General features: G+C 36.9%; 11 protein-coding genes and 1 long non-coding RNA gene across 25 annotated transcripts in view; 9 read left to right on the top strand and 3 right to left on the bottom strand.

Moving 5' to 3' along the window:
- The window catches only part of LOC111454502 (F-box/kelch-repeat protein At5g42350-like), a 3,057-nt gene extending 1,319 nt beyond the window's left edge, over positions 1–1,738 (top strand). The window contains exon 2 of the mRNA XM_023095996.1: positions 1–1,738. This exon is cut by the window's left edge and continues 490 nt beyond it. Within this exon, the coding sequence (XP_022951764.1) occupies positions 1–1,424 (1,424 nt within the window). The 3' untranslated portion in view covers positions 1,425–1,738.
- Positions 1,739–4,014: 2,276 nt separating this feature from the next.
- Positions 4,015–5,752, top strand: LOC111454537 (pentatricopeptide repeat-containing protein At2g01860). 2 transcript variants are annotated; one of them, XM_023096040.1, is made up of 2 exons: positions 4,015–5,044; positions 5,138–5,752. In XM_023096040.1, the coding sequence occupies exons 1-2, from the start codon at positions 4,126–4,128 to the stop codon at positions 5,629–5,631; spliced, it is 1,413 nt and encodes a 470-aa protein (XP_022951808.1). In that variant the 5' UTR covers positions 4,015–4,125; the 3' UTR covers positions 5,632–5,752. The 2 variants fall into 2 exon arrangements, with proteins under 2 accessions (XP_022951808.1, XP_022951807.1); XM_023096039.1 differs by having other exon boundaries at positions 4,016–5,752.
- Positions 5,753–12,524: 6,772 nt separating this feature from the next.
- Positions 12,525–14,219, top strand: LOC111454643 (glycosyltransferase family 92 protein At1g27200-like). Its single transcript, XM_023096138.1, has one exon. It carries the CDS (start codon positions 12,525–12,527, stop codon positions 14,217–14,219), a length of 1,695 nt encoding a protein of 564 aa, XP_022951906.1.
- A 6,149-nt stretch (positions 14,220–20,368) lies between these two features.
- On the top strand, positions 20,369–23,597 carry LOC111454140 (pentatricopeptide repeat-containing protein At5g65560-like). The gene has a single exon (XM_023095478.1). The coding sequence runs from the start codon at positions 20,544–20,546 to the stop codon at positions 23,364–23,366; it is 2,823 nt and encodes a 940-aa protein (XP_022951246.1). The 5' UTR covers positions 20,369–20,543; the 3' UTR covers positions 23,367–23,597.
- Positions 23,598–26,834: 3,237 nt separating this feature from the next.
- LOC111454142 lies at positions 26,835–33,737 on the top strand. Of its 8 annotated transcripts, none has more exons than XR_002712379.1 (7): positions 26,835–26,897; positions 26,959–27,057; positions 27,759–28,011; positions 28,186–28,809; positions 29,272–29,480; positions 33,183–33,389; positions 33,555–33,737. It is a non-coding gene; the product is annotated as an uncharacterized LOC111454142 (long non-coding RNA). The 8 variants fall into 8 exon arrangements; XR_002712381.1 differs by lacking the exon at positions 33,555–33,737 and having other exon boundaries at positions 28,186–28,367; positions 28,692–28,809; positions 33,183–33,477; XR_002712383.1 differs by lacking the exons at positions 33,183–33,389; positions 33,555–33,737 and adding exons at positions 31,869–31,947; positions 32,026–32,849.
- Positions 33,738–34,519: 782 nt separating this feature from the next.
- On the top strand, positions 34,520–37,643 carry LOC111454141 (probable serine/threonine-protein kinase PBL21). Its single transcript, XM_023095479.1, has 5 exons — positions 34,520–35,283; positions 35,356–35,545; positions 36,375–36,766; positions 36,956–37,300; positions 37,401–37,643. The coding sequence occupies exons 1-4, from the start codon at positions 35,047–35,049 to the stop codon at positions 37,244–37,246; spliced, it is 1,110 nt and encodes a 369-aa protein (XP_022951247.1). The 5' UTR covers positions 34,520–35,046; the 3' UTR covers positions 37,247–37,300; positions 37,401–37,643.
- A 6,575-nt stretch (positions 37,644–44,218) lies between these two features.
- LOC111454029 (probable serine/threonine-protein kinase PIX13) lies at positions 44,219–45,990 on the top strand. Of its 2 annotated transcripts, XR_002712351.1 has the most exons (6): positions 44,219–44,662; positions 44,781–44,916; positions 45,000–45,136; positions 45,212–45,335; positions 45,415–45,848; positions 45,898–45,990. XR_002712351.1 is itself a non-coding variant. In XM_023095301.1 (5 exons), the coding sequence occupies exons 1-5, from the start codon at positions 44,354–44,356 to the stop codon at positions 45,771–45,773; spliced, it is 1,065 nt and encodes a 354-aa protein (XP_022951069.1). In that variant the 5' UTR covers positions 44,219–44,353; the 3' UTR covers positions 45,774–45,990. The 2 variants fall into 2 exon arrangements, 1 of the variants encoding a protein (XP_022951069.1); XM_023095301.1 differs by having other exon boundaries at positions 45,415–45,990.
- A 523-nt stretch (positions 45,991–46,513) lies between these two features.
- Positions 46,514–49,552, bottom strand: LOC111454551 (catalase isozyme 3). The gene is made up of 6 exons (XM_023096050.1): positions 49,442–49,552; positions 47,996–49,144; positions 47,829–47,918; positions 47,655–47,725; positions 46,872–46,965; positions 46,514–46,783 (listed from the first exon to the last, which is right to left on the bottom strand). The coding sequence occupies exons 1-6, from the start codon at positions 49,454–49,456 to the stop codon at positions 46,724–46,726; spliced, it is 1,479 nt and encodes a 492-aa protein (XP_022951818.1). The 5' UTR covers positions 49,457–49,552; the 3' UTR covers positions 46,514–46,723.
- A 5,304-nt stretch (positions 49,553–54,856) lies between these two features.
- On the bottom strand, positions 54,857–56,223 carry LOC111454057. Of its 2 annotated transcripts, XM_023095345.1 has the most exons (3): positions 55,939–56,222; positions 55,273–55,824; positions 54,857–55,128 (listed from the first exon to the last, which is right to left on the bottom strand). In XM_023095345.1, the coding sequence occupies exons 1-2, from the start codon at positions 56,048–56,050 to the stop codon at positions 55,301–55,303; spliced, it is 636 nt and encodes a 211-aa protein (XP_022951113.1). In that variant the 5' UTR covers positions 56,051–56,222; the 3' UTR covers positions 54,857–55,128; positions 55,273–55,300. The 2 variants fall into 2 exon arrangements, with proteins under 2 accessions (XP_022951113.1, XP_022951112.1); XM_023095344.1 differs by having other exon boundaries at positions 54,857–55,824; positions 55,939–56,223.
- A 1,252-nt stretch (positions 56,224–57,475) lies between these two features.
- Positions 57,476–60,355, top strand: LOC111454218 (protein DSS1 HOMOLOG ON CHROMOSOME V-like). Of its 3 annotated transcripts, XR_002712392.1 has the most exons (4): positions 57,476–57,612; positions 58,315–58,431; positions 59,908–60,108; positions 60,210–60,355. XR_002712392.1 is itself a non-coding variant. In XM_023095605.1 (3 exons), exons 2-3 carry the CDS (start codon positions 58,338–58,340, stop codon positions 60,033–60,035), a joined length of 222 nt encoding a protein of 73 aa, XP_022951373.1. In that variant the 5' UTR covers positions 57,476–57,607; positions 58,308–58,337; the 3' UTR covers positions 60,036–60,153. The 3 variants fall into 3 exon arrangements, 2 of the variants coding, with proteins under 2 accessions (XP_022951373.1, XP_022951372.1); XM_023095605.1 differs by lacking the exon at positions 60,210–60,355 and having other exon boundaries at positions 57,476–57,607; positions 58,308–58,431; positions 59,908–60,153; XM_023095604.1 differs by lacking the exon at positions 60,210–60,355 and having other exon boundaries at positions 59,908–60,153.
- Positions 60,356–62,799: 2,444 nt separating this feature from the next.
- On the top strand, positions 62,800–66,779 carry LOC111454214 (metallocarboxypeptidase A-like protein TRV_02598). The gene is made up of 11 exons (XM_023095598.1): positions 62,800–63,140; positions 63,636–63,693; positions 63,770–63,880; positions 64,105–64,242; positions 64,625–64,694; positions 64,787–64,842; positions 65,259–65,384; positions 65,662–65,801; positions 66,029–66,101; positions 66,198–66,272; positions 66,362–66,779. The coding sequence occupies exons 1-11, from the start codon at positions 62,983–62,985 to the stop codon at positions 66,680–66,682; spliced, it is 1,326 nt and encodes a 441-aa protein (XP_022951366.1). The 5' UTR covers positions 62,800–62,982; the 3' UTR covers positions 66,683–66,779.
- Positions 66,702–68,617, bottom strand: part of LOC111454215 — a 6,151-nt gene continuing 4,235 nt past the window's right edge. Inside the window, exons 5-8 of one of the 2 annotated variants that reach the window (XM_023095600.1) lie at positions 68,600–68,617; positions 67,402–67,494; positions 67,015–67,210; positions 66,702–66,979 (exon numbers count right to left, since the gene is read on the bottom strand). The exon at positions 68,600–68,617 is cut by the window's right edge and continues 201 nt beyond it. In XM_023095600.1, the coding sequence (XP_022951368.1) occupies positions 67,043–67,210; positions 67,402–67,494; positions 68,600–68,617 (279 nt within the window). In that variant the 3' untranslated portion in view covers positions 66,702–66,979; positions 67,015–67,042. Of the gene's footprint in view, positions 67,211–67,401; positions 67,495–68,599 lie in introns of both variants that reach the window. The other variant, XM_023095599.1, reaches the window with a different exon arrangement.

Here is a 68,617-nt window from a genome sequence, read left to right as displayed (position 1 = left end):
TCTCATATGGCGTAAAGGAGAGATTTCGTAAGAAACAAAGTCCAAAGTATTCTGAACTTCGAGATTCTACAAGAAACATTGATGTTCATATTTTTCTTCCTGATGACATTCTGGAAATATGCTTGATGAGGCTCCCACTCGTGAGTCTCATGAATGCTCGTCTTGTGTGCAAAAAATGGAGATACTTGACTAGCACTCCTCGGTTTTTACAGATGAGACGGGAATGTTTATATCAGACTCCATGGATATTTTTATTTGGTGCTGTTAAAGAGGGCTATTGCTCCAGCGAGATACATGCACTGGATGTATCTCTAAAGCAATGGCATAGAATAAATGCTGATGTTCTCAAGGGAAGATTTATGTTCTCTACAGCCAGTATCCAGGATGATATATATATCGTTGGTGGATGTTCTAGCTTGACCAACTTTGGGAAAATGGATAAGAGCTCATTCAGGACACATAAAGGGGTCTTAGTGTTTAGTCCTTTAACTAAATCTTGGCGCAAAATTGCGTCTATGAAGCATGCCAGATCAACGCCTATACTGGGAACTTCTGAGATCAACTCAGAATTTTCGATAGTTCAGAGCCAGCATAATTGGCAAGATAGACGTTATTTGAGATCACGTGCCGGTGGCTCTTTGGATGTTTATGAGGATCCACACAGACTCTCGCTTAGACTTCAAGTCAGAAATCCTGTGGAAGACAATACCGTTTCAATGTTGTCTAATAGGAAGTCATATAAGTTCATTCGACAAAAGAGTGATCAGTCTCGTGCAAAAGGACATCGTAGGTTTGTGATTATTGCTATTGGCGGTCGAGGATCTTGGGATGAGCCATTAGATTCTGGAGAGATTTACGATTCCTCATCAAATAAATGGACAGAAATTCAGAGGCTCCCTGTAGATTTCGGTATTATATGTTCTGGGGTTGTTTGCAATGGGATCTTCTATGTTTATTCTGATACAGACAGACTTGCGGGTTACGACATCGAAAGAGGCTTCTGGATTGGAATCCATACATCTCCATGCCCACCTCGTGTTCACGAGTACTACCCCAAACTAGTATCCTCTAACGGCCGGTTGTTCATGCTTTCTGTCTCGTGGTGTGAAGGGGATGGACAAATAGGGCAGAGAAACAAGGCTATCAGGAAACTGTGGGAGTTAGATCTCGTGTACCTTGCCTGGACAGAGGTATCAGTGCATCCCGATGCGCCAATGGACTGGAATGCTGCATTTGTTGCAGATAGAAACCTGATATTCGGGATCGAAATGTTTAAAATCTTCGGCCAGGTACTGGACTTTTTGACAGTGTGCGACATCTCGGACGCAGTATCAGACTGGAATCACATTTCAAGAACTCGTGTAACTCATGAAATGGATGCTTCTTCCTGCTTGACCAAATCAATGGCAGTCCTCCATCTCTAAGGTCCTTTCTTTCTAACTGCCTTTCCTTAACGCTCGAAGATATCTGAAATAACACTTTCTAATGTTGAAGATATGCGGTGCAATGCAAATATATTTCATATTTTGTATCAAATTTTTTTTGGATGCGATCAATTCATCTTAGTTTCTTCATCAGACATTCAGGGTCATATATTGCAGCACCCTACTGTGTGATTTTCTGTCAAATTATCTTCCTCGTAATTGATTTTATCTCTCTAATTTGGTGGTGTTGTTGTTTTAATATTTGACGAACTGAAGCTTTAGCATAATAAACTTACGGTGCCGATTGTCACCCCCATTGTCCAAATGTACTTTTGGGTCTTTGTGTCCTCTTTCTTCTCTACCAAATGCGCCCTACTGTGTGATTTTCTGTCAAAAAAATGTCATGCTTAGACGAAATATCAGTTTGAACATGGTTTAGTGTACACAGCAAATGTTGGAGGGCTTATGATGATAGTTCATCGACCCATTTAATTGCTATTGTATTGTATTACGAGTGGAATACAAAAATGGCATGATAGACTTTTTTAACGAAAATGGAAATGTCAGCAAGAACAGTCATTTGTTTGCCCCAGCATAGTGTAAGTTGCAGTATCAATCATATGATTAAATTTACCATTATCTATTTGTCAATAATGAATGATCATTTAATTTGATTGGTTGATGTATGAACTATGATTAACCATACACTAGTACTTCCAATCATTATCCTACCACTTCTAAAAAGCTGGACACTTGAACCATCCAAAATCTACCTCCATTGCTTTGGCTACAATCTCGTAAACCAGCAAAGATGTATGAACCATCCAAAATCTACCTCCATTGCTTTGGCTACAATCTCGTAAACCAGAAAAGATGTAATGATGAGCGAAGGCAACCGCGCACAAGCCATTGGACATGGGCACGTGTAGAACAAATAGGTCAGCTGTCACAATCGCACTCTTGTAATAGCGGGATAGCGACTATACGGCACTTGTCCTAACCAAGCAAAAAAGTCAGTCGCGAGAATTTGGGCATTTCGGATTACGAGTCATGTTGCGAGAAAATGTTCAATGCATTTGAAAATGGTTTGAAGAATTGAAAAAAAACAACTTTATATGACTATAAGTCACTCTTCCCTTATTCTAAGGGACAAAATATTCAAATTTTTTATTAAGAATCATTTAAACTAATAGGGTGAGTACAACTATTATCAAATCATATGCTCGTTTTTAGAAGGCACACAAGAATATTGTCTTTACTAATTATTGACGTCAATATTAAGGATGCAATAAAAGAGATCTTCAAAATATACTACATATTGATGAATACTAATGTATCACCAAGGACACTGAGATGTCTCTAAAAAAATCAACATTACTCATAAAAATCAATACGAAAAAATGAGAAAGTTTTTTTTTTTTTTTTTTCAACCAAGATTAAAATACTATCTGAAATTGTATAGTATCTTGAAGAACATGCGAAAATCAAATCGAGAGATAGAAACTCATCGGGGCAAGTACATCTTGAACCACTCTAAGAATGGAGTTTGATCCAAAGGTTCCAAACTTTGTTGTGTCAAATACTTCCCACCATGGAATTGTTGAAGTATTTCATGGATCCATCTTCGAAAATTCATTTAAATCTCTACGTGTATAGATCAATCTTGAAAAGTTTCACAACTAGATTCGAGGAAGAATCCTCGTAAAAAAAAAAAAGTGGAAAATGATATGAACCAAGCCATAAATCATGCAAGATAAACTTCATAAAATATGCGAAGAAAATGTTGTTAAAATTATCACAAGAGGTTGCAATTTATGCTAGTTTAAAGAAGAATCAATCTTAATTTATTCTTAGATTGTTACAAATTTTTTGTGGACGATAATTTAGAATTATTATGTTTTTTGTTAATGTATTTTAATGCTTTTATTTACTTTAAGTTACCGTGACTAATTATGGTCCTAAACTATGAATGTTAAATCTTAAAATGACTCAGGGAAGGTCAATGGTTTTCATTTTAGAACGGTATAAAACCATGTATGTTTTATTGTAAAGTAGACTTGGAAGATGCAGTGAAAGAGTATTTGAAGAATAAAATAATAGAATAAGCATCGGACTACTTCATGCAGGCCCCACTTGGCTCGGGAGGATATAGCTCAATTGGTAGAGCTATTCTCTTACAATTGGGTCGTAACGATTATGGGTTGGATGTCTAATTGTCGAAGCTGTAATGATAGTATCTTGTATCTGGACCAGTGACTCCTTTTTTTTTAAGTAATGGGAAAGAGGACCAAAACATGCCACGGAAAGACTCTACTGAGACAAAGATGGGTTGTCAAGAACGTAAAGTAGGTAGGATCGTACATGGACAGTAGTTGGAGTCGGTGGCTCTCTTAGGGTTCCCTCATATGGGATCCCTAGGGAAGAGGATCAAGTTGGCCCTTGTGAACAGCTTGATGCACTATCTCCCTTCCACCCGTTGAGCGAAAGGCTGCAAAAGGAAAGAAAATCTATGGACCAACCCCATCGACTCCACGGTCGGAACTATAAGGGATGATTAAGGTTCAAGCTTAACCGAATTGATTTTGGTGGTAAAATAATCCTTATCATTTTGAGGGGCTAGTTTTAGAATTACGTGAATCCTTCCCCATTTGCGCGCAAATAAACTGAATTTGCAACCTGCAAAACTTGGCAGCTCAGAATCATGGATTCCCTGTTCTCAACCACTACAATCTCTTCCATTCTGGTGAAACGAAATGGAGGAATTAGCTGCCAGATTCCGGTGGCTCATTTCCAGACCAACTCCAGAAGGCGACCACCAAAAAACCTCCTCTATCCACGGCGGACCAAGCTTCCCCCTGATCCCGGCGTCAATCAATTCTTGAAGAAACGAACCTCTGGCCCTCAGCCTGACACATCCTTCCCAGATTTGATTTCGAGCGAGAAAATCGGATTGCCGGAAGAAGAACTTGACGAGATTGAAGAAACCGCTGCGGATAACTATTTCGCCAATGATGATAACGACAGTGATGTTGTTTGGGATTCGGAAGAAATTGAAGCTATTACATCACTCTTCCGAGGGAGAATTCCTCAGAAACCTGGTAAATTGAACCGGGAGAGACCTCTTCCTCTCCCACTTCCTCACAAGCTACGACCACCAGGACTTCCTAACCCTAAAATTCGCCCAAGAACAGCGGTTTCTTCGCGTGCACTGATGTCTAAGCAAGTCTATAAACGCCCCGATTTTCTTATTGGACTTGCAAGAGCGATTAGAGATTTGAAACCGGAGGAGAATGTGTCCAAAGTTCTCAACAGGTGGGCACCATTTTTGCAGAAGGGGTCGCTGTCGTTAACGATCAAGGAACTAGGTCATATGGGTCTTGCTGATAGAGCTCTAAAGACGTTCTGTTGGGTACAAGAGCAACCTCGACTCTATCCAGATGATCGTGTTTTGGCCTCTACCGTTGAGGTCCTCGCAAGGAACCATGAACTTAAAATACCTTTCAACCTGGATGAGTTCACTAAACTTGCGAGTCGTGGTGTGCTCGAGGCAATGATGAGAGGGTTCATCAAAGGTGGGAGGTTAAGCCTTGCTTGGAAGCTTCTTGTAGCTGCCAAGAACGGTAAGAGAATGTTGGATCCTAGCGTTTATGTGAAGTTGATATTGGAGATTGGTAAGAACCCTGATAAAAACATGCTGGTACTTGCCTTACTAGATGAACTAGGACAAAGAGAAGCCTTGAATTTAAACCAGCAAGATACATCAGCTATCATTAAGGTCAGCACAAGGCTTGGTAAATTTGAAATTGCTGAAAGACTTTATAGCTGGTATGTTGAATCTGGGCATGAACCCAGTGTGGTTATGTACACTGCTTTAGTTCATAATCGCTATTCAGAGAGGAAGTATAGGGAGGCATTATCTGTAGTGTGGGAAATGGAGGCTGCAAACTCTCCTTTTGATCTTCCTGCTTATAGTGTAGTGATGAAGCTTTTTGTTGCTCTTGGGGATCTTTCAAGGGCTGTTAGATACTTTGCAAAGCTTAAGGAAGCTGGTTTTACCCCTACATATTGTATATATAGGAACTTGATTACCATTTATTTAGCTGCTGGCAGGTTAGCCAAGTGTAAGGAAATCTACAAGGAAGCAGAGAATGCTGGATATGTCATGGACAAACAAATTACCTCAATGTTGTTGCAAGCAAAAAGATGATACATTTCTAGTAAGAGATCTATAATTTTCAATCTTGTTTATACTTTGTGTCATTGGTTTGTACCATCGAATAATTATTAGACTTGTTTCAGAGTATTGCAATTTCATTGTCATTGCACTAGTCTGTTACTTGTCCTGGTGTTTTGAACCTCTCAACTTATTAAGAACGTGTTTGTGGGTGATTTTAAAACGAATAAAACCACTTCTATCACGTTTAAAACCACTCCAAAACATGTCTTCTACCATTCATTTTAATGTTTGATTTTATACTTTTAAACGTGATTCACATACCATGAAAATTGATTTAAACTCTTTCAAAATCACTTTCAAACAATGCCCTAAATGAGCTAATCTCTTTGTTCCCTCTCGATCTGCCACATTTAAATTGATGCTTCTGATTGCTTCGATGGCTGTGAGATAATTTGTTAGCTGGGAGCATAAATGTTTCTGTATAGAAAATTTCTTGGCTGCCATTTTCATTTATCCTTCCTTCTGGTTATACATGTAATCGCACCAAACAACTGCGTAGGCCCTATTACACTTGGTTGCTATGGAATCATGTGTAGGATATTGAATTCTAGGGAGGTTTGGTGCCATTTCCTCTTATTTTCTTTTTTCATTTGGCAGCATTGCATCATTGTATTTCAATAGTACATCTAAAAGTACAATTGAATTTTTGCTTCACCCCACATATTGTCTACATATCCTCTTCTGAACACTAACAAAATACATTATATACAAATTAAATGTTTCAAAAACAGTTCATTTTTTAAAAGCAAAATCCATCTTACCACAACATGGAAAACAGGTAACTAAGTACTGGAAAAGAAATAAATAAACAAAGGATACCAATTGTTGAGTATCAGCTGCGTTGAAGGAATGCTGGGTAGGATATACTATGATCAGCAACACAACCAGTTTAAAAACCAGAGACTTCACTGCTCTTGCCTGACCAATAATCAGTGGGTGCATTTATATGATTCCAATCAGGCAATTACGCCACCACATTAGATTTTATCTCTATCTAAGTCTTAAAATTTAGGTTTTGTTCCATCAAAGTTCTTAATTTCTTTTCTTCAGGAAAGTCAGCCATAACAAATCCAGCAGCCTGCTGTCTTTGATGGGATGCTCATAAAGTTATTAAGTTTAAAGTTATTTATTATTCATTATGTGAGTTAAATAATCCGTGTTTAGAGGGTTGAGTTATTTAGTTTGAGTAAAAAAAGTCTTATTTAGAGCGTATAGTTATTTAGTTCGGATTTAAAAAGTCTGATATATGTGCTTATGTTAACTATTTTTATTCTACTATACAATTAAAGCTACTCGTGGCTTCGTTCGTGATCGTGGGTAGTATTTAGACACCTAAGTACTTAATTTTTTAATTGATGTAGAATTTTTTAGTATTTGCTCAATCATTGTATCATAATGTGCAATGTGATTAACTTGATGTGTCATGTGTCCACTTTACTTTTTGTGGACATTCTTGCTTTCCAAGCTTTTTATTTGATATCCATTTTGAGTTATTCAACCCCTTCTAAAATCATATTTTTAAGTTATTTTTAATTAATTTAATATCGTCAAAATATTTGATATGATTGAAACTGTAGCACTACACGATCTCCATGCCAATGACATATTTTATATGCATAGCCTATCAAATTGTGACATGTTTTATATGATTAAAAAATATGTTGATCTCTCTTTCGTTCATGAGTTCAGAACATTATCGCAGATGAATTTCTTGTCTCGTCTCTTTGAATTTCTTGTCAAGTTCAGAACATTATCGCTCGCGTGCTTTTTTGGTCTAAACCCAGGTAGAAAATAGCAAATGTAACAAATTATGGAACAAAACAAATATAATTTTTATAACCAACTTAAAAGTAATTAACATGTATCATCGATGAAGATGACTTTAAAAATTAGAAATATAACATAATAAATTAGGGGACGGGTGGAGAAACGTTATTGGGCGGAGGGAATTTTGATTGATTTTGGAGGAAAATTGTGTATGATTTGTTACGCCAGCTTTACAATAATTGATTTGTTTAGAAAAGAAATTGAAAGGAGGAGCTTATGATGCAAATTTATATGATAAAGAAATGAAAGGAATTAATGTTGATTTAGGCTTAGAATTTGGAAAAACCTTAGGCCATTAACCAAGCCAATGAATGATTGCCAACCATCAAGTATATATTTTTTTCGGTTGCCATTATAATATATATAATATCATTTAGAATCTCTCTTATCGTGATGTAGGCCGACTCGGGAAGAATAAAAAAATAGTAAAGTTTTTCGATTTTTAAAATAAGCAGACTTTAAGTGTAAATATAAAAAGAAATAGCATACAAAAATAAGACCGAAATAGAAGTCATAAAATCGGTGGTGACTCTCAAACCTAGGTTGTCTCTCTATGACCACCTGTTTTAGACCGCTTGCATCCTCGACTAGCATCTAGTTGCTATCTAAAAGATAATGAAAATATGAGTGAGTATAAAAATACTTAGTAATCTGCTTGTAGGCTCTTGATCGTATTCGTGGCTGAAGTTAAGTTACCACACTCTGAACTTGACTATAATGCATACACATGAAGCTCTAAGTTTTGGGTTATGAGTTCAAAAGTCTTGATCAATATGTTGCTTGTCCTTGACTCATGCACTTGTGTGGTCGGGTTCTGAGTTCAAAAGTCTTGATCAATATGTTGCCTGTCCCCGACTCATGCAGTTGTGTGGTCCCTCACCCTAGGATAGGTTTAATGAGAGTGGATAGCCCATCTATCCACTTCTTTTTCCACACACAACACAGTGCATAACACTAGTTCTAATCCTATAGCACTCTCCTAAAAAGATGTACAAGATCACATGGTGGATAAAAAATATGAACGTGAAAGAACCCATGTTCGAGATATGGACTAGGATTCGAAATCTAGATTTGGCATATAACAACCCTGTCATTCCCCTAAATCTTTTGCGGCATAATCTGAGTTTGGCATCTTGCAAAACAATGCCTCCTATAAGAAATCCAAGCAAGTCATCCCACCTAAGTGAGGAAAACACAACATCGTGATGTACCATGTAAGTGGGAGGTCTAGACTGTCTTAGGGCAAGCAAGTTTGGGCAGAACGGTACTTAGCTATATGAGTATCATATAGGCTTAGGACTCCATTATAACGTCATTCTCGAGTCTAACTCCTTCATAATTTCATAATTAGATGTCCTATAAAATTAAGTAAACTTAATTGGGACATTTCCAAATGATTCCTACAAATATTTTTACACTTTAACTACAATTAATCCTCTAATGACCAATTTATTTATGATCAAACCAAAAACTATATCCCTCTTAAGTTAATAAGAGACCAAAGCTCGGTTATTCAAGTTCTAAAATCGACACTTATTTTTATAGAAAAGAGTGAATTTCATCTCGAAAGATTATGTTTCCGACTCCCTATTTAATTACTCAAAATGGCAGGCATATCGAACCAGCTACCATAGTCATTCTCACTTATACAAATAAATGGACAAGCCCTCGCGAACAGAAATTCTAACTTATTCCGAATTAAGATCAAGACGCATATAGTCATAAGTGAAATAATCTTCTTAATTAACAAATTTATAACGAGATTAAATATTTCATGATATAATTTTATGCAAACTCATTGTATAAGATACCAACTTTTAAATACGTCAATCTCATATTGTTTCAGCTTTCACGAATAACCTTTATTTTTTCATATAATAAATAATATTAAATTTTAAACAAAATATTCACAAAAATTATATCATTACGAGACTTTAGACTTAAATCTCAATATTATTGTCGTAGCCCAATTGACATCCTCCTTTTGCCTTTGCCTATGACTTCGAGTATAATCTCTAAGTAACTTTTGGGTATTACTACTCCTCCCGAAACTCAACCACTTCTTATTCTTCTTCTTCATCGAAGTTGACAAACACAATGGTTCCTAGGGGATTTGGCCGAGATCGGCATTCGTCTAGTCCTCACTCTTCTACATTGCCACCATCGGCGCTAAAAATCTCAACCTCAACAACACATCGTTGAAACACAACTAAATTCTTGTTAAGGCTCAAACCGATGCCATGAGAAAAGACTGGTTATTTCGTCCAAGCTCTCACTCACCAAATTTATCGGTTCAACCCATTGAAGCCCTTCGATTATTCATCGTCATACAACGATCTTCTCCATAAAGGTTTCTACGAATCTTGTTCGCATTTAAAATTATCCCATTTCACTATCAACAACTGATTCTTGAAACTCTTGGCATTGATCGTGATCGTTTATATCATCGATGCCAACCTTTATAGAGGCCCCTAAGAGTGGACGTTGATTCAATCGATGTTTTCATGAATTGGGATATATATATATATATATATATATATATATATATATATGCCCCAATGATGAAGTTGGATTGATATCCAAAATGATGATCCCATAATTTGTGGGCATAGGAGTAGGGCTAGGAATATGGAGATGTGTATTAAAAAAAGGGGAAGTTAGCATGTGAGTTGTATCTTAGTAGGCAATCAAAGCATATATTAATAAGAACTTGATTTCTTGAGAAGGCCATAAAGCTACTAGGAATCAACCCAACTTTATGTACAATTGTGGCCACTCAAGAGATTTGGATCTTTTTTTTCTTTTTCCTCAAGTATATATGCGTTAAATTCGAGTGTAGAAGAAATATATGAATGAACCGATATCATCACGTTTAAACGAGAGAGATACTAAGGATTTCTTGAAAGCGTATGAATAGGGACAAAATATGCTGAAAAAATTTGTATTGGTCTACGATAATAGTCTTAAATCTCAAAAGTAGTTTAGGATAAATAGACAATATGGGTCGAACCGGATGTAGATAAATATTGTGATGTCCCACATTAGTGGTGGAGGAAAACAAAAACACCATTTATAAGGGTGTGGAAATCTTCCCTTAGCATACGCGTTTTAAAGCCGTAAGGGTGAGTACGAGAGTAAAAACCCACCTCTTTTTTAAGAGTAAAAACTATTCTCAGAGACCAACACATGCCAGCATGTTTTGTTCTCATTCACATGTTTCTTAAGAAAAATCTTCAGACACCAACACATGTAAGAAAAATCTTTAGAGACCAACACATGCCAGCATGTTTTGTTCTCATTCACATGTTTCTTAAGAAAAATCTTCAGAGACCAACACATGTAAGAAAAATCTTTAGAGACCAACACATGTCAGCATGTTTTGTCTTCATTCACATGTTTCTTAAGAAAAATCCTCACAAACCAACACATGTCAGCATGTTTTGTTCTCATTTACATTCTCATTCACATGTTTCCTAATAAATTTTACATGTTTCCTAAGAAAAATCCTCACTGACCAACACATGTCAGCATGTTTTGTTCTCATTTACATTATCATCCACATGTTTTCTAAGAAAATTTACGGTAGAACTATCCTCACAAACATATGTCAGCATGTTTTGTCCTCATTCACATGTTTCCTAAGAAAATTTACCGTAGATCATCTAACATAGGATTCCTCCAAACAAAACAACTTAGTTTTGAAGTTCTTACGATTGAGCATAAAAAAAATGTGCATCGTGTTGGTATAGATAATACTCTTTTAGTCATCATACTCTCATAATTGCTCTCATTCAAACATGGTCTCGATTCATTTATGTATCCATTTTTTATTCGGGTGTCACATCAAGTAATCTTTAAATAAATAAGTTTTAAAATATTAACATATAAGTTTAAAAGCATTTTCTTAAAATATTTTAATAAAAATAAACTCAAGTCAATAGGATAATTAATACATAATTCAAATTTTTAATAAACAAAAAAATAATAATAATAATTTCTTCCAAGTGCGCAAATATTTATTATTAATTATATATTAATAAACCCTAATTTGGCAACTTGATGAACCTTAGAAGTGAATAAATCATATTTTAGTATAATAATTAAATATGTTAAGTAATTACTTTAAATGGAAAATTATTATTTTAATATTAGATAATGGTTGAGAATACATAGGGCGATTAGTGTGTGGATGGTCGGTTGGTAAACTGGATATGTTAGCGTATGCGCTGGGCTGGGGTCAAAGTAACCCCGCGTCCAAACAAGGGGGCTCCTCCGCCACTCATCTTTCCCTTTCTAACCCTTGACCTTTACGAGTCAACTTTGTCCATCGCACACGTTATTCTAATTTTTTACCTTTCTCTATTTCTTCCTTAATTTTATTCCCTTTATTATATTAAAAAAAATTAATACCATCATTTTTATAACCATATTGTACCGTATTAGTAAGTGCGCTTATTATTAGACGTGTTCAAGTTCATGATTTCTCTTCCAACTAGATTAAGTTAGAATGAATCAACCCGATTAATTTTAAAATATACATTTTTTTTACTATTAATTTTAGATTTTTTTTTTATTACTGTATAATTATTTTTTTTAAATCGACCCAAAAAAGATTTTAATGGTTGAACTGAGTTCGTAGAACAGGAACTGTTGAGTTGGGTCTAAAAAATTTTCAAGCGAACCTAACCGAACTCAGGAACACATAATCCTAAATATATATTTTAAAAAATTAATAAATTAATTGGAAAATGGTATTTGATTAAACTAGATACAAAAATAATAATATAAAAAAGAATTGCGTGAGATTGGATTAGGTGGCAATAAAATTAAGGAAATATTCCGGAAATTTCTGTGTAATATATTTAAGCATTTACGTTTTTTTCCTTATTTTTAATTTCCATGTGGATGACTAAATACCCAGCAGGCAAATATGACCGCCTATCACGGTCTTCCACGTGTCCCGACCTCCCTCATATATAACCCCTTCACTCTCCTCCCCACCCCGCGCCGGCTGTGACGCAGCCTCCATTGAAACAATGCGGCGGAAGCCTCTTTCCACTCTTCTATTCGCCGTCGCGATCTTTCTCGTCTTCGCCTTTCAACTATCCCGGAAGGCCTTCTTCTACGGCGGCGACCTCCCTTTCCCCTCTCCCTCTGCCCTTCTTACTTCTCACTCTGCTAATTCCGTCGCTCATTACGCTCTTCATGAAGCGGCGTTCCCGGAGAATCTCGCTCACTGGAGTCGCCACGTGTCCTCCATTCTCGATCCTATCCCTACGGTTTCCTCCCTTCTTCTTCCCGATTGGGAGGTTCTTTTGATTTCTTCAATCGACGCGCCGCTCTCTTCGCCGGATTCTCTCCGGGGTCTCCTCTGTGTGTTTCAGAACAATGATACTTCACCGGCTAAATTCTCCGGGAGTTTGGAGTTTAATTCTCCTGCTATGTTTAAATGCCTTATGCCGGAGAGTGTCCGCCGTCTCCGGCCGTATTTTCAACCACTACTAACCAACTCGCCGGAGAAGGTGTTTTCTTCTCCCATGCCGGAATTGATCAGGTGGACTTTCTTCGCTTATGAAGCTCTCGAAACAGAGGACGACGTCGTTCTGTTCGTCAAAGGCGTCAACCATCGCCAAGGCAGTAACCGCCCCCCGACTGGTTTAAAATGCGTGTTCGGCGATGGCGATAAAGCCGTTAGAACCGCCGTTACCAGTTCAGTACAGGAGGTTTTCCGATGCCGTCATCCGAATTTAACGGTGCAAGAAGATCATCACCAGAAATTCAAAATCACTCTCGAGATTCTAGACGGCAAAGGTCGCAGCGTCCTCGTTCCGTCGGTAGCTTATTACTCGCCGCGACGCCGTATTACCGGCGGAGAAACCGAGGCGAAATCGACTATTTGTGCTTGTACGATGGTTTACAACGTCGGAAAATTCCTGAAAGAATGGGTGATGTATTACTCGAAAATCGGCGTCGAGAAGTTCATCTTGTACGACAACGGCAGCGACGATGAAATTTCGGCGGTGGTGAAGGAATTGAATAAGGAAGGATACAATATCGAAATCGTGTTCTGGATTTGGCCGAAAACGCAAGAGGCTGGATTCTCTCACAGCGTTGAGTATTCGAAGAGATCGTGCAAATGGATGCTGTTCATGGACGTCGACGAATTCATCTTCTCTCCGTCGTGGTTGAATTCATTGAATCCATCGAAGGAGATGCTGAAATCTCTGCTTCCGGCGGAGAAAAGCAGAGTCGGAATGGTAACGATCATGTGCAACGACTACGGACCGTCGGATCGAATCTCGAATCCGGCGGAAGGCGTAACACAAGGCTACAATTGCCGGAGAAGAATAGAGGAAAGGCATAAATCGATTGTTCTATTGGAGGCGGTGGATGAATCGCTGTTGAATGTGATCCACCATTTTCAATTGAGGACGGAGTTTCGATCGAGGCAGATGAGAACAGAGGAGGCGGTAGTGAATCACTACAAGTACCAAGCGTGGCCGGAATTTCGGTTGAAATTCCGGCGGCGCGTATCGGCTTACGTTTTGGATTGGACGAATTCCGGCAATCCGACGTCTAAAGACAGGGCGCCGGGTCTCGGGAACTCCGCCGTGGAGCCACCGGAGTGGCCGAGGAAGTTTTGTGAGGTCAGGGATGATCGGTTGAGATTACTGACGCAGAGATGGTTCGGGTTGCAGACGGCGGAGGGGTACAGAATGACATGGCAATGATGACGATTGACTGATGTATTATTGTGAATATTCTTAGGCTTTTTTTCTTTTTTGGAAAATAAAAATAAAATTGTTTAAAATTATTTTTTCACAGAAATTTATTTTTTTAAGTGTAATATTTAAATTTTAAGCACTCTGATTATTTTAATTATTTATTTAGTTATTTTATTTTAATTTTACTAATATTGCGTTGAATAATTGACGAGGACAACCGAATGTGAGACTTGAGAAGCTTACGTGTATATTAAGTTTTGGTTGAATAAATAAAGTTTGGCATAATACCAAGAATCTAAATTTGAAGATTTATATCAAATTCAAACGTTTTTTTATTTTAATATTTAAATTAATAGATAGTCAAGGTTCGTTCATCACCAACTCATCGTGTACACTAAGTGATTCCAGACCCAAACAATTCCAATAAAGTTCACAATAATCTAACTAAAAAATACAGACCCGCAAACCAAACCAAATTTTCGATTTCTTTAACCCATCTTAACCTTTAATAGTTTGGGATGGATAATTGGAGTTTGTCGAGTTATTGGATCATATGAACACAATTCAGCATCCTTGCTGGCACTCGTTCCTTTCTCCAATCGATGTGGGACCACCACGAGAGGCTCAGCGTCCTTATTGGCACACTGTCTCGTGTCTACCCCTTTAGGGAATCGATGTGGGACCACCACGAAAGGCTCAGCGTCCTTATTGGCACACTGTCTCATGTCTACCCCCTTTAGGGAATCGATGTGGGACCACCACGAAGGGCCCAACGTCCTTACTGGCTCACTGCTTCGTATCTACCCCCTTCAGGGAATTGATGTGGGACCACCACGAAGGGCCCAATGTCCTTACTAACACACTACCTTGTGTCTACCCCCTCCAGGGAATTGATGTGGGACCACCACGAAGGGCCCAACGTCCTTATTGGCACACTGCCTCGTGTCTACCCCTTCAGGGAACAACCTCCTCGCTAGCATATCGCCCCGTGTCTAGCTCTGATACCATTTGTAACGACTCAAGTCCACCACTAGCAGATATTGTCCTCTTTAACCTTTTCCTTTCAAGCTTCCCCTCAAGGCTTTAAAACGCGTAGAAAGGTTTCCCGACTCTTATAAAAAGTGTTTCAAGCTTCCCCTCACAGATACACTTACTTAAACTCAAAGTTTAAATTAATATAATTATTGGTTCATTTTATCCAATAAAATATCACTCATATTTTGTCAACACTGACCCAATACACGCGAAATTAATAAGCAAATAAAAATAAAAATATGAAATTTTATATGAAAGAAAAGTCAAGAAATGTCATTGTTGATAGTTAAGCCTAAAGTAGAAACCAATTAAACTTCTATCACGCCATAAATTCTTAATTGGACACCCAATTGCCACTAGAGCTTATCCAAAGAAATAAAACTATATTATATACAAATATAATTCTCATGAATTTTATATAATAAGATGACGAAACAATTTTAACACAAAAAGCAACAATGAAGCACTATGATTAAGTTATATAAATATAAATATTTTAGAGTTGGTATGCTTAGTTTGTATTAATGATTAAAATATATTTAAACCAATAATTATTATGATCATATATTATATTAGCATATAGAATGATTCATGATTGTTATTATTATAATCAACCATTCTTCATGTTTATAATTATAATTAATATTATTTAACTTAATCATTTTGTAAAGTTTCATATTTATAATGATTTTAATAAAAATATAGCAATTTTTTTGTTAGGGTGCTCGGTGCACCTTCCTTTTTGGCTTTATAGTTTAACGTGCTTTACTTGAAGAAATTATATTTTGGGTGACGTAAGAAACAAAAGTTACTGTCTATATCAATAATAACTTAACTTCATAGTTAAATGTGTTTAGCCTCCTAGAAATTTTCTTAGGATGCATGTGAGTAATGAAAAAACGTGTTAGAAAGACTCGTGTTGGTCTGTGGGGATAGTCTTTACTTTTAAGGAGGGAGGAGTGGAATATAGGGGAATGTCGAGACCATCCGGTGTCGAATACTGGGTATGAGGCGTTACAATTTTAGTGTTTATATGAGTAAACTATGTCTCTCTCGAGCCAGTGACAAAGTGAAACCCTATTGTTCAAGTCCTAAAATTAGCACTTGACGGGAGCTACTTGTTTTCTTATCTCGTGAAATTATGTTCCCAACTTCCTAACTGGTAGGCTTATTGAATCGTCTGCAAAAGTCACTCTCCACCCATGCAAATCAAAAGACAAGCCCCCACAACCAGTGGTTCATATCTCACTCAAAATTATTATGATTGCGTCCCATATGATCAAATAATCTTCTTAATTAACTGATTTATAAACAAATATTAAATATTTCATGAACCAGTCGTATATAAACTCATTAGATCAGACACTCACACTTACATGTCTCTACATAAACAATTTTATTTAAAAATCATCTGTAATAATTACAAAGTTGCTTGTATCAATAAATTAGGTGTAATAGATAAAAAATAAAAAATAAAAACTATCTTGTTATTGTCGTTAGTTTTCAAATTCTACCCAGCAATAATTATTTATTATTACTTATTGAAAAATAAAAATAAAAAATAAAAAAAATGGATGGAACAAAAAAAAAGCAATTTTTATAATAATTAATAAATGGGAATGTAATAATTGGGTAACGGCACAGCCACCCCAAAGTCATTACCAAATATACAACAATTCAATATTCAATATTCCATATTTAATTCAATTTATTACTAAGTTTGTGATGATACAATAATCATAGAATCTTCGGCTTTTTTGAGGTTGTATGGTTTGTATTTGTCACAATGGAGCTCAACCTATGGTTATAAAATAATCGTGCCCACCTGTCTCGATACAATGTTTCATTGTTATTAACTACGATATTAATCAATTTGGGCATACACGTATTATATCTGTGATTTTATGCTGAGTGTTTATATGACTCGATAATTCAATCAATGTAGATTATCTTAACTTAAACTATAAAGGTTGAACTGGATTGTGTTAGATTTTTTTTTTTTTTGTTTTAATGGGTTGGATTAATTTTTTAAGAAATTAAAAATTCAGTTTAGTTTACGGGTTGTTGATAGAGGATTTCTTCTGATTCAAAATCGTGGTGTAACGTGTATCCCCTCCTGTTTCGGTCATGGAATAGATGAAATAAACAAATAAATGGATTTTTGTTCAAGAATGAAATCTTATTGGAATTGTCCATGTCCAGTTCATCCTTCGGAACCATATCACGTCCCGGATTTGATGAAATAGGATGAATTGAGACGGAAATTTGTAAATATGTAATTATCTTGAATATATTAATTATTTCCTTATTTTTTCATCGCCTGGAAGGGACAAAAGAAACATATTGTTCTTTCTTCCAACAATTTCTGATCTCTAGTGAACCTCTCAATAGGATTCGAACCCATATGAAATTTTGACCATCTATCAGAGAAAAAATAACGAATGGATCTTGTAGGATTCCCAAAAAATTCTTCGATTTCTTTCGGAAGTGGATGAATAGTTAGGACATTGAGGAATATCCAGAAAAGCATTTAGGGAATCGGTTTGATTCTATCTCTGTTCCTTTGAAGAAAGGAAGGATCCCAAAATAGGGTTGCAATCCTGCTTGCTTTTAAAAAATTTAAGAATATTTAACTTTAGCGAGCATTACTAAGGCTGGTGATATGTTGTCATTTGTAAATATTTGATTGAAATTTTAGTTATTAAAAATTTGATGTGTAGTATGATATTATCCACCTTGAACATAAGCTCTCATGGTTTTGCGGGCTTCCCAGGAGGCCTCATGCCAATGGAGAGAGTATTTTTTTATTATTTATTATTATAAACCATGGTATGATATTGTTCAGTAAGCTCTCATGACTTTGCTTTGGACTTCCCCGAAAGGTCTCAAGCCAATGGAGAGAGTATTATTTGATTATAAACTCATGATCATTCCCTCAATTAGCAGGGACTTTCATCATCCAACAAACTCTACCATACTTTTAAAAAAATTAAGAATATTTGACGTTAGTAACTAATGTTAGTGATATGTTGTGACTGTAAATATTTGATATTTGAAATTTGTAAAATTTTAGTTATTAACGTGATCATAGATAAATATAATTTTTTTTAACATAATTATTAAAAAAATTCAATAATTATTTAAACCCAAAACAAAATTGGTAACATAAATATAAATAATTATATTTCAAACATTAATTATTTCAGATATTTAAAATTACTGGTCATATAAAACTAACCATTTAAAGTTATAATAAAATTAAAATGGAAATTGCAAATGGCAAAGACTTTCACCCTTCAACTGAACCACGAGGAAAAAAAGGAACCATGGGTCCAATCTCGAACCCAACCCACGAGCTCACTGAACCACCAACAACGTTTCCTGCCCAACCCAGTTTCAGACGCTAGATGAAGCCCATGCCCGATCGGAGACCCACTGCCCAACGCCTTCAACTGCAATCCCAAACGAACGCAGGATGCAGCCCACCAACGATCTTCGGCCCACTCCCACACCACTAGCTCACGATCCACGCTAGCTTCAAGCGTATAATGTCTTGTACGAGGACGATTAATAGTAAACCCGACTCGATCATCAAAGGTTCAGATAATTGTCTTTTAGTGAACATGCACGGTCGTCAGGGATCCACTGTAGTGCTTTTATGAGTTGGTAGTACAAGGATAAAGTCGTGAAAATACATGAACCTAGTGAAATTTTTACGAGCGCGTTCTGGGTGTGGTTAGGGGATTTCGAACCACCTTTTATTGTGATTTTATTGTATGAAAGGAAAGGACCACATAGTTGGACAAGTATCGGCTAGATTGAGGGTCAACCTCGTTTATGCTGCTTACATTATGAGGTCTATTAGGGAGATGTCAACTAAACTCTATCAGAGAATTTGAGAATAGTGTCTAGAACGGTATAATGAGAGTAATTGATTGGATATGTCGGGGTTGCACCTCGAGGGCCTACTAGCCATAGGTCTATGATAATAATGAGAGAGACAAGTAGAACATCTAAACAAGAAACCCTAAGAACGAACTACGAGAACCTTCCGTCCAATTAAGACTAAAAAAATAGAATTTATGACTTCCACGCCATGACCTAAGTTAAGCTAAGGTGAGCCAATTAGTAACCATAGGATATATCTACGCACAAACTCCTAAGGATGAATAAGATATTGAATTGATGATATAAGACTGAACATTTTAATACTCGCATACTTATCCACTGCTTTTATTCTTTTCATATCAGGCTTAGACAGAGTGGTCGAGACAAGGGTTTGCATGAGCTACAGGGTTGTAGAAGTCGGACTAGATCGATATCTATACTTTTATTTAGTGAATTGTGCCCTATCATGTCTTAAAGTAGTCACGATGTACGATTACAGTGTGTTAATTCAATTTTTTTAAAAACTTCAATAGCTTGTTTGATTGGATCATCGTGATAACTAGCCAAACCATTCAAACCACGAAGTTTATCGTGAGAAATTGTTTCATTGGTTTCGAATCCACTGAGATATATGGATAAATACCAAATCAAAAAGTTTAGAAAAATAAGGTATTAATAGACATAAATTTAATTTTATATTTAAAATATGAATTAATTTTAAAATTAAAAAAGGATGATACAAAATTGAAAGTTTAAAACATTATTAGTCACACATAAAATTTTTAGCTTTCTGAAATTTATTAAATACATAATAGACTAGATTGATAATTTAAGTTTAAAAGAGCCATTTTGTAATTACTCTGAGTGAGAATGTTGGCTTGAGTAACGCAAACACTGGCGAGAATCCAATGCCCCCGAAACCGAAGGGTTATTCTGCAAGGTTTGTCGGATGGTGAGTTAGGGCCTAAGATCAGGTCGAAAGACGTAGTTGATGGACAACAAGTGAATATTCTTGTACTACCCTGTTGGTCTGAGTTTTGTTTGGTTTGCATTTAAAAAAAAAAAAAAAAAAAAAAGAAAAAGAAAAAATTCAATTTGCATTTTTTCTATCCATTATTTTAAATTCAAGACAAATTACTTTTATTATTTACTATTATTATTATTATTTTTTTTTTGTGAAATAAAGGGAAGGGTTTTTGTAACCTTTAACGTTTTAAGAAAAGATTCCGATGTCAATTTGGTACTTATTCCAAAATCCGCCTTCTTTTCATTCACTTCCTGGACCGGCGAGAAGGGTAAATCCCCGCCGCGTAGAAACTAGATCATCAAGAAACGCCATTACAATATTGTAATCCGCTGATTTTTTGAGATTGTTGAATCTGAGCTGCAAGGGTCATTGATTGCTTGATGAATCTTTTTCCATCATCGTCGAACTCTTCATTTATGTATGGAGTCTTCACCGCTATTCGATGCCCTACGATGATTAGAAATTCTTCCGCCATTATCAACTCAGGTCAGCTTCTTATCGTTCTTGGATTCAGGCTCAGATTCACATTTACACTCGCGTTTAAGTTCTTCACGTCAAGTACTGCTTCTCTTCCTCAAAGCCTTCCTGTAGAACATGATGTACCGGCGCAGCTTTTTTCCATTCTTTCTCGCCCCGATTGGCAGAAGCATCCTTCTCTCAAAATTTTGATCCCTTCTATTGCGCCATCCCATGTATCTTCCCTTTTCGCTCTCAATCTCGATCCCAAAACTGCTCTGGCGTTTTTTAATTGGATCGAACAGAAGCATGGATTCAAACACAATGTTCAATCCTATGTTTCTATGTTAAATATCCTTGTTCCCAATGGGTACCTCCGCATTGCTGAAAAACTGCGAATTTTAATGATTAAGTCGACGAATTCTGCAGAGAATGCGCTGTTCGTGTTGGAAATGCTGCGGAGCATGAACCGCCGGGGGGATGATTTAAGATTTAAGCTTACTCTTAAGAGCTATAACATGCTCTTGATGTTGTTGTCGAGGTTTCTCATGATTGATGAAATGAAAAATGTGTATTTGGAGATGTTGGATGACATGGTTTCGCCGAATATGTACACGCTCAATACATTGGTAAATGGATATTGTAAGTTGGGTAATGTAGTTGAAGCAGAGTTGTACGTCAGTAAGATAGTGCAAGCCGGTTTAAGTTTGGATACATTTACTTATACGTCTTTGATATTAGGATATTGTAGGAATAAAAATGTAGATGGTGCAAATAAAATTTTTCTGTCAATGCCAAGTAAAGGTTGCCGCAGAAATGAGGTTTCTTATACTAATTTGATTCATGGGTTTTGTGAAGCCAGGAGGATTGATGAAGCTCTGAAATTGCTCTCACAAATGCATGAGGATAATTGTTGGCCAACTGTTCGTACATATACAGTTATCATATGTGCATTGTGTCAAATGGGCAGGAAATCAGAAGCATTTGATGTGTTCAAGGAGATGACTGAGAAGGGATGTGAGCCAAATGTACATACCTATACAGTCCTTATTCGCAGTTTATGCGAGGACAGTAAGTTTGATGATGCCAAGAAATTGCTAGATGGGATGCTTGAGAAAGGATTGGTTCCAAGTGTGGTCACTTACAATGCCTTTATTGATGGTTATTGCAAGAAAGGAATGAGCACGAGTGCCTTGGAAATTTTGAGCCTGATGGAATCAAATAATTGTAATCCAAATACTCGCACTTATAATGAATTGATATTGGGATTTTGCAGGGCAAAGAATGTCCACAAGGCCATGTTACTTCTTCATAAAATGCTTGAGCTGAAGCTTCAACCAGATGTAGTTACCTACAACCTATTAATCCATGGACAGTGCAAAGAAGGGCAGCTGGGTAGTGCTTATAAGCTTCTCAGTTTGATGAATGAAAATGGTTTGGTTCCTGATGAATGGACTTACAGTGTCTTCATAGTTGTACTCTGCAAAAGGGGGCGGGTTGAAGATGCTCGTTTTCTCTTTGACTCCCTAAAGGAGAAAGGCGTAAAGGCAAATGAAGTAATCTATAGTGCATTGATTGATGGCTATTGCAAGGTCGGAAAAGTCAGTGACGGTCATTCATTGCTTGATAAAATGCTTAGTGATGGATGCGTTCCAAATTCAATTACTTATAATTCCTTGATAGATGGACATTGCAAAGAGAAAAATTTTCAAGAAGCTCTTTTACTTGTGGAAATAATGATAAAGAGGGACATTAAGCTTACTGCTGATACTTACACCATTCTTATAAAAAATTTATTAAAAGATGGTGAGTTTGACCGTGCCCATCAGATGTTTGATCAAATGCTTTCCGCAGGTTCTCATCCTGATGTAGTTATCTATACTGTATTTATTCATGCATATTGTAGCCTTGGTAGATTACGAGACGCGGAGTTATTTCTTCATAAAATGAATGACAAAGGAATATTGCCAGACACTCTGCTTTATTCATTATTGATTGACGCATATGGATGGTCTGGATCAATTGGAATTGCTTTTGACATTTTGAAGCGTATGCATGATGTCGGTTGTGAGCCGTCTTTCTACACATATTCTTATTTAATTAAACATCTATTAAGTGCAAAGCTGATAGAAGTAAATAGCAGTACAGAGTTGGGTGACTTGTCATCAGGGGTGGTTTCCAATGATTTTGCCAACTTATGGAGGAGAGTAGATTTTGAATTTGCTTTGGAGTTGTTTGAGGAAATGGTCAAGCAAGGCTGTGCACCTAATGCTAATACTTACAGCAAGTTTATTTCAGGTCTTTGCAAGGTGGGATGCTTGGAAGTAGGTCGCAGGTTGTTTGATCATATGAAAGAAAAAGGACTATCGCCTAATGAAGACATTTATAACTCTCTTCTTGGTTGTTCGTGTCAATTAGGATTGTATGAAAAAGCAATAAGGTGGTTAGATATCATGGTAGAGCATGGATATTTACCACATTTAGATTCTTGCAAGCTGCTGCTCTGTGGCTTGTTTGACGAAGGAAATAACGAGAAAGCAAAAACGGTGTTTCATAGTTTACTTCAGTGTGGGTATAATTATGATGAAATTGCTTGGAAATTACTTATTGATGGCTTACTTCAGAAGGGCCTTGTTGATAAATGCTCTGAACTATTTGGCATCATGGAGAGACAAGGTTGCCAAATTCATCCAAAGACATATAGTATGTTGATTGAGGGATTTGATGGTATTCAGGATATAGATTAATCATTTACAGGTTCAAGGAGAACAACACTATTTTTATCTTTGAGTGGTATAAACTGATGAATTGCAAATTCCTTACCCACTTGCCCTCTGGATACTTGATCACCTTTGCAAGTAACTTCTCTGTTGAGTGATGGTGATGTTGCTCAATGAAGGGTGCGCATGTTGATTTCTTGGGTACAATATTATGGGCAATAGCGCCTTAATGAGTAAAACTTCAGCAACAATGGGAAGGCAAGCTCTTTTACTCTTTTTCATTTTATATATTCTTTTATACGTTTAAATTCATATGATTGTTCTTATTTTAAGCTTTCTTCTCTCGGTAACTACCTGACAAATTTTATTAATTGGAGATCCTTTCTTGGCTTAGAGTTGGTTTCCACCTTCCTTTTGTACATTTCAATTTATAAATGTTTCCAAGGAAATTTATTATACCGCGTTATAATTCTCATTTATTTGTTAATTTAGATAGAGCTCAGCTGTCATCTTTCCCTTTAGAAAGTCTGCCATGAAGGCAAGCATTTTGGAAAAATATGATATTTGACATAACATTAAGATAATAACTCCTTTCATTCTTCTCTCTCTTGATGTATATATTATTTTTGTCTATGAAGTATATAAATTGGTTAATTTTTCTTTCATATATCAAATTCCTTGACATCTGGACACTTTTCAAGAACTGATTGTCACTTTCACATTTTCTTTGATAAGATTAGTCTTATCATTTTATTGTAGGCACCCGGACATAACTAAAGAAAAGATGTTGAGAGGAAAGTTCAGGCTTGAATAAAAACACTGCTTGTTTTTTTTTTATCATGTTATTGAATGATTCATTTTCTTTTCATTGGATTATAAAAAAGCTTTGTAATAGACATAACAAATGGTGGAAAATGGGATAAGATATTACCTCAATCTAGGCTAAGGAGGAGGTCACACAAAAGCTCTCCCGTTAGCAATGTTGACGGGAGTAATTATTATGGTTTCTATTTGGTAGCTCTGACTAGAAGCCACAAGAATAATGTCATGAATCTCTCTGATGTCTGGATTGAGGATCGATATTATGTCGAGGCATGTCATAATTCTATGGACAGTCTTGGTAGAAGCGTTTTGAACCTGGATCCGTGAGTTTACCAGCCAATCCATTTTTAGTGTCTTGATGAGGATAGAGAGATAACCTGACACACATTGTCCCCTTGTCTTGATCTAGCTGGTACCATTGGAATGATCTCGAGATGGGAGTGGGGGCGGAGAGATCCAGCCCAGCTTGAAGGTTTTTGGTGCTTGAAGCAGAAAACTTTCTCATAGGGCCATCTGGAACCATAGGATGATTGGAAAGCCATAAGAGGGAAATTAGGGATATTAGAAGGATAAATTAGTAAATAGTAGGTAACTGAGTTGGGATATTTTGTTATAAGTAGATGTAGTGAGAAAGGAAGAAATTAGGCAATTGTTTAGTTGGTTTAGGGCTTAAGTGATATCAAGATAAGGACGTCCAAGTACCTCAAATTACTTAGGTTATCTTAGTTCTCTTATCTTTTATATTACAATACATTGTGGTTCGGATTTGGTTCATATCAATGGATTGCAAGGAGAATTAAGTTCTCCCGGTACAATTTTCTTATGAAATTTCTTATGGTGGACAAAGGGAAACCTTGACCTTGTAATGTATTGCACCATAATTGGTATATTATTGTGCTTTAGTCCCAACAAGAGCTTGGATTACTTGTTTATTCATTGAACTTTTTCTGGAGATTAGTATGAACTTTTGTTTCAGAAATTTAATGTTTTTCTACTGGCACTGTAGTGTTTCTAAATTTTTGTTAGGACCTCAATTTCAAGCACTAACGATGTAACACTATTGCAATATGAAAAGAGAAATTATATTATCGTTAGCCTTTGAAGAGGGTTATCCCACTCCCATAATACATCTACTATGAAATGACTCCGCAAAACTATGCCTACCCTCTCAACTCCCTAACCCCCTCTATTATAACCAGCTCACCCTGATAGACTACTGAGTAATTACAATTATGCCACTAATATTATGTTAGGATTCCCCTAACAAGAAATACACCATCGAACTAGAGGCGAGTGATCAGTGTGAATTTCATATTTCACGATTTTCTGTCCATTTTGTTTGTTTGTTTGTTTTATTTATTTATTTTTATTTTGTTAAATTTAAATGATTTGGGCTTTTAACCTTGGGTCTGTTTTGTTTCAAAATTTTCCTTAGTCGGGCCAGCCAGGTCTGAAATGTAAAAGAATATAAAATAAAAAAAGATGTGTAAAATAGCGTGTTGGACACATGTACACGTCCAGACGTATTCGTGTCCGACATGTGTCTGACATGGACACTCAGGAAAAAACCAAGTGTCCATGCTTCATAGCTTAGCTCTGCTAACGGTTTCATATTGCATTATGTCATTTCTTCCCCCTTTTTTTCTACTTCATGATTTTCTACAATATATACTTTTTGAACCCATTCCCGTGATACTTAGGTGCCAATTTGATATGAGGTTGAAGCTAACCGAAAATGCTGTGTGTTTGCATACCCATGTTCAGATATGGTATTTGGGTAGCCTCCAATCAATCTTTATGAGGTTTAGTTGATAGCTTTTCCTTACCCAGGGTGGTAGATAAAACCAACCTTTGTATTCGAGAAGGTCTTACCTCAAGCTTACTGGACATTTATGGTTTAAAAAGTATTGAAGCTAATGTGGACAGTCGTCATAAATTTGAACTGGAAGTGACTCACATACCTATGATACATGCAAAATTATAGATCTTTGGGCTGTTTTATTTTTCTGAGGAGATCTTTTTGTTTTGATATGCTTTGCTTTGTTAATTTGATGTCTATAAGCGAGCTTAAGATTATTGAAGTTTATTTATTTTGTAAGGATTAGAGAAGTTCATTTTTGGATAAGTTACAAGTCTAGTCGTGAATTTTCAGGTTCGTGTCTATTTCATCTCTAAACTTTAAGTATCGAAATGGATCAAGAACTTTCAATCTTGTGTCTAATAGGTTCCTAAACTTTAAAAATGTCTAATACTTGCTTGAACTTTCAATTTTAATTGTGCTTAATAGGTCCAAGACATCTTTGAATTTTTAAGATTTCCTTATCTATTAGATATAAAATTGAATTTTATGTCTAGTGGGACCTAAACTTTCAATTTATGTTGAGTAGGCCCATGAATTTTTGAAAACGTTAAATAGTTCAAAGACCTATTAGATAAAAGATGAACATTTTGAGACCAATTAGAGAGAAAATTGGAACTTGATGGACCTATTAGACACTTTTTAAAATTCAAGGACTAAATATACACAAATCTGAAAGTTTAGAACTAAATTTATAATTTAACCTTGCCCCTTCTCTTTTTTTTTTTTTTTTTAATTTTTTATTATTATTATTATTTTTTAAGTTTAGCTGAGAATTTATAACACTATTTTGACTAAGCTAAATCTTCGTTCTGTGCAGTTTTGAGCAATTATGCATCAATTGCACAAATGTAAAGCTGCCATGACTTTTCAACCAGGTATCCTCGCTTCTTTCTCTCGTTCAATGTCAACTTTGCATGTCATAATGATATCTAGCAGCTCTTCGAGACAGAGCAGGAAGAATATTAAAAGAGTAAATTGATTGAAGCTAGCATACTATTTGCTGATAATCAAGCTCTCCCGGATCACTTTAAGAAGGTTCATCTCTCATCCTTAGAACTTCGCTCCTTGAGTTATGAGCTCCCGCTCAGTCTTATGCAGTTGATTTCTCTTCATTTTAAAAGCTTACAGAAAATCTATTCACTTTATTTTTGTCATAAATATTATACATGAATGATGCATCTATCACTATAAGGTTCAGCCTAACCTATTTGTAGGAGATTTCACTTTTCCTAGGAAGTAAAGGAGTTATTGGACATGGTCTCAACCTGTTCAAGAATGCAGAAATTCGGCTATGGACAATTCTCATTATGGCTTTCGTTTGGAGTCTATAGGAAGAAAGAAATCAAAGAGTATTCACGGAGAAGACACAAACTTATATTAGGCTATTTGAAACTTTTGTTTACCACACCATTTTTTGGTGTAAATTGTCTAATAGCTTGCTATAGTCATACATTCCTCATTGTAAATTAGGAAGGTCATTTGTAAGTATCATGGATAACACATCCCTCTTGTAAGTTTCAAACATCAACGAAATTCACTTATAAAAAATAAATAATTTTTTTTTTTCTCATTCAGAGAGGTGAAGTGATAATACCAAAGTAATTGGCTGGATAAAATTGATCTGAAATGTTTTTTTTCTTAGTGAATGCTATAATATGTTAATAAGGGGTTGATCTGAAATGGGATTTCCTATTGAAAGGAAAATTATGATAGGCCCTTGACAATTTTATTGATAGGAAACAGTCCAACATAGCTCTTTCATGCTGTGGAAGTAAAGAGCAGGGTAAGCTTCCCTGGTCAAGTAAAGGGTGGTGCACTCTTGGACAATTCTACTTGAAATTGAAGTATGCTAGTGAAAAGCATGCTGGAACTGACGAAAAACCTGTTGTGCAATGCGGAAAATTTTCAATGAATGTGGATGTTGCATTGGAAGTGCCGAGAAGACCCTGTCAATGTTGGATAGAATGGAAACTTTCGTTCAAACCAAAAGTAATTATTGTGGTTTGGCTCCTTTTAGGCGGTTGTTTTTTAAAGTTTTTTCATTGGTTTGTGCTTTCAAGCCCGTATGAACTGTTCTGTTTCCTAAATCTTTTATGAATGAAAGCTTGGATTTCCATTTTTTTAAAAAAGACCAATAGTAACTATTTTGGTGGTGTTGTGCAGAGATTGAACTTCTGAGTTCGATGGGCAGTTATGATAAAAAGATTGTGGTAAACTTGGTGATTTCTGCAAACACCTACTTCTTACTGGACAGGTGGTTGTCTCGCGCATTCCAAACGCATTCTGTCCAAAGTGCTTACCACATGGCCACCAGATATATGCTGTCTTCTGATTTCTCATACTACGTGAGTACTTATACCTGCTACCACAGTGAAAACCAAACAAGTTTTTGTTTCAGGAGCATTATATGATGAACACTGGGCGTAGCTATGGTTGTAGTAGAAGAGAACAAACTTGTAGTAGTAAATGAAGGGACTGATGAAAAGAGAGATTTTAACATTCAAGTGCTTGATATTAAAACTATGTATGAGATTCATTTAGTTTTCATTGAATTACTGTAAACATTAAACAGGAAGGGCCCTGGGACTATTCTAGAAATAAAATGGCATGCTATTCATTTCTAAGAATCATTTATATTTTGAACATTTGACATAAAAAAATTGTTTCAGGCTGATAGGCAAAGAGCTAACGAGAGAGAAAGGACATGCTGAAATGGAGAATTCAAGGATGGGGAAGTTACAAGGAACTGAAAGGAGAATGCAACTTCAGGACTATTCTATAAGACAGGTAGCAAACATAGATTTGGATACATATATGATACTCAAATGTTTGAAAACTTCAAAGCATGTATGAAGAATGCATCTTTTCTGAAAAAATGAAGTTCTGTTTTCAATTTGACAGACCACCAAACATGGATTAGTATACATATTTGTGTTTCAAAATTCTACAAACGGCATTTCATGATTTACTTGTAGGAGCCTGTTGGTAATTTATAATTATATGTAGTTTCATTCTGCTGGATAAAGGTGTTCAAAGTTCGGCATCCATTAGGCTGAACCAGTTACTACTTAACAAAACTTTTGATAGCAAAAGAAGTAGAACAGTGTTAATGGGCATAATGATCATATATGTGGATGTAATGATTCAAACAGATTTGATACTTAAGCATGAACGTGATGCATTTGCTAGAACTTTTATTCTTTCCACGAACTAAGTCGCACCTGAATTGCTGTTGGAATGAGGCTGCAGGTAGCTGGATAATTCATTTCTGTTGGTATCTTACGGATTTGGAAACCGAGCGATTTTCTACCACACGTTACCTCTTGAAGTTGGACCTCCGCTTCATAAGGAGTTTTGTGCGAGTCTTTCTTTCATAATAAGCCGACACTGACTGCCCATAGATACTGTTCTGAAAGAGGAGATTACTGATGCCATTCGAGACTGAATTCAATCTTGAGGTAAACTTTTGCATTTGAATCTTTGTTCTTAATGGAGTTCAAAATGAGAAATGAATATCTCAATATTATTAGTGTAGGACTAATCTTGGAGGGTTCCTGACTCAAATTTTTAATGAATAATACCTCTTAAAACCTAGGGACCCCTATTTAAAGGGCTACAAACCATCCTATAAGGCACTGGCAACAGTAACTAAGTCAAATGACAGCAGCAAAACTAAAAGTTTTAAAGATTACTCTGCCTTACTTACGGACGAACTGTAAATACTCTGGCTTCTGAAGACAGTGAAAGGCTTAAGACTAAATCCAGAAGATTAAAGCCACGGTAAAGCCACAGTAAAAGAGAAAATCAACTAAAAAATACAGTACATTGAAGAATACACTACATCAATTCACTCTTCCTAAAGATAACTCATTCTCGAGTTAACTCAAAAGCCAACTGAAAACCAACTGGGGGCATGGTAAGCTGTGAGGTATGAAAAATTGGAAGTAGTGGAAATTTTGAAGTGTGGTAGAAGATGAACTTTGAAGGCATTAGGACCATAGCGTTCATTAATAGGAAAAGGCCCTATTTCTCTTTGGATGGAGCTTGCCATGAACGCTCGAAGGCATCCTAGACTTGTGCAAATGAACAATCATGAGATCCCCACTGGCAAAGGATTGAATAGAGTAGATTGTGACTCTCAGGTTGCGACAAGCAAAGCGGCGACTCTCAAGTGGTGCCCATTCGGCCACATTAGGACCTAGACAAGTGTCATGATGCGATCGAGGAGAATGATGCATCATTTAACACCTCACACATAGTGGACATTGAAGAAAATATGAGACATAAGCAAGATAAGGGCCACGAGTGTCAAAGATGGGCTTGTTGAAGGGCTTTGTAGGGCCCCAAGCCTTAACCTCGAAAGTCGGGGTTTGAAGGGAATTTGGGCATGCAGTTTTGGAATCAAATCCGTCCATATGAAATATGAATGCTCGCTAAATTTGGTGTCAATTGAACACCGGACAGACGCTCCACGACATCATATGATCGTTTGCCGGATGTCTACTTGAGGAGGATCGAAAATGCCTCAAAATGTACCTTAGGGGAGGCATGATGTCAGCTCTCCACTATCCTGGGCCCTGTGGCATACGTGAGCTACCCTGTGATACATATATGTGTCAAAATGAGGGCGAGTGTTGCGAGATGAGTGTCTCAAGTGACTTCTTTTGAAATGGGTCTTTCAAGAACAGTATTGGGTGGCACGAGTGTGCCGCTATTGTGCCCCATTCCATGTGTCAGAGGTTAGATTATGCACCTGCTATCCGTTATGGAGTCTGTAAAGGACATGACATGGACACAGGAGGACCAATGCCTCAATTGAACCTAGATGGATGAATATTCGGGATGTCCCAATTTCACGAACGACATGTGAGCCCCTTCTCGATGACATGACTGAGTGAGCTGTGATGGCTGACGACACCTCGTGACTTGGGATGACGTCAAGACATATGGTGCATGTTAATTGGGAACCAAGATGACATGATGAGAAGCAACGTTGCACATGAGAGACTTTGGCCCCGAGTAGAGGTAAGATTGAGCCAAGTGACTTGTCCTAGTGTAGAGGCAAGTCGGTTGTGTTGCAGACAATTGAACATGCATGCACAAGATGGCGTGTGTGGCCGAACAAACTTGAATTTCGCAAGTGATGTTCAGTTGGTGAAGACAAATCTCGCTTAAGGTTTGACGAAGCCACAAAGCTGGGCTAAAAATAAATATTGGGCTTGGATTTCCCTTTAGCTGGTCGTGAGCATGTCAAGATCACGACGTTGCACTGTTGAAAAAGTACGACTATGACACTTAGCAACCATCATAATTCTCCTTAAATGCTCGGGTAAACTCTCAAAATGTAATTATTTTATCAATTGCTCATGTAAGGAGGTGTATGGTATGCATAAGACATTGCTCTTAAACAAATATCCATCAACAATATGAAAGTGACTAGGGTTAACATGGTGGCAACATTTACTCCAAATATCGTAAAAATCAACATCAAACTCATCATAGATGCCAACTCTTCAAAAACAATAATCTCCCTCCTTGGTACAGTAGTCAGAGAATGCTTCCTACCAAGGACATCAGCTTCTTTATTCGTATTTCCATCTAGCATACTGATAACGAAAAAGCAATTGTACTAAAATCTTTGATGAACTTTCGATGAAAAAAAGCCAAACGCCAAAAAAATAATTGCACATTTCCAGCAGTTTTTAGTAAGGGCCACTTTAATAGCTTTAATTTTGGTAGGATCTACTGTTATACTGTTGCTAGCAATAATGAACCCCAAAAATTTAATTTCCGTTTATAAGAAGGAACACTCTTTAAGGCTGATATAAAACTGGTTCTTTTCCAAGGTGGCGAATGGTGTTCTAAGGTATCCTAGATGTTCATCCTTGGATTTACTGCATAAAAATTAAACCTTGAAGTTAAGAGGTGAGTTTATAGCAATCTTATAGTTATAAAGATTTTTAATTTTTCTAAGAAAAATCTAACTAATTATACAAATTAAAGGGAATTGAGTGATGGATCAAGGTATCAAATTCCTAGCAACAATCCTCTATACAGAGTCCTTAGATCCGCCGTGTCCCAAGAGAGGGAAGGAACTGTAGACCAAGAGCACTTCAATCTGTCCCTTCAGAACCGTATGCATTGTATTTAGTGAGTGTTTAAGGACGGACGCACGACGATGGAAAGTGGGTTCAATCGGAGTTTTTGCAGTCACACTCCCCAAGGAAAAGTTCCCAGGAATAAGTGGTGGTTGGAGAAGACATGTCGACCATTATCGGAGGAGGTTGGAGGACAAATTGGAAATACTGGAAAATCAGCCAAGGAAGACCAACGTGGGTTGGTTTGAACCCGGATCCAGAAAGTCCTCAATGTTGAGCCACCGGAGCCGAATCTCTACGCTACCCAAATCCATTCACAGCCCTCTCTGCATGCGTGTTTAAAACAGGACGCAGACGGCTCAGCCCATGCATGCTGCAGCTCAACCGTTAACCCGACTGCGACCCACACCCCTCTTATTTCAACTCGGCTTAGTGCATTCCGACGGCTTCTAAATAGCTCATTTGGTTTGGGTTAGACTATTTGGACTCGTTTCTTACTTTCTTTACCCTTCTTAAGTGTTTTTGACATTATTGGAAGCATTTGAGGTCAGGATGACCCCTATTTGCTCAATTTAAATTATTTTGAGAAGAAAATTGGAATTATTTGATATCTTTAGGTAAGTTAAGCTTGTAATATTCTAATGTGATGTTGTGGGTACACATGTTGAATCGGACATTGAGGAACAAATTTGGGTCAGTTCTAGAAATATTTAGTGACTCTGATTAGGCTAACCAAGTAAGTGGCTTCACTACTAGTTTGGTTGAATGAGTTGCTTGCAGTATGAACGACGCTTGCTCTGTGACTCTTGCACATGTTGTACTTTGTGATTGTATAGTGTCTATTTATTATATTATTGTTGTGTTGTGAATATGTTGGGCTATGAAACTTGATATGTTATGTTAGGGTGTAATTATGAGATATATCATATTATGAAATATCATGTTGGCACATTATCCATTTAAAATTGTGCTATGTTATACTATGTTATACACTATATTATGAGAGGACATAAAATGATTATGTTATGTATGAAATTAATGAAATTATATCTTGCATCACAGATACATCTCATGATTTTGAACTATAGGGATCTCACACATATTGAATGTTCACGTGTATCAGGATACTTCTCCACTATGATTAGTACGGATGCGTATACTACGATGTTATGATATGGTATTATGTACACCTTGATACTATATTAGTTCCTTTCCCTCGTGGTATACTGGTCGCGTGAGTGCACGCTAGTCAAAGGGCCAGGTCCAAGGGTACATATACGAACTTGCTTGGGAATTCATGTGCACGTATTTTATTTTGAAACAATAAGAGTCCCAAACATGATTACATATAATTACATTTCTTGATTCCAGAGATACTTATTGAATATTTCCATTTTAAAATACTCAAGTCTCGTACTACTATTATTTTTTCAGGTAAATGTCAAGTGTCTTTGTACGAATGACGATGTCGCGGTGACGACCATGAGATTGCAGCTAGGGTAGATGTATTCTTGTTGTTTCTGACCCTTAAGTTAGATTAGGACATTATTTTATTTATTTTCGATTAGGAAGAATCTTTGACTGGCGTTCCTAATTTAAACCAAATTTATGATGACTTCTTTTTTGTGGGAAATTATATAAAGAAAAAAAAAAGTTAGGCTAATGAATGGAGTCAAGATCAAGGAAACATCATTACAAGAAGAAAGGTGTTTTAATTTCCCTTTAATTATTAATTAATTAAATCCTCAATCCCACTTTTCTTTTAATTTTTATTTATATAGTTAAAAAAAAATATAAAAAGAATAAGATAAATTATTTCAAATTTAATAAAGGAAGCAAATAGAAATGATTGTCACATTGTAGATGAAATCAAAACCACAATGAGAGCGATTATGATGATAGGATGACTAAAAAATACCTAAAGTAAATGAAAATTACTACATATACCAATAAAATTTATTTTCTTTTTCGGTATCTCAATTATAGAAATTTCACGAATTTTCTTTGTTAAAACATACGGGAAGAACTTATTTTGATATGTAAACACAAGTAAAATAACTATGTCGGAGATGTATAAGAATGTCAAAGTTATCATATTCAAAATCTTGATCTGAATCCTAAAAAAATCTTGATCTGAATCCTAAAAATACGTTTGTCACCATTTATAAATTCATTTATACAAATATTGTTGAGTTCGAAATCCCAAAATTATTACGTGGGTCAACTTTATGGATTTATATAGATATTTAATAAACTAAAATTAAAAAAAAAATAAAAAAAAGTGTTACTAAAAGTTCAATAAAATTGTAAGAATAAAAAAATAAAAAAGAAAATTCGGTAGACACTCAGAGCGTCACTGAATGATGACGGCGCTGACTTTCATAAAACGGTTTCCTCCGCCTCCGCCTCCAGAAATGGAAACGCCCTAGTGGCATGTCTGGTAAATAACGGCATTTTATAAGGGCAATTACGTAAAAGATCAGTAACCGGCGAACAGAATTAGGAATCAGAACGGCGGCTGCCTGGCACAACCTGTCCACCGCCACCCAACACATTCCTTTTCCTTCCATTTTCTTCTTTCCTTTTTTCCCATTAGAAAAAAACCAAGATGGCTTCGATTCAGGAGCCACTCCCCGCTAACTGTGGCTCTAAACCGCTAATTTCTCTTTCTATTCTTAGGGTTTTAGCTTTGCTGTTTGTTCAATGTAATCATTCCTCTGTATCTCTACGCGTTCGTTGCCATTTGAGTTTTCTCCTCTTAATCTCTCCGATTCGGAGGGGGAGGAGGAGAAAACGATGCATCTCTTACAAAATATTTTCAGTTTCGCAGCGATTAATGGCTAGGGCTTTTGTGTTTGATTCATAAATGGTTATTTCGGTAGCGATTCTTCATGATTGATGGGTTTTTCATTAGGGTTTGACCGATATGAGTTGCTTTTGTTGTATTAGTTCTCACACTAAAGATGGGAACAGAGTCGAAATTGATAATGGTGTTGAATTTGAATCCCTTCGTTTTGGTGAGGGCTGTTCAAAGGGGAGCGGTGCTGTTCGTAGTTTCAAGTTCCGTGAACTCGCCGCAGCCACAAGAGGGTTCAAGGAAGTGGATTTGCTTGGCGAGGGTGGGTTTGGACGCGTCTACAAAGGGCGTTTGGAAACAGGGCAGGTAAAGTTGCATAGCTATGACAATTATTGGGGGAAAATTCATTTGAGTTGTACCATTTGTTCTTCTTTGCAGATTGTTGCAGTTAAACAGCTTAATCGTGATGGGCGTCAAGGGTTTCAGGAATTCCTTGTGGAAGTTCTTATGTTGAGTTTGCTACACCATCCCAATCTTGTTACCTTGATTGGTTACTGTAGTGATGGAGATGAGAGGCTTTTGGTTTATGAGTTCATGCCTATGGGAAGCTTGGATGATCACCTTTTTGGTAAATCTTCTTCTTTTTGCAGTCTTCCATATTCGTTTTAGATTTGTTTAAGTTATAGTTCATATGAACACATTTCAACAATTAAAGCTATTTTTGTGAGATCTTATATTGATTGGAGATAGGAACGCTGGGCCCTGAAGGGGGAGGATTGTAAGATCCCACATTGGTTGGAGAGGGGAAGGAAACATTCTTTGTAAGGGTGTGGAAACCTCTCCCTAGCAGACGCCTTTCAAAAACCTTGAGGGGAAGCTCGAAAAGGAAAGCCCAAAGAAGACAATATCTGCTAGCAGTGAGCTTAGGCTGTTACAAATAATGTGAGATCCCACATCGGTGGGAGAGGGGAACAAATCATTCTTTGTAAGGGTGTGGAAGGGGAACGAGTACCAGTGAGGACGCTGGGCCTCGAAGGGGAATGGACTGTGAGATCCCACATCGATTGGACAGGAGAACGAGTGCCAGCGAGGACGTTGGGTCCCGAAGGGGAGTGGATTGTGAGATCCCACATTGCTTAGAAATAAGAAACAGTACTAGTGAGGACGCTGGGCCTCGAAGGGGAGTGGAGTGTGAGACCCCACATTGATTGGAGAGGAGAACGAGTGCCAACGAGGACGCTAGGCCCCGAAGAGGGGTGGATTGTGAGATCCCACATCGGTTGGTGAGGGGAACGGAGCATTCTTTATAAGGGTGTGGAAACCTCTCCCTAATAGGCGCGTTTTAAAAGCCTTGAGGGAAAGTCCGAAAGGGAAAGTCCAAAGAGGACAATATCTGTTAGTGGTGGGCTTGGGCGGTTATAGATTTGATCCTTGACGATGAATCTTCTTTATTTCAGATTTGGGTAGTGACAAAGAGCCACTGAGTTGGAATACAAGGATCAAGATTGCAATCGGTGCTGCTCGAGGCCTCGAATATCTCCACTGTGAAGCAAATCCCCCGGTCATATACCGTGACTTGAAATCAGCTAATATCTTATTGGACAATTACTTTAATCCGAAGCTTTCAGATTTCGGTCTCGCTAAACTAGGACCGGTCGGTGACAATACTCACGTTTCAACTAGAGTCATGGGAACACATGGCTATTGTGCTCCAGAGTACGCCATGAGTGGCAAGTTAACCCTCAAATCCGATATTTACAGCTTCGGCGTGGTTCTGCTCGAGCTTATTACAGGTCGTAAGGCAATCGATACTACAAGGAGAACAGGGGAGCAGAGCCTAGTTTCTTGGGTTAGTAATCTAATAACTTCGTTTGCTCAAAGCCAATTCAACTCGCTGATTTCGTATTTGAGCTTGTGTAGGACTTTTAGCCTCGTGGCATTCCCTATCCGATACAGTCGTATATTTCGAGAGTCGAGAGTATAACTGCTGACGTTTTCTTAGGATAATTTGTGTCATTATCTTCTATACAATCTGCAGTCTCATCCTTTCCTGAAGGACCGAAGAAAGTTCGGGCAATTAGTCGATCCCCTATTGGAAGGACGTTTCCCTCTTCGTTGTTTGCAACAAGCAGTTGCAGTTACTGCAATGTGTCTTCAGGAACAACCATCATTTCGCCCTCATATTGGTGAAATTATTGTAGCACTCGAATACTTGGCCTCTCGAACTTATTTACAAGAACTACACATTGGTAGGACTCAGCGTTCCTCGCTACAACGATCACTTTCACAACAGAATGGATACACCAATGCCGAGCTATCGAGTCCGTGAAATGGCTAAACATCTGTTTGGAGATTGCTGTATACAAGTCGCCGAACAAGCCATGTAAGGAGTCTAACATATCAAAGTTTCTTTTAAAGCATTTCATCATACTTTTGTAAGCACACGGCTCTCTTCTGTGACTGATGTGATATTTGATTCAAAGGAGGAGATGCTTACACCTACGTCAGCCGAAAGCAGCTTGTCGAAAGACACATATCAATTCATTTCAGCGTGTGGACCACGAAGCTACTCGGGATGTTCCAAGGTATGTATTAGGTGCGTACTACTCGTAAATGGTATCTGTATGCTGTTGGTAAGAGGATCCCTGAATTTTTTTTAAATACAATATTCTTTTATATAGAATGGAAAATACGAGTTACGATATGAATAGTACAAACGTTTCTCTCGTTTTGCAACGTAGGAGTTCGAATAAGAATTAGGAAAGCTCCAAAAAGTTTCGTTTCCGAGCTGGCTAGAATACGTGCATTGAATGATGATGTTGGGTCTTAAGTTTGTTTGTTTATAGCTGCAAAAATGGATTTGTCAGCTCAAATAGTCAATACACTGACCTGTAGATCTAAGAAACTTCATAAAATATGGCAACCAACCACCAACTTTTGAGCCATTGATATTGCCTATTCCAGCAAAACCAGGGATCAGAGCCATCGTTAACCATTCACCATTAGCCGTAAGGCGTATTCTCAAGGGTCTCGTGTAGGACTATCCTTAAAAGGGTCTCGTTTAGGACTATTCTTAAAAGGGTCTCGTTTGAAAGGGAAGAAAGTATGAAAGAAAGGAGTTTTGGTGACTTTTGGTGGAGGTGGTTTGTGAAAATGTAAAGGAGAAAAGGGTAGGGAATGAATAATGTTGGGATGGGTTGACTGTTGACTGTTGACTGGGCAACTCAACCCACTTTTAACGGGTCATTGATGAATAGAACGTGGACTTGTACGTCGCCTCATTAATTAATTAAGTTATCACTTTCTCTACCAAAGAAAAATTCATTGAAAGCAACTCTCCTTCGTTTTGTTTTTATATACCAAAAAAGATCAAAAAAAAGAAACCCATTACAAGATTGGATCAGCTTTTTTATGTGAAGCCCTTTTGTCTTGGCTTTGTTGTTTTTTCTTCACGTGCTCTCCTATGCTTTTTCGTACTTTCTTTAGTTACATGAACACGACTCTCTACAATGTTATGATGTCCACTTTGAGCATAAGCTCGCATGGCTTTGCTTTAGGCTTCCCCAAAAGGCTTGATACCAATGGAGATAGTATTCCTTTATTATAAACCCATGATCATTCCCTAAATTAGCCGATGTGGGACTTTCATTCAACCGTAACAACCTTTTTTTTTTTTTAACGGTAATTGTTAAGTGCAAAAGCATTCATTTAAAGTATTTCATAAGTGATGTTATTAATTTAAACGTTTGTAGTAGAATCTTTAAAAACAAAATCAATAAAGTGGAAAAACATGTGAAACGAACCAGAGAAATAAAAGAATGCCTTGATCTAACCTAAGAGCTACTAAATAGACATAAATGTAACTACTCTAACACGGGTTCCGTGGCTTTCTTCGTGACGTCATTGAGGGTGCCTTTTCTTTACTTGAATAATAAGAGTAGCACATGACTTGAGTGTTTTAAGAAATATGCAGTAATGTTGAAATTGAAAAATGCAAACATATGCAATATGGTGAGACTTATCATTTTTAAAACATCATTGTGTTGCTTTGGACAACTTTTCAATCATGGTAGTGTTAGATGTGTAGTATATTTCTACACATGGCTCACACATGCGCACATGGACCCACCATGTGAGCTCACGTACCTCTTGGCCCTGGCTTGTCGAGCTAGCAATTGTTAACGGATTGTCAGACACCACAGAGGGAAAGGACCTGCATAGCATCATGACAAGTATAAACGTCGTAAGTCGTAAGGTACATGTCTGTATTATTATAACGGAGAAGTATTCCGATGTATATAATACACAAATGCATGCATTTGTGTATTGAGGTCCCATAGCTTAAAACCATAGCATATGAAGCACGTCAAATGAAGCAAGTCAAATCTCTACTCATCTATATCAGAGTGAATCTATAAATTATGCATATATAATTCATTTCAAGTCTTTCATACATAACATAGATTACATGACATAGACTATGGAGGTTTACGTATCGTAGATTGTCATCATCATACCATATTACTACAGCAAGCAACATAGTCCAACATGACATAGCATGATCTAACATAGTACAACATAACCTAACATCACATAAGATAACACAACATATCATCATGACATAACATGACATAACAAAGTACAACATAACATGACATGATATAATATAATATAACATAGCATAGCATGTAACATAGCATAACATCATACTTATGACACGTCCAGGGGCCATGAGGCACCTAATCAAACTAAGAGTAGGGACGATTGCTTGGTTAACTTGAGTCGGAGTCACCAAATAGTCCTAAAGTTGGTTCGAAAATGCTCCTTAAGTCCAAACCCACCTATGTAAACCCACGTTCTCGAGTTAGGACATGATTTATAATTTAATTCATCCAACATGCTAACTAATTTAATTTTCTTAGCGAAAAAGTAATTTAAACTTACCAAAATAAATGAAGTCACACTGACCATGATTGCTCCCAAAAATGTTAGAAATAGCTCTAGAATGGCACAAAATGTAAGGAATAATCTCCAAAACTTGGAATAACTCACATTCGAGCTAAATACATCGCTTAAGTCGATTTGGAGCTGCTAGAGCGTGCCAAGCTGAAGATTGTGGGGGCACGGGTCAAAAACATGATTGACTTGGGTTTACGGGTCGACTACGAGGCAGAAGCGCGCATGAGTTTCTGAGCCAGGTCAGGTTACGGGTTAATTCAGGTGGTGCACAAGTCGCTGGGTGTCTGTGAGCTTGAACCGCATGCAGACTAAGGCCAACGAAGTGGGTTGACTGTTACTAGGTCACGTTATGGATCATGGCTTCTATAGCTACTTATTACCAACCAACATCAATGAGTCCACTTGAATCGTATCTAGATTCGACTTAACCCACGAGCTACTTCTTGATCTGTCTTTGCCATCAGTGAGTCTACTCCAAATCTGTCCGTTGGAGGGAATGTGAGACGTGGGTGGTTTTGTAGGCGCGTGAGTGGTTATCTCATCGCGAGATATTATTATTATTTTTATTTTTCCAAAACTAAGTATTGTCACAAGTTTAATCTCTTGTCCCTTCATTTAAGGCAGATTTGTTGTTTTTGTTTGTTCTTCCTCCCTTTAGACCTGTCTTTTTCAATGACCCTTTTCTCCCTTACACCATGTTCTAAGTGGACTTCCCTTTTTCCTTTTCATGCTTTACTCCACAGTATGCAATCATATATATATATATATATATATATATATATATATATATATATATATATATATATTATTGATTCTCGAAAATATATATAAATATCCGTATCTTAGATAGGGTTTGTATATGAAAATGTCGTAAGATTATGAGTTATACCAACCGTGCTCGTACTCAACTTTATGTAATTTACATATTGTTTTAATATAATTTAAATTTGGACATCTTGACATATCAAGGTATCTGACATTCATACGAACAAACAAAACAATAAAACAAATAACCCATGGGTTGGGTTAGATTGAGTTGAATTATATTGATTTTTTAATTTTACCCCTCAGAAATTTTTTATTAGTTGGGTTGGTAACCCGAGCAATTGAAATAGAGTTCACAATTCAACTCAACCCTCTATTTTCAGGTTAGATTGAGTTGTTGAGCTGTTCTGTGTTTTTTTTAGATACTATTTTTTATAATATATATTACATTAATAACTAAGATATCATAAAATTCAAATATCAAACATTTAATTTTTAATATTGGTTACGAACGTTATATACTCTTAATTTTTTAAAAAGTGAGGTAAGGTTGAGTTGGATTGTAACCCAAAATTTGGGTAGTCAAGTTGAGTTGACCAAAAAAATGTCAACCTACATATAACTTTTACGTTGTGAACTAGGGAGATATCAACTAAGCCCTAGAATCTAAGAATAGTGTTCGAGATGAGAACTATGAGTTGGAAACCATTGCCAGTCGTGCCTCAAGGACCTACTAGCTATAGGTCTATGATGATAATGACGACAATGACGAAAGGGACTAGCAAAACATCTAAACAAAAACCCTAAGAACAAACCATAAAAATTGACAGCTCAGATCAAACTTCCACGCCACGAACTTAAGTTGAGCTTAAGCGAAATAAGTCGAGGAAAAGCTTATAAGTTAGAAGGGTAAATAAATAAAATTAATTATCGAACGCTACAAATATTTTAATCGTTAATGATGCACGAAAAGTTAATATATAAATATTGATATTTGAAATTGACCATTTGCCCAAACTTATTAAATTGAATTTGACGACTTTTGTAATAATAAAGTTCTCCAATATATATATAAAATTAATGTAAAGTTGACCTAACCTTTTAATAATTAATGTCGAGCTATTGGATTTGTATCAGATTTTATTCACTTTATTATTATTATTTTTTTTACTTCAAATTACTCTATGTTTATTCATAGCATCATATAATTGTTAAATTAATTAATGTAAATCAATTATTATACACAAATATGAAATTTTAAATATTTATTAAAATATTAAAAACTTAACCGTCAAACTGTTGCTATCGGAGAACGAAACTATTTTTTTGAATTTCTTACGGAAGCTATGACTTAAAATAATCAAATTTGAACATTTTTTTTCACAATGATATCGAAAAATATTGACCGTAACTTCGAAAAGTAGCCAGTGGTATACTGATGGAAAACGACCCAAAAATCGGTCGAGATTAACTAGTTTTTGGGGTTTTTTTTTTATCGGAGATATGACTCAAAATCATCAAATTTAAACATTCTTCGCCATCCTAAATTCATGGTCTTGGGGTTTGATATAGTAATTAGATCATATGTTTTGATTTAATGACTGAATATATGACTCAGAATCATCATATGTTCTGAAGTTAATACTCGAGCACTCCTATCACTTCATCAAAACTCGCCTATACATTTACAGTATATAATTAAAATTACGCAACTACAACTTAATATTATAGTATAGATAGTAGTAACCTCCAATCCTTTCAAGCATTTCATATATCTCTACTCTTAGATATTATAACCGAAGATGATTGTTTCAAGTAATCAGTTTCAAACTCATTAAAATTTTAAACTTAGAATATGTGATACGTCAGTAAATGAAGAGTATATGAATGAACGGAGACCTGAATGACTTCGGAGAAATTTACCATAAAATTGATTAGAATGTGAAAAACATGCAGTTGGACTAAGTAAAAGCAATTAAAGGGAGGAAGTTGAGGGCATCTAAGGAACTACTTTATTGAAATAAATGGCAAAGGCTTTGGTGGGGACAACTTCCCCTTTTCCAATTCCTCTAATCCAATGTTTTTTTTTTTTTTTTTCGTTCGTTCGTTCGTCTTAAACGTCTTTGTTTGGAAATGTATTATCGAGGATAATGTTAGGTGGTAGAGGTGTGCTAACATTGTGCCATTTTCTACGAGTCGGAGGTTGAAATATAGGGTCAAACTCTAACATGGTATGCAAAAATGACTAAACATGAACATGAGAAAACTTAGGTCTCGATGGGCTCAGATGGATCAATGTTTAAGAGATCTCGAACATAAAGTTGGCTTATGAGTCAACTCTCAAACGTGCCCAAGCAAATTGTGAGGGTTGACGGTATCTTGAGGCTCAAGAGGACGTTATGAAGTATTGGTGGGACTCGAGAGTTCTTAGTTAGCACATTATTTGGTTTTTCTGTCTCGATAAGTCTTAAAAAAATGCTAAGATCATCAGATAAGCACTAGTCGAGTGTTTTAAGGTCGCCTCCGACCCAATTAAAGTCGCCTTGACTAAATTTCTTTAGAAAAAATAAATATCGAAAATAATTGCCAAGTCAATAAATTTATTTTGGTGCAGTTGAAAGTTACATCTCCACATTTATTGCAGCAAAAATTATATATATAAACTAAAAAAAAAAAAAAACTTCAAAATTGAAAAATAATATTACGATACCTTACCAATACAAAACATGTGAGATTCCACATAGATGTGAGACGGAAATAAACCATTCTTTAACGAGTGTGAAAACTCCGTCTTAAAACATTGAGGGAAAGCTAAAAAATCAGTATCTATTAGTAGTGGGTTTGGGTGATTACAAATGGTATCTGAACCAGACATCTGCCTGTGACAGTGAGAACGCTAGCCCCAAGGGAGGTGGGATTGTAAGATCCCAATTCGATTGGAGAGGGGAATGAAGCATTCCCTGTAAAAGGGTGAAAACTTCTCTCTAATAGACGCGTTTTAAAACCGTGAGACTGACAGTGTTACATAACAACCCAAAACAAATAATATCTATTAGCGGTGAGTTTGGATTATAACAAAACATGACTAAAATATGAAATAAATTGTACATACTTTATTCCAGGAACTACTCAGCAGCAGGCGTTGTCATTCGTACACTGAGTCCTTTACTTTTACCAATCTCTCAAATCAACAAATGACATTTCTCCTTGCAGGATGAGTTTCTCGCTCGACTTTCAGTGCCAATTCCTTCAATATTAAGCATTTTCGTCTTGCATTCAACCCTCCATGCTCGTTCGAAACCCCTAATCTCACCTAAACTCATGTGTTCTCGACCGATATTGACATGGATTGTCGATTACTCAGACTATTAAGAGTGTAAAATTGGTTAGGAGAATTAGTTAAATGAGTTGAAATTGAGGAATGACATTGATGGTAACATGAATTATTGTAGCAACTTGGAGGATTGATTTGTTAATTATTAAGTTAAAATGATGATGTGAGCACAGATTTTGGACGGTCTGATGAGGATAAAACAACATCATAACAAGAACACAAATCAAGCTCCAAAATTTCTCTTTTTCCCTTTATAAACCTTAATTTCTTTACCCCATAATTTCCTGCCTCCTTCCGCCAACTCTGTTTTCCTCTGTTTCTTATATATACTCTTTCAAACCTTTTGATCCAATACCCACAATTTCATCACTGCGCTCCATGGGCAACCTCTGCGGCACTCCCGTCGACACCCACACCCCGCCGCCCACCAAGCCCTCCTCCCCAGTCTCCTCCCAACGCCACGCCTCCACCACGCCCCGGAATCTCAAAGTCTACACCTTGTCGGAGTTGAAGACGGCCACCAGGAATTTCCGGCCCGACACCATGCTGGGGGAGGGCGGATTTGGGAGAGTCTTCAAAGGCTGGGTCGATGAGAAAACCTACGCGCCGTCCAAGGTCGGCGTCGGAATTCCTGTTGCCGTGAAAAAGTCAAACCCCGACAGCTCTCAGGGTCTTCGCGAATGGAAGGTATTTCTTCTGTTCACACTCCACATCTTCTCTCTCTTCTCAATTATTATTATTATTATTATTAAAATATTGGGTTTTTTTTTTTTTTTAAAATTTTTAATTTGATTTTGAAGTGCAGGCGGAAGTGGATTTTCTGGGGAAATTTAGCCATCCAAATGTGGTGAAATTGATCGGATATTGCTGGGAAGAGAAGCAATTTCTACTTGTTTATGAACACATGCAGAGAGGAAGCTTGGAAAATCACTTATTTCGAAGTATGTGTAAAAAAAACCATTTTCTGGGTTTTTAATTTTTTTAATTTTCAACTAAAACCCACCTTTTTTTTTTTTTTTTGCAGAAGGTGTGGAGCCTCTTTCATGGGAAACAAGGATCAAAATAGCCACAGGGGCGGCGCGTGGTTTAACGTTCCTCCACACGTCGGAGAAGAGCGTGATTTACCGCGACTTCAAGGCGTCGAATATTCTTCTGGATGGGGTAAGATTCAAGAATACGTTCACACGTGTGGGACTTTATTTATTTATTTATTGAAATTGAATTTTTCTTTTTCAGGATTTCCACGCAAAGCTGTCAGATTTTGGGCTTGCAAAATTCGGCCCATCTAATGGAGACACCCACGTCAGCACAAATCCAGTTGGCACTTACGGTTACGCTGCACCCGAGTACATTGCAACTGGTACTATTTACCTCCCTGCCCTTCCCAATTATTATATAAAATAATGATTTCTGATATTATTTTATTTTGAAATTTGTAGGACATTTGTACATAAAGAGTGACGTGTATGGGTTCGGTGTGGTGCTGCTTGAGCTGCTAACTGGGCTGCGAGCAGTGGACCCAAACCGGCCCAGTCGGTCTCACAACTTGGTGGAGTGGGCCGAGCCGTCACTGGCCCACAAGAAGAAGATAAAGAAGCTAATGGACCCAAGGCTTGGGGACGACTACTCGCCGAAAGGAGCCTGGGCCTTAGCCGAACTCATTTTGAAATGTTTGGAGCAGAACCCTAGAAACCGGCCCTCCATGGAACAGGTGTTGGAGATTCTGGAGAAAGTTAGTACCCTTAAAGATAGGCCCAAGGAGCCCAAATCAAGGGCTAGGACGCCCACCCATTATTAGCTTTTGGGCTCGCTCCAACCACTCAAAGCCCAACAATTGGAGGCCCATTGGGCTTTTTATCCCTTCTCTGTGGGTTTGAAACATTGGCTCGTTTTTCTTTTTTTCTTTTTTTTTTTTTATTTCCCTTTAGTTCGTAGATTTGAATAGTGTATGTATCAACATAACTTGGTCACTTTATATATATATAATATGAATATTTTAGAAAATATTTTGATTATTTTTGGGAGAATAAAGCATTTAGTTATGTTCGTTATTGGGTGCGTGCTATAAATATTTTTCAAAACTTAATCGAGCACGAACATATAGTATTCTTTTATTTGGGATTTTAGGAAAAACTTTACAATGTCCCAATCTCAAACATAAGCTCCCCACGGATCACAATCGAATCTTCCTCAATAGTACCCTCTAGTGTGTCACAGGCTCTAAGTGGTGACATATCATTCCTAGAGTCCACCGTCTGTCTTAGTAGTCAGTCTCAGCGTGCACGTCTTTTAGTAAGTGATTCAGCAAAGAAAAGGAGTACTACGAGCCCTCTACCCATTATTATGCATATTTTAGTTTAATCTTAAATGTTCAACACCGACGTAATTTTGACTATAATTTTAGTTAACTTTAATTTAAACCGACTCAATACAATTTCATTCTTATTGCTTCTGATTTCAATATGATTTATATGATTACAATTTCATTCTTATTGCTTCTGATTTCAATATGATTTATATGATTACGATTGGAAGACATTTTTATCACTGATACGAAACGAATCCAAAGCTGTACAATAGAGTTTAAGCTTCCATACGTTTATAAGTTCGATATCGAAAAGGCCATTTTTTTTTATAGGGAGCAACAAAGCACCAAAATTAAAAAGCCCTTACTTTAGCATATTAACATCACCCATTGCAAGGGAAACCCCCATGTACTAATACTAGTGTTGGGCTTGCTTCTTTTTCTTAGATGTTCGGCCTCACGTTTAGTCGAGACGCTATCTTCTGCCCCAGAGACCTATCAGCCTGTGCCATGTTCAAATTAACTCTCAATTAATATCGACATTATCGGAATCATGAGAGCTTATACTAAAAGTGGACAATATCAGCTTACCTGAGACCAATAAGAGATCCATATGTTGCGAACTTCGTGTGTCACGCGAGGATCTGACAACGCTTCCACAAACCGCTTCACAAACCGATCTTGCCTGGATATGAACCACATGGCTATAGTTAATTTCTTTTCTCAATTACAGTTTCTTAGTGTTGAGGATTATTGGGAGGGATCTCACGTGGGCTAATTTAGAGAATGATTATGAGTTTATAAGTAAAGAATACATCTCCATTGGTACGAGGACTTATGGGAAAACCAAGAGCAAAGTCATGAGAGGCTATGCTAAAAGCAGACAATATCATACAACTCTGGAGAGTTCATGATTCCCAACATGGTATCAGAGTCATGCTCTTAATCTAGCCATGCCAATAGAATCCTCAAACATCGAACAAAGAGTACACTTTGTTCGATGGCTCCAGAGAATGAGTCGAGCCTCGATTAAGGGGAGGCTATTCCAGGGCTCCGTAGGCCCAAAAGTGACTCAAATGTCGAACAAGGGGTGTGCATGGTTCGAAGGCTTTAGAAAAGGAGTCGAGCCTCGATTAATGAGACGTTGTTCGAGGGCTCCATAGGCCTAAAAGTGACTCAAATGTCAAACAAGAAGGTTCTAGAAAAGGAGTCGAGCCTGGGGAGGCTGTTCAAGGACTTCATAGGCCCAAAAGTGACTCAAGTGTTGAGGGTGTGCTTTGTTCGAAGACTTTAAAGGAGTCGAGCCTCATGACACTCAAAAGTGGACAATATTATACTATTATAAAGGGTCTATGATTTCCAACAGTTGAGTACCTGTCCGGTGCCCATGATCGATATCTATCCCCAGCTTGCTTGAAGTTGTTATTCTCCTTTGGAATCACACACTGAAAATTTCCCAAACAAACAATCTCTCCATTAACTCCTCATCCAATTATTAACACAAAACACATTAAACAACAAGAAAAATCATCGGACGGACGAACAGACCCTCTCTCTTTTTCCGGTCAACACATTGGGCGGCATCGGAAACTTCTCAGCATGCCGGCAAGGATCATATCTAGAAGGAAAGTAATTCACCTGCCAAAATTACACAAAACCCATCAACAAAATAGCTTTATAAAATTAAAACATGCGACAATTACGAACAAACAAACCTCTTCATCTCTATGCATGAAGTTCATAAACCCCTCATGATGGTTATTATGATGCGGACACTTGGGAGCATTGACCGGAAGCTGAAGGTAATTAGGGCCAAGGCGATGCCTTTGAGTATCAGCATAAGCAAAGCTCCTAGCTTGCAACATCTTATCATCGGAGTAATGAATCCCAGGCACCAACGACATGGAGAACGCCAACATCTCATTCTCTGCAAAGAAATTGTCTATGTTCTTGTTCAACACCAACCGCCCCACCGGCTGCAACGGCACCACATCCTCCGGCCAAGTGATCGTCGTATCCAACGGCTCAAAATCGTAATTATTCTGATCCTCGTAATCAATTGTTTGAATGTAGAGCCTCCACTCCGGGAAGTTCCCGGCGGCTATTGACTCGTATAGATCTTGAGTGGCATGGCTGTGGTTCGTCCCACCAATTCTAATGGCTTCCTCCTCCATCATGCTTTTAACCCCACAAGTGGGTTTCCAATGGAATTTCACGAGCCGGGCTTTGCCGGATTTGTTGATTAAGGAGTAGGCTTGTACGCCGAAGCCCTCCATGTGGCGGTAGTTGATCGGGATGCCGACGTCGTCGTAAAACCAAGCGAACGACAATAGACTTTCGGGGTGGTAAGAACAGAAATCCAGGTATCTCCATGGTTCTTGGAGATGGGATTTAGGGTTTGGTTTGAACGCGCGGATGACGTCGGGGAATTGCATGGCGTCGCGGACGAAGAAGACCGGGAAGTTATTACCGACCAAGTCGAAGTTGCCTTCTCGTGTGTAGAATTTCACGGCGAAGCCACGAGGATCGCGGAGAGTCTCGGGGCTACCGCGTTCGTGGATGACGGTGGAGAATCGGACGATGACTGGAGTTTGGACTCCGGGGGCGCGAAGGAAGTCGGCGCAAGTGAGGTCGGAAATGTCGTGGGTTACTTCAAAGAATCCTTTGGCACTGGCTCCTCTTGCGTGGACTACACGCTCCGGGATGCGCTCGCGTGTGAAGGTTGCAATTTTTTCGATGAGTTGGTAGTCTTCTAGAAGGATGGGACCTCGTTCTCCGATCGACATGACGGCGGTGTTGTTCCATACTGGTGCACCGGAGTTGGTGGTGCAAAAGGGCGTGTTGTAGGCGCTTGAGGGGCGATACTAGCAATTAAAAAGAGTAAATTTAAGCATAAATTCTCATGATCTTACTTTTACTTTTCATATCAACGTAGCCTCAAAAACAACCATTCTACATACACTTTGAACCTAAGCTCTCATAATTTTAACTTCTCGAGACGCCTTCATTACTTATAAATTCACAATCAATCATTTAATTAGTCGACATGGGATTCGTCGTTCAATCATCATTAACAAAATCTAAAATCATTCTTTTAATTAGCCAACGTAAGACACAGCCGAACAGGTTCGATAAAATCGAAAAAAGGGACCTAGCAATACCTTGTAGGGATCCATGGCGGCGGAGGAAGAGACGGCGGAGAGAGAGAGAGAGAGAGAGTTGCAAGTGAAAGGAGTGGAAGTGGAGGATGATGAAACGGCGGAGAAGGTGGTGGGGTTTATAAGCTTGAATTTGCACAGTCACCGACAGGGGTAGGGAAGGAAAAGTCGACACGTCGGAGTCCAAACAGTCAAATGGAGATATCGCTAACAGTGGAGCTTTGAGGGCGTGGAAAAATCGGAAGATATTTTTGGTGTCGTTTTCCCATTTTGTCCTTCCAGTTCTAGATAGAGAGTTATCTAATAATGCCCTAAATTGTCCTTTCCCAATCATACGTGGGCCTTCTTTCTAAATTCAAATCTTAAAATCTTATCTTTTATTTATTTTTTAAATAATTAATTGGATTTCCAATATTTTAAAATTAATTTATTAATTTAGAATTACTTTTTTAGTAAGGAATTATGATGAGCTTAAGATTATGGATAAGGTCATTAAATATTTATCTTCTAGAAAAAAAAAATTCATTAAATATTAAATAATGTTACCTAAAGTTTTCATCATCGATTAAATTCAATAATTTGGTGAAGTGTCTCTTTCGGTAATGGACCCGACATCGTTTGCCCATGTTGTCCCATAAACCATATCTTGAAAATAAAAAATAAATTATTATCCCAATAATGCAGAAATAATAATAATAAAATTATTCCGTTCTCAAAAATTTAAAATTATATTTAATATTTAAAAGATATGATGACCGAAAGCTGGTACAATGTGCAACTTCCTTTTCCATGGCTCAATTATAGACTCTAGAATTAAACAGATTTGTTTGGAGTAATTCTATGTTAGGTGACCTACTTTCGAGGAAATTTTAAAAGGATGCATGTAAGTGAGGACATAACATGCTGAAATGACTCGTATTGATTTGTAGGAATAGTTTTCACTCTTAGAAGTAGAAACAAGGAGTATGTGACGTGTCTTTCTCACAAAAGAATGTTGGAATTATTAGGGGTTGAATACGGATTTCAAATCCTGAACATGAATATTTAACAAATTAAATAGGAAACAAGCTCTAAACGAGTCGTAACATGATTGTGTCAAAAAAGCTCTTAGCCTTGCAGTTACGTTCTAGTCTAAACTCTATCCCTTCGATAAAATAAATCATCTTTAGGTAAAATAGTCTAAGCATTTCTAAGCTTTCAAATCCATAAACAAGAAGACTATGTTCTAAAAGGGCAAGGAAATTGATGTTTTCAAAGCTACTCAAATTAGGAATATGTTCTCTTGCTTTAAAACATCTTTATCTAAAACATGTCCCGAAGTCTTTTTAGTCACAAGAACAATATTATGCTCAAAGTTGACAACATTATACTATTGTGAAGATTTGTGGCTCCTAACATGGTATCAAAGTCATGCTCTTAACTTAGTCATGTCAATAAAACCTTCAAATGTCGAATAAAGAAGTTATGAGTCTCGAAAGTGTAGTCAAAAGTAAATAAAGTGTCGGACAAATGGTGTATTTTGTTCGAGGGCTCCATAGACTTCAGAGGATGTCATTGGTGTACAAGGCTCTATAGTATAGGATGTCATTGGTAGAAGAGCCTATGCTCAAAGTGGACAATATCATACCATTGTGTAGATCCGTGATTTCTACGCAATTTATTATAATTTTATTAGTCATTACATTTACAATCACATGCTCACAACATTTCAAGTTGTTTGACTTTTATGACCAAAAATCAAATCAAATCAATTCAAATCCACGAGCGAACTGAAAGTATTTTTGTTTATTGCCTCAATTTCTATGGATACTATTTAGGAAAAAAAAACAACATAACTTTTACCATATGAAAAATTATTACAATTACACGTCATTTGCAACAATTTTGAGGGAAAATGCAATAGTATAATAATTATGGTTCATAGTAGGACCTAACTTTTTTGTGACTATTATTTAAGCTTTACTTTCTTTTCCGAATAGAGTTGGATGTGTTGTAATTCTTTACCCACGGTTTACGCATGCCCGCATGAACCCACTAGGTAATCTTATATATGTACAATCTAGGACTGACTACGAAGTATCCATTCATGAGTATGCATCCGTACAGAAACATGTTGGAGAAATTTCCACAACGTGCATGAGATCTTGTATTTTCAAATCACTTATGATGCACATCATACTTCCATATTTCTCATGACATAACCTTCTTACGAGACATGTATTCGTATGCATGACATATCATTCATCCCATCAAATATCTGCCATACATAGTAACATACATACATATATATATATATTCATGGATTTTGGAAAATAATTTTGAGAGGGGGAATTAAATACTAATTTATTAGAGTGGGGAAAAATGTGGATATAATAAAAGTAGGATAGGAAAATAATTGGAATTGGAATGGTCCAAAATGAGCAGCCTTTGTCGTTTTGTGCAGGCTGGTCCACGGAGACAAAACATAGGCACGTGCTTAGAAGAGTGTGGCAAAGGCACTATGGTCGAATGCGACGGTGGCTGTAACGGTAACGGAATATGCTTACTTTACATCCTTTGAATTAAAATATGTACCCCATCAAAATTAAATTAAATTAAATTAAATTAAATATTAAATATCTATTTCTTTTGACCATAGAATTTTGGAGCTTCTATGAAGGAGTGCGTCCGAGTTGATAGTTTATTCTATATAACTTAGCTCGTTAGCCTGTTGCTGATTGACGTGGTCGAGCCCTTACCCTAATTGTGTCATTCTCTTGATTGTCAAAATGGACCAACTCTAGTTGCCATTAAATTTAATAATAAAAAATTAATTAATTAAACACTTTAATTAATCAAGTTTCAGTCACTTCACTATATACTTAAGATAAGTGGTCGATTCTTCCCTCGTTCATAATTACATTTGGGTCAAAAGTTTATTTTTTTCCCGGTAACTACCACAACTACCATTAATTGTCTAATAAACAATTTATAATGATTCTGTATGCTTACAAACGATTTGTATTATAAAAAATCGGGTCATACTCCATTATTTCTTTGTTTCTTTTGCCAAATACTTTGAACTTGTATGAACATACATGCTTGACTTAGGAAATTACTTTTTCAAACGGTTCTTTTACGCAACTGGACTAAATTGGTCCTTCTATTGGACCAAGCTTCGATTGTTTATTTAAAAAGATCTCATCTAACATATATTTGGATAAGGAAAATTACTTTAACTTTGTCGTTTATTGTATCGGTTTTTATTTAGATAATATTATTAAAAAAAATCTTTTTCTAACAGATGTGTTTTAGAACCATAAGGCTCATAGCAATACGTAACCAGCTAAAATTGATAGTGGGCTTAGACTGTTACAGGATCCTATTCTTAGGAATGGATGTTCAAAAAGATGGAACAGTCAACTACACGATTATTAATATATAATATCTTGTAAGAAAGTTTAACGTGGTGGAGCCCTTGTTGGAAGTTTGTGGTTGGAATTTGATCTTTATGTTCATGTTGATAAGCATCACATGCCACCGATTTGATTGTTTTTAGTTCAACAATATGTACGTAAGAGTAAAAATGTTAATTTTTAACATTTTGACGGATGATGCATATGACATTTCCATGATTTTTCGTGCCACCGAAACATTTTAATTGATTATCTATATGCCACTGAATAAGTTTTTGTGCTACAGGATCGGACTTTAAAAGAAAAATGATTTTATGTTGATTCTAAAAAAACTTATATCGAGTGAAAATAGTTATAAATTATTTACGGACGGTTTAAATTGATTAACTTCTAAAAAATAAAGGTTTAAATTGATACATTTATTAGTTTGAGGTAGAAAGCCTCTTTCTTTCAATAAGTTTTGTGGGTACAAACATGGAAATAGGTGAATTGTGATGACAATATATGTACCTTCAATTAAGAAGCATAAAGATATTTGTCCTATAGTTTTTTTTTTTTTTTAAATAATAATATTAATATTGGGGTAAGATTAAAGTCTCTATCATTATTTTTGTAATGTTGTCCTTGTTTTTATCTAGATACTATGCACGTATCATAGTCTCTATTTGAAGAAATACTCCGTAAGTGGCTCCACTTTTGAGGTCAGGGAATGCAAACACATGCAACTCCCTACACATGATCAACACGTGCGAGTGTGGATCCCCACACGGTTCGCACCCCATGTATCCATCATAGTCAAGCTAGTTGTTCGTAACGACGTCCAAAGGTTAGTAGACTCCTAAGTGTCATGTGAGGCATGATCATCATCATCGTAGTGTACGCATCCGTACTCGTCATCATAAATGGGGAAGTAATCCGATGTATATGTACACACAAAATACTTGAAATCCCTATAGTTTTCATCTTTAAATCATCTTTATTACACAACCCTATATACCGTTTACATATTACTCTAAGTAACGTGTATGTCTTGGTCTTCATACGTTCATCATCATTAAACATTAACTAAGGTTGTGCTTTAGAAAAATCATCGTTATAATGCATCATGACATTTAATACATGCACATCGTCTTAATATGGAATAACGTCATATTAAGTCATCTAATTATCATACATCTTACACCGTCATGTTATCATACATCATCATCATCATATCATCATCATACAACGTCATCATGTAACATCATCGTATAGCATCATGTAACATCATCGTATAGCATCATATAACATCGTATAGCATCATCATACAACGTCATCATGTAACATCATCGTATAACATCATATAACATCGTATAGCATCATCATATAACATGGTCACATCATCATATATCACAGTCTCATCATCATATAATATAATCACATCATCATATAATATAAAGCATAAATTATACATGCAAAGGTCACTGGGCACGTGTCGTCATACGTAAAGCAAGTCTTCCGATTGATCTGATAGTAGTGCTACATAATTTGGTTAGCCTATGTCGAAACTACTATGATTCCTTGATGCAAGCCATATCAAACCCATGTCGGATCAGCCAAAATGTCGACCACCTTGAGCCGTCAAAGAATATATTCTCCAACTAGTTTCGAATGGGATAATAAAATGGAGGCCTAACACCCCACGTATCAATTTAAGCAATTACTTAAAATTAATTCGTTCAAATTAAACTTAACATAATTGAGAATTGAGTTTGAAAACTGAAACAAAAAAATTTGTTTTAGAAATTTAATTTCGAATTTACATGATTAGGAAGGCGAGACTCGAAATATTGTAGAAAAACAAGAGGCAAAATTTTAAAAATAAAAAAGTAGAAAAACAAAATAGTATGAAATTAGCTTGAATAATTAGAAAAAACAAAAACATTAACGACTAAGATAGTATTGGACTTCGGAACTTGCACTTACAATCATCAAAAATCGCAGGACGGATAGCTTTGACGATTATATTCTAACAATTATTAGAGACATAGAAATGATGAATTCACATTCAAGACCGATCTCATTCACATACAATTTGTAGGATTTTCTGTGTCTATTCCAATGCTATCTTTCATATAAAAAAAGCGAAAAGAAATGACAAAAACTTGGTAGAATTCGCAGAATCTGTAAGAAGGAGCCCTAAAAGCTATTTGTGTTCTATATGCCTCTCTGCTGGCGAAGTGTGGTTGAGAGGTAGAAACTTGGTCAGATTTTTCCGAATTGGAAATTTCTTAAGCAGACCAAACATACACAAGCCTATCCAAATCCAAATCCAAAACACAATAAGAAAAGAAATCAAAAAAGAAAGAAGGAAAAGATTAATCCAGTTTCGTTCACGATCAGATCCAAAATAAAGATTAAGAACGAAAGATAACGAAAGGAGGAAAACAAGAATTTCACCTGACGCACAGATCTGATCCCTAATTCTTCAGATTCTTCTGACTCTTCGAGTGCCGATTTTTGTTTCTCCTGCAGTAATCACAGATCTCTCTAGATCCACCGCTAATGGTGGCATCTTGTTTTCCTTCGTCATGCTCCGCAGCAAATACCTAGGAGCCGCCTCCTTCCGCTCCACAGAATACGCCGCAGAAACCGATTTCCTCAAGCTATTAACAACCTTCTTTGAACTGTGTCGCTTTGAAGATTCAACCGTCACACCGAGTCTATAGGGAGTCTTGATCTCGGCCACGGATTCGGCTTTCTTTCGCTTGAGCCTCTCGTTCCTCCTCGCGGAATACTCATCGTAGAATCTCCCTCGCTCGAACAGAGTACTCGAATTCACGCCTAATTGATCACCTACTCCGCCAGTTCCAGACTCTTCACATCCTAATTCCATCCTAACCATGCTAGCCAGAGCCTGTAATTCGCAAGTAATCGTCCGATACTCAGGTCGGAGCTCCGATGCTTGCAGATCCGAAGGACGGTTCGTTTTCAGCGATTTCGTCAAAGAACCTGTCCGCAGACGAAATCGTTGTTCATCAACAAAATACTCGCAAAACTAAAGAAAAACAAGCAGGATCTCCATCGATAATCCACATAAAATTCAATCGGTTGATTCTAACATACCGGGCGGCGTTTGTAACGAGGTTGTTGAATTCGATTGAAGAACCTGGCGAGATCTGAGCCGCAAGGGCGATCTGGCGAGCGGCGGCCTGCGATCAGACCTCATCTTAGACATTGAAGTAAGAAATCAAATACCTAGAGGGAGGAAGAAGAAGAAATAGAGAGATCAGAATGCTGTTTTGTAGCTGGAATCCGAGAATGAGTTTGGTTTCGTTGCAGAGTTTTTGCGATTAGTTTGAATTGGGATTTAAACGAGGGGAGCGTCTCAACGGTCATATATTTTTAAGCCGTAGATGAGAGGCTGACATGGCAAGTGACAACTGCGTGAGATTTATTTATTTATTATTTTTCCTTAAATTTGTTTTCTTTTTCCACAAATGGCAGTCTACAAAAATAATAGCAATAATAGAAATAATAACAGTAATAACGTATAATCCTCGTTTAAGACCATTTAATATCTAAATTATCTATTTTTTTTAATTTTCAAATCTTTAAAATTCGCAACTTAATTTCTATATATATTTTTTAAAAATAACATTTTTAAGAGGCTTACAAATTTATTCTAAAATTGGTTGAAGAATTAAAAAAAAAAAAAAAACCATGCAATTAAATAAAATTAAAACAAATAATACGAGCTCATGAGTTTGTTTTGAACTTCTCCAAAAGACCTGAAAATATAGTTCTTACTTATAAATCCATAATCCTCTTTTAAATTAGTCAATGTGGGACTCCTTCCCAACAATCCTTTCTAGGATCCCAAATGAATTGACTTATTCGAAAAAAGTCTTAATCGTTGGAAGATTTATCTCGTGTCTGGTACTGCAAGAACTCCAAATCATTCTCTTGAAGCTCATCCTCTTCATCAGAAATGATCCACTTGCCTCGAAATAACCTAGCCCAATAGGAAAATCCGAATTCATTGAGCCTTTCGATTGGCGCCATATTCTAGGAGCCCAAACTATGTGATTGAATAAATCCTCCTCTATCTATTGCGACTCCTTTCCCTTCTTCAAACTCCAATTCGTATTGTTCATAGAGAAATTTCTGATCAACGATAGAACATGATCCATTTTGTATCATATCTAAGGGATTTTTGAAGAAAGAATGTCACTCGATTATTATTAGATCGACTGTAATCTTTTTCGGTAGATCCCAATTCCAACAGAGGGTCTTCTATAAAAGTATTTCAATAGTTTTATTACATTATTTAATTTTTAGAATAACTCTATTTTACTTTTATTAAATTAATTAACTAATTTTTAATTATATACCTTAAATTTTAGGCTTTTAAATTTATTTTCTAATAAATTTCAATAATTTTCTGCATAAATCAATTTTATAAAATTATATAAACTCTTAATCCTAAATATTTAATATTGTATGCGGTGAATAAATTATATTAAAGGAGAGAAAATATATTTTATTATAAATAGTGAGTATGATAATCAAATTAAAATTTAATTATAAACGTTATATTTAAACAATCAAATATAATTAATTTATCTTTTGTAGAAATTAAAATTGAATTTCTAGCGTAAAAATGATTTTTCTTAAAAGGAAGTGCAGAAGCTGAACGACTTGTTCCTCAAGATATCTGGGTCAATTTTTTCACTACAAATCAAGCAACACAAGACTCCCGCGATCTTCCCAATCTTTCTCACAACTCGCTCTCTCAAGGTTCTTAACTTCTTTTTCTCTCCATTTTTGATCCGCCAAGTTTTTGTTTATAGCATTTCTCTCTCTCGGCGATGGTTTACGATTTGTCTGGTGAATTATGCTGTGTTTGATAGTTTGTTTTTATAGTTTCTACTAGTTTCGTTGTGTTCTTTGATTCTCTGCCGAATTAGGGAGGAAAAACAATGAATTCTGTATGCCTCCAGTTCTCCCTCTCTTCTCTGTTTTTGTCTCGTCTCTGCATCATCTTCTGTACGGAAAATTTATTGAATGAGCCCCACACTACGTGTCTGCCTGTTTCGAAGAATCAAATGTGATTTTCCAGTTTCTGTGCTCTCAATTATAATAACCATTGCTTTTAAGATATGTTTATTATTGTGATCTTCATGGACTTTCAAGCGACACTAGAAAAATATGTATAATTTTAAGCTATAAATTTGAAGTTAGGAAACAAACAACTACTGTTTCGTAGCCAAAGTAAAAAATCCTGTGTAAAGTGTATGTTGTCTGCTCACCCCAATTCAACACTCTTGGGATTGGATTGGTGTGGAAATTCAAGTTGGTTGAACAATAAGCCCCAAAATTTTGATTGGTGGGTCACTTTGGTCTAGTACATGCTTTCAACACTAAAACATGCCTTCATATGTGTGTATTTCCTTTGTTAATCTATTTCAAATTTGTTGCTGATTTTTCATAATTCTAAAGATTTGTAGATCAGTGTGATCTTTATGATGGCAACTGAACCGAAGGCAGCTACTGAGGAAGTGAAAGTTGACCTCTTCGAGGATGACGATGAGTTCGAAGAGTTTGAGATTAATGAAGGTATGACTTGTAGTTATTTGTCTTCTATTTTTCATAATACTATCGTTTTCCATTGGCACTCAGTTTTCATTTATGCTTGTCCTGCAATTTCTTCTTTGTTTCATCCAAAAAATGTTGAAGTTAACAGTCTGGGTAATCCTGTTACAGATTTAGTCCTAATTGCTAGTTTTCTTCATTTGGATGCCCTATTACGGTTGTTTTGTTCACTCACTATTTCATGGTAAATCCTTGGAGTCCCATGTTTGAAAAAAATGAGCTAGAATGTTTGTAAACTCAATTACAATAGTGACAATCAATGGACAAAAGTATGAACCAGGATGAAGAAGAGTTGGAATAATAGTTTTTAAAAGATATGCCCCTTAAGCGGTGGGTCTGTGATACAATGCCACTACAAGTGTACACACGTTACACTCATGGTAGAAAGAAGAACCCATTGGTTGAATTTTTCTTTATGCAGTTTTTTTCAGTTTCCGTACGGTAATGACGAGTTCTCCACCTTCATTTCTATTTTTAGCTAATTTCCTTGTTTTAGGAGGATGATTCTTCATGATTGACTCATGGTTTCTTTGATGTAGCAATGGTTATATACAACTTGTATAAATAGTCATAAACATCCATAAAAATGGTACCTAAGAATTTTCAATTCAGTCTTGAGTACTCTAACTTAAGGTTTCTTCTATTTGTGCCTTACAATTATCTAAAATAGGTCGAAAGAAAAATTCTACTTCTTCCCCCACACCGTCTACTTCCACTTACAACCCATAACTCGATTGCAGTCTTGGACCTGTAACCGTCTTTTTCTTTTTAAGATATTAATACCCTCTAGATGTTTGCTTTTAAGTTGACATAATTACTTATGAAAAAACAGTTAATTGAAATATTTTTTTTCCCCTAAAGATAAAAGAAGTTTCCTTGTATCCTCAAAAATACTAGGAGTAATACTCAAGAAGTTGGTGGTAGAGCTTTCAAATGGAGTTTGTGGTTGATTTCTGAATAATCTACAGATTTTGCTTTGATTGCTGAGGGATTGGCAGAATAAACTTATTCCAATTTTATATTTATACAAACAAATTGATGATGACCTTAAAGCTAAAACCACTTCACTTTGCTCAATGGAAGTGATTACGGCTACCTGACCAACATTCATATCGTATGCGTGGTAGCCTGATCTTGTTGTTGACTGAAACTATGATTTGAAGATCCTGCATATCCTTTAAAAGGAAAAATTTATAGTCATAAGGAAGTTTTGGAGTTGTTTAAATGGAGCATTATAGATTGCTGGCCTGATTCCGTTAATTGTACTCACTAAGAATGTGTTCTTGTTGATCTTTCACTTGCTTAATGTTGACTTAGTACTCTGCTGAACATCTCTCGACTACAAAAACCAAAGTTCTTTTGTTCTTGGCATACCATCTTTAAGCCTTCGGATATTTTTATAACCATTCCTTGTGTTCTGTTTGTTAAAATGAATTACAGAGTGGGAAGTCAAGGAAGGTAAAGAAATTACTCAGCAGTGGGAAGACGACTGGGACGATGACGATGTGAATGACGACTTCTCGTTGCAACTTAAGAGAGAATTGGAGCACAATGCTGTGAGAAAATGAAGAGACACTTAGGAATCTTATTCAACCAGGAATGTACCAAAAACTTCAACCATTATGAACTTGCTGTCATGAATACTGATGCCCATTCTTCCATAATATTTGAATTTTCTTCCTAGTACACGTTAGTGATACTAACACCATACATCGAATGCTTGCTTGGCTAGCTGCATCAACTTGGATCCGACCTTGAGGTTTAAAATTTGATCAATTTTGGGTGTGGCCTTGTGAGAAGGAATTGATGAGGGGCAAGAAAAAAGGTACGGAATTCTGTATCATATCCATTTGTTTTCTTTCATAGTAAGAACATTAAGTGCTCCATACAGAGAGAAGCTTGGCATCATCATATTCAAAGTAAAGTAAAGAGAGACTCAAAAAGGGAAAGAAAATAGTTCGAAACTCTATCATAAGAACATTCTTAAGGAAAGATAATAGTTATAAGCTCAGGACTTCTGTAATGTAGTCTGGAAAAACCTTGAATGAATCTAGTACAAATTAAATGAAAGATAATAGTTAGGTCTTGAATCAATCAACTTTGTTAATGAAAACCAATTAATTTTTTGTTTGCTACTGAAATTTACTTATAACCTGTTATAACGGTTAATTCTTGAACCATATGGGATTGAGATACAAAATGATAATGTTCAAATAGTACGTAACAACTCACTTTTTGAGACACTTGAGCCATAGGCTGCCACGGATGTGGAGTGTTTAAAAGACTTGATTCAGTGTCCCCTATAGTTGCATAGTGTCACAACCATACTATGAGCAAAAGTAGGTTGTGATCTTCATGTTGAGACAAGCAAAGCGGCAACTCTTAAGTGGTGCACTTTCGGTCACGGGAGAGCTAAGACAAACAAGTGTCATGATGCAACCGAGGAGAATAGTATATCATCCAACACACCAATAATGTGTACATTGAAAAGAAGATGAGACATAAGCAAGTAGGGGCAAAGAGTATATATGAGTATCAGAGATAGACTTGTTGAAGGGTTGGGTAGGGCCTCGGCCTCCACCCTGAAAGTTGGGGTTTTTGAGGGAATTTGAACATGTGGTTCTGGATTCAAGTTCATCCATATGACATATGAAAGCTCGCCAAATTTGGTGCCAATTGGACATGAAACTGACGCTCCACGACACCGATGACCGTTAACCAAAATCATGTCTACATGTACCAAATTGGAAATGCCTCAAAATCATGTCTACACCCACTAGATAAGGGGAGACATGGTATCAACTCTCCACCACCCCTGGGCCATGTGACCTAAGCGAGCTACTCTGTGGTACATACCTGTGTCACAATCAGGGCGAGCGTTGCGAGACAAGTGTTTTAGGCAACTTCCTTTTAAATGAGTTTTTTTAAGGACAATGTTGAACGACACAAGTGTGTTGACATTGTGCCCCAACCCATGTGTCGGAGGTTGGATCATACACCCACTATCCGTTACGAAGTCCGTAAATGAGGGTCCAATATGCCTTGATAGAACTTAGATGGATGGATATTCAGGATGTCCCAGTATTATGAACGACACATGGTTTCGTTTTCAATGACATGATCGAGTGAGTTGTAATGGCCGACGACACCTCACGACTTCGAATGGCATCAAGACATAGGTGCCATATTAAGTTGAGAACCTAGATGATGTGGGACGCAATGTTGTATTGAGAGACCTTGAACATGCACGCGCAAGCAGCGTGTGTGGCCGAATAAGCTTAGATTATGCACAAGTTGTGTTCGGTTGATAAAGACAAATCTCGCCTAAGGTTTGACAAAGTCACAACGCTGAACAAAAAATGAATATGGGGCTTCGATTCCCTTCAGGGCTGGTCGTAAGTGTGTCAAGATCACGACATCGCATAGTTGAAAATATACGACCATGACACACACCTCCATTATGCGCTTGCCATTGACCTCCTAATTCTTGTTCAATGTAAACAAGAAAGAATAGCAAGAATGAAGCATAATAATATAGATCAATGTTGTGATACTTTCTTAGTATGATTTGTAAGAGACGCGTACGCCATAATATGATATGCGACTCTTTCTTTCTATTGGTTTCTAGCAACGTAAGCATGCACTAGCATGTAGCAAGACATAGGGGTATGCAAACGAGCCCACCTAGTGGATTCTTGAGTGAACCGAGAAATATTATGCATCCAATTTTATCCAAAAAAAAAAAAAAAACCAAGAAAATAGGTAGGTCAGTAGCATCGATTTCAACATTTTTTTTCTTCTACCTTTCACAAATCTATGTTTTCTGTTGACTCGATTCATCCTTTTGACCGGTCTATTTTCTAGCTGACTCCTTTTGACCGTTCATATGGTTAAATGAACCTTTTCAAACAATAAAGAGATATATGAAGTAAAACTAAAACCTATTACTTTTGTTACATATATCATATTTCAATAGACACGATCATATCACATTTTCATTTTAATGAAAAATTTAATCTAACCACGTTTATTATCACAAATAATGAGAATTCTTCAATAAATTCATAATATTTTTAATGAAGTATATTATTACTCAAATGAATTAATATTTTCATAATTAATTTTATATATCTTATGAAATTAATCATGAAAAGTATTACTTTAGTTCATGAAATTTGTAGAAATCTAAAATAAAAAATAACTTAAAAAACAATTTTTTAATGATTTTTTTTAATGTCGGATTGAAACAGAGGGGGAGTGGATGGTGGTCCAATCAGCTCAACTGTTAAAATTGTTGTGTAAGAGAAGTTTCTTAGAAGCTATTGGGAATGATCATTGTAAAAGCCTGCAAAATTGGGGCCGTTGAACGTGCAGAATATAGTTTCATCTTCTTTCCCTTTTCGTCTGCCAATCGACATTGATTTCATCGTGTTCATTCCACAAAACCTTCCAACAATGGCGACTCTGACCAACTGAAAACAACACCCACGATCTGCTTTCCCCTGTTTCTGCCTTATGGCTCGCCCCCTCCGCTCTCTCCTCCCCTCCTTATGCCTCGCCTTCTTCTTCTTCTTCTTCTTCTTCTTCACATTTTTCGATTGTTTTCTCGTTGCTGCTCAGGATCCCGACAACAATCGATTAACCCCAATCAACCGCGATCTTTATCATTCTAGGTTTGTTATTTTCTGATTCGGATTTCGCCACTTCTTTTTCTCTCTTTTCACTTTCTTCCTGATTAGAATGGATGAGATTAGATGCGAAGTATAATTTGCCGGTTGGAGTATTAATGATTCTTATTATCGCTCTTCTCTGTCTGGATTTTGGGTATTTAATCATATAGCTGATGCAATTTCTATGTCTCGGTTCTAGAAATTTGATGTATTAGATTCTGCCTAGATTTGTCTGTATCTAACTTTCTCAATACTGAAGAACGTGAAATTTTGATCTAATGAGTTTTTGGGGGCATCACTATCTTAACGAGTCTGATACAACTCTAGGGTTTCGTGATCTTTGTTGAATATTAACCTGGCAGTAATATGGTTTGTTGAATACTTTCAACATCTGAAACGATCATGTTGTTGTTTTGTTTATATAGCGATCTGTTCATTTAACAATGTTCTACCCGGACTGAAAGTGTTCCCAATTCGTTGGGTGATTGGATCTTGCAGTGTTGATTTGATGAAGGAGATAGAAGCTGTGGTCCATCGGCACTCTGATAAGTTGACTGTATGTTCTTGTTGTTGGTTCTCCTTTATTCAGGCATTATGCTTTGGTTTGGTATTTACTTACAATTTTGAAGCAGATAGAGACAATGAAGTCTAGAAATAAGGGTTATGTTGTAGAGATGCCAGTGGTTACTTATCGCCATGGAAGGAATAATATTGATGACATCTCGAAGTTCCGGATACTTCTTGTAAGTTTTCTGTTCAATTACATATTCGTTTGATCTTCTAGGTTTTCATTTCCTTAGTGATATTTTGGGATTGAAACATGCCTGTTTAGTTCTTGAAATAAATTAAAATGGGCTTACTTTAGAATTCTGTTCTTCCTGTCATTCTTTCTTTTGATTAAGTGAAGATATCATCTCAGTTGGCAATTGCTGGTGTTCTTGACAGATGATTCCTCCTTGTCTTCCAGAGTTTTGGACAGCATGGAAGGGAGCTCATAACAACAGAACTTGCGCTAAGAATTCTTTTAATCTTGAGTGAAGAACTGTTTTTGCCCCACATGGATCGAGCTTCCTTGAACAACACACTTAACAAGCTTGTCATCAAGGTTTGTGTGATAGTAAAACGGCCTTATTGGCAACTTTTCTGTTGATTTGTTCAGGCTGTAATGTTTTACATTGATAAGTGAAATAAGTTATGGAGCATACAATTTTTGGTTCCATAATTTTAGGAAGTTTGTAGCAATGAAGTTCATGCAGTTAACACTGCATTTTAGTTAACAAAACTGAAAGTTTTGTTCATGCTTGAGCTTGAAAATATATTTGTCACCCTATATTTATTAAGTTCTTCCATGTGGGTTAAAATTCAATTGGTTAATGGACTGATAAGAGCTTGAAAGAGATATATGTTCTAACTGATATTAGTGCTTCAAAATTAAGTCCCGCGTTTCTGTATGCATAAATAATGTGCCTGCTCATGGATGTTGTCAGGTTGTGCCAATGGAAAACTTAAATGGGCGCAGGCTTGTTGAGGGTGGGGATCTATGTGAAAGAAGAAATGGTAAGGCAGCTGGTTTAATTTAATCCATTATATGTTCATACAAGGTATTCAAGGTGGATACTGGCATGCCTGAGTTTGTGTTCTTATGGCAGGGAGAGGTGTTGATCTGAACAGGAATTGGAGCGTTGATTGGGGTAAAAAGGAGAAGGTTGGTATCTATCTCTGGTTCCCACTTGAACATTTGACGAGGATTTGATATTGTCTGTTGGATGAGTTATGAGTTCTATGAGATCACACATCAGTTGGAGAGGGAAACGAAGTATTCCTTATAAGAGTGTGTAAACCAATCCCTATTAGACACGTTTTAAAACCTTGAGGGAAAGCCCAAAGAGGACAATATCTACTAGTGGTGGGGTTGGGTTGCTACAAATGGTATCAGAGCCAGACACCGAGCTGTGTGCCAGCGAGGACGCTGGGCCCTAGGGGGGGTGAATTATGAGATCCCACATTAGTTGGAGAGGGGAACGAAGCGTTGTTCAATTGATTTCTCTCTGGCTGTATGGTAGTTGTAATACTCTCTTCTGTCCAAAGATTTTTAATCCTCCTCCTTCCTATTTGTTTCAGGATTATGATCCTTACGAGGAAAATCCTGGTTTGTCACCTTTCAGCGAACCAGAAACTCAAATTATGCGAAAACTTGCCTTGACATTTGATCCACATATATGGGTCAATGTGCACTCTGGAATGGAGGTAAGAAACAATACGAATTTCATTTGTGTTGGCCTAATGCTGAGGGGCTAAGACAACAAGATTTAACTATCAACCTGGATAGTGATGAAACTGTTCTTCAAAAAGTTTCTTGAAATGAATTTAGCTAGCTTGAGGTGTCCAAAATGTAATCAGTTTTGCTTTGGATGATTGGCAGAAATGGCAGCAGTACTATTAATAATCCAAAATGTAATGAGTTTTGCTTTCCCCGCTCTTCATTATAGGCTGAACTTGCTGCTTTTGATTCTCACTTCTTTAGGCTTTATTCATGCCTTATGACCATAAAAACACAACTCCTGACGGCGAAATTGCTCAACAAATGAAACTTTTGCTTGAAGAGCTGAACAATCTCCATTGCCACCACCGCTGCATGATTGGATCAGGCGGAGGTTCCGTTGGGTTAGTTTCTTTTTTTTTTATTGCCATTCATCTGGTAGATTTATCATATCAGGTTACCATTCTTTATGAATCTTTTTTAAAATTTTTTAATTCATCTTTTCCAATGAATCCAAGCTAGTTAATTTGAAGTTTTTGTTGGTTTAGTTGAATCCCTTATTTGCTCTTGTACTACCATTCTTGATATGCAATTACGTTTAAACTTATTCCTGCATGATCTTTGTTTGAAGGTATCTGGCACATGGGACAGCCACAGATTTCATGTTTGACAAGGCACGAGTACCAATGTCTTTCACTTTTGAGGTTTGTCAGACGTAAACTGCTATGTAACTTTCATAGAATAATCTTGTTGGTTCATGTCTTAAAACAAAGCCTCTGTTCATCATATGATTGTATCAGATATATGGAGACGCAGCTGCCTCATCGAATGACTGCTTTAAAATGTTCAATCCCACGGACCCCGCTACCTTCAATGTACTTGCTACTTAACATTTTCTGTTATCTTGACCAACTGATGACCATGAAAACCATTAGCTGAATGCAATTTTCTTCTTTGTTTTCAGAGGGTTCTCGGCGATTGGTCGGCTGCATTTTTCACAATCTTTAAGCTGGGTCCGGGGTACCTTGGCGAGATCAAGCTCCATCGAAAGGGGAACTTAGACAAGCTGGTGTCGATTGATGAATACCTTGAAGGTTACTTGATTGAGAGGAGTAGCAGATACGGGAAGAAAAGGGAGGTGTTTGAACTAGGGTTGCAAGAGATGAGAACATATTTTAGGCTGTTTTTATTGTCGTCAGTTCTACTAATGTTCATGTTTTGTTCCAGAATTTCTAAAAACAAGTTCACTAAACCACTTGTTTCTGCCCTTTCCCCTTTGAGATAGATACAGAAAGAAAGATGTATTTAGTTTCTGAACTCCACAGTTTATTGCCATATTTTATTCTAAACGAGTATAGATGAAATTGATATGTTTACAGAAACATCCCTCTCTCTCTCTCTCTCTCTCTCTCTCTCTCTCTCTCTCTCTCTCCCAGTTAAATTTGATATGTCTGAGCAGTATATATATATATATATTATATATATATAGGTTCGGTAGAACTTACAATTCAGTCCAAGAAATTTCATTCTTTTACGTGTATAAAATGGTCGTAAAAGTACAAAAGAGGGTGGCGAAGCAGATGTTTGTTCCATCCAAACAAAGTTTCAGCTGTCAATGTTTGTTCCATTCAAGCCTTCTTCTGCTTCATTCCTTAGCTGTTTCTCCAGGAGGCAGTTCTGCAAGCTTTGGTGAACTTCCCAGAATTCTTTCCATGTCGAACCGAACTTCAATGTTGCGAATGCTATACCCGACCACCATTAGCCAGTACAGAAGCTTTGCCAGCTCTGGTGCTGTTGTCTCTGATACACTTGTCTGAAATGTAGAGATCCATGATATATGTATGCAGAAGTTCAGTTCCATTTTTGTGATGAAAAATATTACTTTATCCAGGGGTATAAACCAGATCAACTTGGTTCGGTTCTTGACCGAACTAGCCAAACCGATCATTGACCCATGGCTGTTATTGTTAGAAAGAAGGATAGAGGACGTTTGTCTGGACGAACCTTCATTTGACTTGGATCTGAAACGGCTAATAGACGCTTTATGAATGTATTCATTGCAACAACAGCATCCTCGCCAGCGCTACTTGTCAACTCCTGCATTTGAGTTCAGGTACACACAACTAATCAATGAACCATTAGTAGTTGTTCGGATTCAGATTAATAAAATTAACGAAGCATCTAACATGAAGGGGATACAATCATTAGATATGAATAATATGACAAGGTTGTACACGCTAGAAAAAGAAGATTCCAGAGGAGTAAGGTATCCTTTCATAGCATCATTCTAGTTAGAAGTATTCTTTATAAGGGTGTGAAACCTCTTCCTAGCAGACGCATTTTAAAAATTTTAAGGGAAAATCCAGAAGAAAAAACTCAAATAAGACAATATCTGTTAGCGGTGAGTTTGGGCCGTTACAAATGGTATCAGAGCCAGACACAAGGCAATGTGCCAACGAGGAGGTTGAATCCCAAAGGGGGTGGACACGAGATGGTGTGCCAGCAAGAACACTGAGACCCAAAGGGGGGTGGATTGAGGGGTCCCACATCGATTGGAGAAGGAAACGAGTGCCAGCGAGGACGTTGGGCCCTAAAGGAGGGTGGATTGTGAGATCCCATATCGGTTGGGAGGAGTACAAAACATTTTTTATAAGGGTGTGGAAACCTCTCACTAGCAGACGCGTTTTAAAAACCTCGAGGGGAAGCTTGAAAGGAAAAGCCCAAAGATGACAATATCTGCTAGAGGTGGGCTTGGGCTGTTACAAGAGAAAACTTGGACCAGAGAAATCTTGGACTGCTCCCTCTCGAGCAAGCCCAAACCCAAACATATTTCCTAATGAGTAATAACATACCTCTTATATGATCTTACTACTAATCTCCTCACGAAAGACAACTTGCCCTCAAGGTGTGGGTAAAGAAATAGCATTGAATGACACAAGCTCTTGTCTGAATTCTACAAGTGCATTCAGTCCCACAAAAATATCAATTATCAGTATCAGCAATCTTGTTACAGCAAAGATTACTCAAGAATATACAAACGGAAAGTGTTTCCTTTTTCCCATCATAGACAATCAACGTCTATAAAAGATGACACTGTAAGCCTAGCGACTCCAACACCAGAAGTAATCAACAATCTAATTAGCATTCGAGAAGCCCAACAGAAGCAAGTAGCTAACAGAGAAATGAAAGAATGTTTCCTTACCTTCAAATTTTGGGGTTC

The sequence above is a fragment of the Cucurbita moschata genome, unplaced genomic scaffold, assembly GCF_002738365.1.
Source record: "Cucurbita moschata cultivar Rifu unplaced genomic scaffold, Cmos_1.0 Cmo_Scf00016, whole genome shotgun sequence".
NCBI lineage: Eukaryota > Viridiplantae > Streptophyta > Magnoliopsida > Cucurbitales > Cucurbitaceae > Cucurbita > Cucurbita moschata.
The sequence above is the reverse complement of the archived record's forward strand: the minus strand, read 5'-3'. Positions and strand labels throughout refer to the sequence as shown.

What these genes read in the sequence shown, in the direction of transcription:
- LOC111454643 (XM_023096138.1), top strand. Translation starts at nt 12,525, where the DNA reads ATGCGGCGGAAGCCTCTTTCCACTCTTCTATTCGCCGTCGCGATCTTT.
- LOC111454218 (XM_023095605.1), top strand. Translation starts at nt 58,338, where the DNA reads ATGATGGCAACTGAACCGAAGGCAGCTACTGAGGAAGTGAAAGTTGAC. An exon ending in AGAGTTTGAGATTAATGAAG is followed by an intron (nt 58,432 to 59,907) that starts GTATGACTTGTA and finishes AATGAATTACAG; the next exon opens with AGTGGGAAGTCAAGGAAGGT.
- LOC111454214 (XM_023095598.1), top strand. Translation starts at nt 62,983, where the DNA reads ATGGCTCGCCCCCTCCGCTCTCTCCTCCCCTCCTTATGCCTCGCCTTC. An exon ending in GGCACTCTGATAAGTTGACT is followed by an intron (nt 63,694 to 63,769) that starts GTATGTTCTTGT and finishes ATTTTGAAGCAG; the next exon opens with ATAGAGACAATGAAGTCTAG. An exon ending in TTAACAAGCTTGTCATCAAG is followed by an intron (nt 64,243 to 64,624) that starts GTTTGTGTGATA and finishes GGATGTTGTCAG; the next exon opens with GTTGTGCCAATGGAAAACTT.
- LOC111454141 (XM_023095479.1), top strand. Translation starts at nt 35,047, where the DNA reads ATGAGTTGCTTTTGTTGTATTAGTTCTCACACTAAAGATGGGAACAGA. An exon ending in CTTGGATGATCACCTTTTTG is followed by an intron (nt 35,546 to 36,374) that starts GTAAATCTTCTT and finishes TCTTTATTTCAG; the next exon opens with ATTTGGGTAGTGACAAAGAG. An exon ending in AGCAGAGCCTAGTTTCTTGG is followed by an intron (nt 36,767 to 36,955) that starts GTTAGTAATCTA and finishes TACAATCTGCAG; the next exon opens with TCTCATCCTTTCCTGAAGGA.
- LOC111454551 (XM_023096050.1), bottom strand. An exon ending in TCATGCATAGAGATGAAGAG is followed by an intron (nt 47,919 to 47,995) that starts GTTTGTTTGTTC and finishes TAATTTTGGCAG; the next exon opens with GTGAATTACTTTCCTTCTAG. An exon ending in TGACCGGAAAAAGAGAGAGG is followed by an intron (nt 47,726 to 47,828) that starts GTCTGTTCGTCC and finishes GGAAATTTTCAG; the next exon opens with TGTGTGATTCCAAAGGAGAA.
- LOC111454029 (XM_023095301.1), top strand. Translation starts at nt 44,354, where the DNA reads ATGGGCAACCTCTGCGGCACTCCCGTCGACACCCACACCCCGCCGCCC. An exon ending in GGAAAATCACTTATTTCGAA is followed by an intron (nt 44,917 to 44,999) that starts GTATGTGTAAAA and finishes TTTTTTTTGCAG; the next exon opens with AAGGTGTGGAGCCTCTTTCA. An exon ending in ACCCGAGTACATTGCAACTG is followed by an intron (nt 45,336 to 45,414) that starts GTACTATTTACC and finishes TGAAATTTGTAG; the next exon opens with GACATTTGTACATAAAGAGT.
- LOC111454057 (XM_023095344.1), bottom strand. Translation starts at nt 56,050, where the DNA reads ATGTCTAAGATGAGGTCTGATCGCAGGCCGCCGCTCGCCAGATCGCCC. An exon ending in CTCGTTACAAACGCCGCCCG is followed by an intron (nt 55,825 to 55,938) that starts GTATGTTAGAAT and finishes GTCTGCGGACAG; the next exon opens with GTTCTTTGACGAAATCGCTG.
- LOC111454537 (XM_023096039.1), top strand. Translation starts at nt 4,126, where the DNA reads ATGGATTCCCTGTTCTCAACCACTACAATCTCTTCCATTCTGGTGAAA.
- LOC111454140 (XM_023095478.1), top strand. Translation starts at nt 20,544, where the DNA reads ATGAATCTTTTTCCATCATCGTCGAACTCTTCATTTATGTATGGAGTC.